This window comes from Bidens hawaiensis, unplaced genomic scaffold (genome assembly GCF_021521415.1).
Source record: "Bidens hawaiensis isolate Kalapana, Puna unplaced genomic scaffold, B.hawaiensis_p1.1 tig00001721_1, whole genome shotgun sequence".
NCBI classification, from domain to species: domain Eukaryota; kingdom Viridiplantae; phylum Streptophyta; class Magnoliopsida; order Asterales; family Asteraceae; genus Bidens; species Bidens hawaiensis.
In genome coordinates this window covers 2,523,631-2,595,719 of record NW_027491098.1, presented here as the reverse complement: position 1 = coordinate 2,595,719, position 72,089 = coordinate 2,523,631, and the positions used below count along the sequence as shown (strand labels likewise).

Sequence of the window (72,089 nt, the reverse complement as noted above, 5' to 3'; positions counted from 1 at the left end):
GTAGTTTTCCATCCATATTGACTAGTTTCTGGAAGAGAATTTCGTTCACAGAATCGAATATCATCTTTCTTCTGATTGTCTCGTTGGACTTAGACCTTGTGCTCTTTTCGTCGTCTTCAATGTTTGAGTTTTCAAGGTGGAACAACTCTGGTTTTATTAAGGTGCTGGTTGGATGAAGCTGGACTACCCTGATGGCAGAGTCTAGATCATTTAGAACACCCGAGGCTAATAATATCTCTTTGATGTATCTGTGGTCTCCATTTGTCTCGATGGAGTTCAATGATTCGGTTTGTTGAATGAGTTGAGCGTCGTTTTTTAACTTTACATGATTAAACTTGGAATGGTGATCTTCACCTGTATTGTTTACCAAGCTGTAGATCCCCACTGGATCCCATTCGGTTTGATCATCGTGTACATTATCATTTGGTTTGTTCTTTATTGGAGATGGCGTGTCTTCTATGAAAAATGCATCAAGAACCGAGTCAGGGCTCGGTTGTTCCACAGAAAGTTTGGTAAGCTCAACCATTGGCTTGTCTTCTATCAATCTTTCAGCAAAACTATTCTGAAAAGGTTAAAAATGACACATGTTAAGTAAGTTAAATATGTAACAAATGTGTTGGAATAATTCGGATAAGTTCACACGTGAAAGATGAAGATGTATAATAGATCTTGTCAAAGTTTAAAGTTTGAGATAAATAAATTAGTTTATCTAGTTAAGTTATGTTAGGTTTGAGGTTGATTTATTGATGAGTCAAGTTTGAGTTTTTATTAAAATAGTATTGAAGAAGTTTTGGGCATCAAATCCCGGTTGCTCACATCCTTGGTTATCGATCGTTCCCCTTCAAAATGTGTGTGTGCGTGTATGTGCATGTATACGCATAAATGTGTATAATTTGTAAGAGAAACTGTAAACCAACCTGTATCACCCTGTGATATTTCTTTGGCTGATCATTGTTTTGCATTTGATTAACGGTCTTGATTTTTGGGTGTTTGGTCTTCAAATTGGATTGCTTTTTGGTTCTAACCGAATTAGATAACGGCCCGTTAAAACATTGCTTTTCAACACCATTCTTCGACTTATGCAGTTTTGGGCTCAGTGTCCTATCAGTGGCCTTCATGTTCTTTGGTGTCTGATCGTTCACCTGCTTCCGAGTCATACAATTAACACCACGATGACCTGTTATCATCTTAGGTTCTGCACCCATCTTAGCCGGTTTCGAGGTCTGGTTCACTAATTCACGTCTTTTTGGTGAGCTAGTTCCCTTGACCGTGGGTGAACATGGTGGGTCGGGTTTATGTGTTTCCAGAGATTGCTCTTTGTTCTTTAACCCTGTTTTGGTCATTTGAATTGCTTCAAGTATCTGCTTAAGTGCTCTAAGATCCTTCGCCGATGTGTTAAACTTGAGTTCATTCAACATTTTCTCCATCTCGCCATAAACAGAAGGTTTTCTGACCCAATCACCGCCTTCGTGCTGCTGCAAAGCGGGTCTAATCTTCGACTGCACCCTTGGAGAACTTGAAACCAATTGGTCAACTTCACAAACAGAGTCTGTTAAACTATCCAGACCCATTAACCGAGCCACAACACCCGATGATGGTTTTTTGTTACTTCCAGGCTCGCTTCTTGTCCCGTTCATGGACTTCGAGTGTGAGTTTTGCTTACTATCTAATGATAGCCTTGGAGGCTCTTTGACTTTGAAAGTTGACTTTAATGAGTATTGTGATTCTCTTTCATCACAAGAGAATCTTGAGACTTCTTCGACCAAAGATGAACTCTTGTGAACCTTTGCAAGGTTTTGGTCTTTTCTGTCATATCGAATGGTTTTTTGGTGCACGAAAGGCCTTGGGGAGTCAATGTGCTTCATGACAGGGCGCGCGCGTTCTTGTTTTGTCACTCGGGTCTCTCTGGTCATTGACTCTTTGACCACATCTCTGATATCAAGTGGTGGTAAGGACGTATTATCTGGTTGCTTTTTGTGCAAGTTTGGAGATATGAGTTCAGAGGGCGGTTGCCATTCGGTTGGATGTCTTTTACTACAATCAAAAGATGAGAAGGTGGTAGATGAGCAAGAGGATGAAGAAAATGAGTTTCTTGATAAGTCAACTGAGGCACCATTCTTTTCTATCATCATCTTCTTTTGGTTTCTCTCCTGTATTTTTTTCAAATTTTGGTTAAATACTTATATTTATGCAAAAGTTTAGATATGGTAAAATTACAAGTTACATTGTTTTTCTTCACCTTAGTTATCTCTGATGCATTCTTGAAATCCTTTTCACCTCCACCTAAACAACAATTGACTTGTCATTACATATACATTGGGAAAAACTAAAATTATTAAAACAGCATGCTTGATCTCCTATTTTAAACAAAATAGTTACTGACTTTAAAAAAAAATATCATTTCGGCCTTTCAATATCAAGAAAAACCAATTACTAGGTCACATGTGGCATAATTTTGCACTAATAAAGACATACCACCCCTCCCACCGTATCATAACTCGTGGTGTACTTTTGCGCCCACAAATTCAGGGGCGGATCTAGGGTGTATCCAGGTTACCCCTCAACTTTCACAACGAAGTGTAAAATTAGTTTATGTTTGTTTTTTTTTCAGTTTTATGTACTAGGATACCCCTGAGCAAATATTAGGTTACCCTAAGAAGTATTGAGATGAAATCAGAGTAAAATAGCCGGATTTTTTCTTTTCTTTTTTCTTTTTTTGTTATCACCAGGGGCTCAGCAAATGCCATTAATGTGAGGAAGACGATTAACATGACTTAATACTAACATTGCATTGGGCCATTTTAGAGCCATAGCCCATTTCACTATTAAAAAAAGGAAGGTCATTAAAAAATAATTGCCTTTTTCGATAGATAACAAATCTATACTATTTAATAAATAAAGCTTTCTAAATGTCACATGTCATCACTATGTTGATCCTTACAAAATTTTCCCTCCGCTCTCTCGTATTAATTACATTTCTCTTTTTAATATTTAATTTTCAATTTTTAATAATACCATCCTAATTTAAAAGAATTAATACCATCATAAATATGTTAATTTATTTAATATAAAATATATTGCATTAGTTATTAACATTGGATTTTTATAAGTAACCAATATGAAACGGGTGAGTTTCTTTAACCGATTAAAGTATCAAATTTGTTCGTGTCAAAACAGTTTAATACTAGAATGAATTTTGGTCCACGAGTTGGTTTAAAAAAGTAGACATTTACAACTAAGTTTTGATATAGAAAATAACAAAGAAATAATTTATGATTTATGAATTTTCTAACAACTTTTTATTTCTAAATTGCGTAATGTGTAATTTTTTTACCGTATAATATATCTTTATATATGTGATACATTTTTTTTATATTTCACATTATGTTATTATTTAAAAAAAATTACTTATTCTAACTCGTGTAGCACACGGGTAACTAACCTAGTATTTTATATATTTATTTGTTAAACAAAGATTTTTTTCATTTATTTATTTGTATATCATTTTATTCAACTTCTTATAGAAAAGTTCATGTTTTTATTTACTTTGAAAATTTGTTTAGTTTATTGTTTATTAATTTTAGAATAAGCATTTAGTTTTTTAAAATATTTGAATAATATTTTTATATTGTTAGGAGGCTAAAAAAATATAAAATTTATCAAGGTTTTTAAACACCTATTTGATATTAAGATAATGTGAAAAGAAGTTTACATTTTGATGTTTGTAATACATTGATTATTAAAAGAAAGTAGTTGTCATACAATTGTGAATACAACAAAAGTTAGCTCGGCCCCGATTAAAATGTTCTGGTTCTGTCAAGGCGTCATGGGTCATAGGTCAAAAAAGGTTGGGTTACCCCTGAATTTTTATTCTAGATCCGCCACTGTCCACAATACATCTTTTGCACTATATGACGCAAAAGTACATACTTTTTTAAGACACAAATATATTTTGCACTTGCGTACTTTTGCGTCCACAATACATCTTTTGCACTCGCTGTGTACTTTTGCACCCAAAATGCATCTTTTGCATGACGCAAAAGTACATTTTTGAGATAAGTTCTCATCGCTTATAACTATTTTCAACAGTCAAAATTTAATTTGAAAAGAAAAAAGGCGGTGGCTATTTGGTCTTAAATTGTTAGTCAACTAGGCAATTCTCCTTAATATTGGAAATAACATGATAGAGTCCGTGTGATACACGGGTGGTTAAAAAATACAAAAAAAAAGTTAAATTGAATAATATACATAACATACCTTATGGATTAATAAGATATAAATAATGATAAACAAAATTTTACAATTCATAAATCTCTAAACCCTCTTTAATGCAACATTGGATAGTGACGCAAGTGATTAGAAGAAGTATAAGATCATTATATTTAAACATATTCAAAGGTTAACTTATAATATACTAATAGGATATTTAATGAAATTGTATATATATTCATTCATCTAGAATATTTCTATAGCTTATTTATTAAGATTTCCAAATATAACATAATTGATTGATTTGATAAATGCGCTCACGTGGCATTCTATGTGGAGGCCCTAGAATGATGTCATGTGAAAAATCATATTGTTTTAATAGTATAGTTAGATAGTTAGATGACAGAAGTTTAAATGAGAACCATTAAATAATCATTAACTAAGTTAACCGCTTATTAACCCTTAAATGAGCACTAACGTTACACCAAAACCAGCAAGGACAAGACAAAGATATTATATTTTTGGTAAAAAAAAAAGAAAGTATGACTGGTGGATTAAACTTAAAAGTTAGTTGGAAAACTGAGATACAACAGTTACATAAAAACCGTTACACTAAAATTTAACTCCCTGTTTCCATGAAAAAATGAAACCTATCAAAAATTTACAGAATGCAAGTTGACAGTATACAGATGAACACACAGTAGCAATATAACTGAATCAACTAATACCTGCAGTTAACCGTTTTTGGACCGAGCCTTGGCGGTGTAGGCCGAGAAGGTAACGGCGGTCAAAAAGCTGTAAAAGTCCATTCATGCATCCTAGCTGCTTCTGCAGCCCTTGTTTATCCTCTCTGATTGTGTGTACAACCTTAATAGCCATAAATTTACACCACCACTGCTTTCTTTTTATAAAGATGTTTTTCTTGATTGTTGATCTATATAAAGTGGCAGAAAGAATGTGCAGAATTTAGTAGTTTTGACTGCACTTTATGACCATATGATCATGGGTGCACAGAGTCAGAATTATGGTGATCATGGCAGAAAGAAAGATTTTTGAAATTTGATTTTTTTTTTTGTTTTTTGTTTTTTGGCTCCACAAAAAGGGTGCTAGAAGTTTAGTTTGGAAGGGGATATTGAAGCAATAAATGGAAGTATTGATGGATTGTTTTATATGGGAAATGAAATGAGTAGTAGCATTAATATATATCTAAATTTATATTATTTTGGAGAGTTTGGGTGTGGATGTGGTCAGATCTGGGCAGCCATGTGGACAAAGTAATGTTGATGGGGTAAGTAGTCTAGTCTGGCCCCTTTCATGTGGAGTTTGTCAGTTGAGGAGGCTGAACTATATATACTATTACTCAATGTTGTTGAGACCGGACCGGACCGGCCGGTCGAACCGGTTCGACCGGGATTCGGCCCACTGACCGGTCCGGTTCACACAGTTCGCTCAGCTGCCAGAGAACCGGCCGGTCCGAACCGGTTTGGCCGGTTGGACCGGAAAACCGGACCGGTTGAACCGGTTTTGTATGAAAAAAAATATTTTTTTTTTGAAAAATCGTTTTTTAAGCTTGACCTGTCATTTTTTGACCAAATTTGTTCGGCCGGTCCGACCGGTTCGACCGGTTGAACCGGTGAACCGGGAGGCTGTCCGGTTCGATGTCCGGTCCGGTTATGAAAACATTGCTATTACTACATACATTCTGTATTGTCAATTTGCACTTTATTAACCCCTTTTGTAGTGGCACAATACTAATAGGAGTTAATATATAGGCTGATAAAATCGGTGAATCGTCTAAACTGAAGTAAGTAAACTAGCCTAACATGTTTGAGATCCAAATAGTTTGGTTCGTGGTTTGGGTTTCATGGTAAACTGGTCTAGTTCAGAACATGGAAACGGTTGTGTAAACCAAATTGGTCGTTTGAATTTTATTATTTATTATTTATTTTTTCATTTTTGGAATATATGTATTATGCAATAAACCATCTTTATTGTTTTTAATATTTTAATGTAAACTAATGATTTGGAAATACAAAAAATAGGTTTACTCCATCATACTATCAAAACTAAACCGTCAAAACGGTATAATTTTTCTATTTAGGTTGTCATTCTCCAAAATCATAGTTGTTCATTAGTTATTTCATATTTGTTCATAATTTTCATTAAAACCGGCCGAACAGGATACTAACAATATAACCCTTTTAAGGTGTCGTGTTGTTTAACTTAAATTGCCTCTTTAACAAGCAAACATATAAAAGAAAAGTCCCTTGGCTAAGCAAGCTACTACATGCATGTTGATGGTAGCTTGCGGAGTAGAATACATTCATGATCATGTGCCTCCATGTACATAGGCAGTACAATGATTGTCAACATATATTTATTATCAAAGTACAAGTGATGTAATGCATGCATGCATTATATACATGTAATTTTGTACTTAATGCATAACATCCATCTTATCAAGTAAGCTTGTTTTTGTGGAGCTAGTGTGGGTCAGTTGAGTCTGATGGCTGGTCTTGGGAGCATGACCACATGCTTAAAGGATTCACATGATCAGGATTGCTTGCCTTTGTTTCAATGAACATTCACCAACCATTGGCCATCAATCATACCATCCTTACTAGGTTCCAAGAATTTAAGATAAAACCAACACTTTAGCTATGTCAAAACCAATAAACAAAATCATCAAATAAAAACTTTGGGTGGTGTAAAGGTAGGGTACCAAAAAGACCCAAATACCCTTAAATACTACCCGCGGGTCATAGAGAACCCTCTTATAAACCACCCGCGGGACACTTGGGCCACCCGCATGTTACGAATAAGGAGGAACGTTCTCATAACACATGCGGAAGCATCCTGGCGTCCTCAAAAGTCATCCGCAAGACAGGACGTCATTCCGCTTGAACAACTGGAGGACAGTGCCAGCAGGACAGCTGTCATTACTCAAATACTCTCTAGAAGAAAGCTTACGATTCTAACTTGGGAAATACATAACATATTAACCAATGAATAAAGGACACCTGGCCAGGTTGTTATAACCGTGCACATGGCCAGGGTGCAATCCGTCATATCATTTGGTGACGCGTGTCCAGGTTTTTATACCCATGCACATGGGACGTATAGCCCAACCTATCACAAGAAGACACGTGTCCAGGCGGTTATAAAAGATCTTCTAGAAGAGGACAGCTGCTCCAATGATCTTCCATCATCCTTCGACTATAAATACCTTGTCAAACAGTATGAGGTATTCATTCACTCATATATATTCTGACTACACTTAGTCTTTATACATCAGTACTTTCTTCATTACGAACGTTACTGATTCTCACGCCGAAGGGTGGTTACAGGAAGACCCCCCCTCTTGTTCTTCCTGTAACGAGACTCACGGTGTCTGTTTTGCAGGTTCTGTTCACTGGACTTTAGGAAGCCTTACTCATATCGTGGTAGTAATTATCGTATTGTACCATGTGGACTCACCGGATCCAGGACCCATACCCGGGGAGCGGATCAGTGTTTCTTCATTGGCGTCATCCGTGATTTGTGTTAGAACAGCAATATTTTTTGTTGGTTTTTTGGTTCGTTTGATATGAGTAAACTTCCTGAAGGGCCGACGGGAACCCATGCAACTGAGTCACCTGTAACTAACACAGAAGCACCTCCGGGTCTTAGTGTTTTTGCACGCATCACGACTCCAAGTGGCTATACTCTTGAGCGAATCACAGCTCCAGGGTCACGGAACATTGACGTAACACCTGGGGGTTTTACCCTAGAGAACGTCACAGCACCAACCGGTACAACCCCCAGATATGGGACGGGCCTCGGCACCGGAAGGTTCTAATTTGGATAATCTCAGACGGATTACGGCAGAAACTCGCCGAAAGCGGTCAGTGTTGGATCTAGAAAATGATTCAGGTGACACTGACGTGGCGAGATCTCATAGATGCAATTCCAGATCCAGAGGAGCCTTGACTCCTGAGGAGTGACTCCACACGCAACAACAAAGTTTGGTGGCTGAATACGAGTGTAGAAAGCGTAACGAGCAACTTCACGCCCGCACGTTGGATTATGAGGAATCCACTAGGGGATCTCCTTCTCCTCCACCAACAGTGCGAGGAAGTCAAACCCGTTACAGTCAACAGACGGAACTAGAGTTTGGCGAACTTCCGAGGCTACGTCCTGGTCCTCGCATAAATATGCGGATGCCATCTTATTTAGATGAGTTTGACGGTTACGATTCATCCTACCATCCGGGAGATTACAGTATATATACCGGAGACAGTAGGATGAGTTCTCAGGCAAAAAGCAGTCGTCTGCATGACATAGTCCGCCACACCGAATACCATAGCAATGCGGAACGAGCCTTCGCTAAAAAATCAAAGTTCATAGCAAGTATTGCCACAGCACCCTTTCCCGTTAATGCTAAGATACCTACATCGGTGGGTAAGTATAATGGTATGACTGATCCAAGTGATCATCTCCAGAACTTTATTGCGGTAGGTGGTGTTAGTGGTTGGACGCTGCCTTATTGGTGTCACATGTTCGCATTGACACTAACAGGAGCAGCAAGAGAGTGGTTTGAGAAATTACCTAGCGGAGAAATTTCTAGTTGGGACGATCTGGTGAAAAAATTTTCCCAACACTTCAGCCAGCAGAAAAAACATACGCAAGACCAGTCAGAAATTTTGGACGTCGTCCGCAGTGATAACGAGTCCATAGAAGATTTTATTACCAGGTTCAATGACGAAAGCTTGAACATTGGCGGAATCAGTAAAGACATGCTTCGCGGTGCCTTCCGCAAAAATGTCAAATGTGATGATTTAGTCCGCACACATACAGGCAGAGATGGAATGCCAAAGTAGTGGGACGACCTGATGACTGCGGCAAAGGTGTATGCTAGTACTGAGAAAACATTGAGGAATGGTAACCCGAAGCAAAAATTTAAAGTTGAATTTCAGAATCCGAGACCTAATAGACAGGCGAAAGGCCCTATATGGTCAAGGCTTCAGCCAAGTACGGAAGCGTCAAAACCATTTGATCAAGATCCCTCATAGGCAACAAGAACAAAGCGGGACCCACAAACCGAAGTCCCAACAATTGGACTCCTCTTTCAAAGACTCCCGCTGAAATTCTTACCACAGAGAATATAAAGTTTAGAAAGCCACAACCATTAACAAGAAGATCATTCTTGGATGCTACTAAGCACTGTTCGTATCATGATGACATTGGTCATAATACGAATGAATGTAGAACATTGAAAAATGAAATTGAGACGGCTGTGAAATCTGGAAAGCTCAAACACTTGGTAAAAAATGGAAGACCGGACAATGGAAAAACACCTGTTCGGGACATCCAAGGCCCGAGTAAGAAACAAATTAAAGATTTGAATGTTCATATGATACAAGGAGAGTTCCATACAGGGAATAAGAGAAAAGAATCTGATGATGAAGAGTGGAAGAATGAACCAGTGATCTTCGCTCGAATTAAAGGAGGCCCGAACAATAAGAACCCCCCGATCATCACTGCTCTCTTCGGACACTATCGTTCTCATTACGTCTTCTTCGACACCGGCAGCACATCAGATATCATGTATGAACAATGCTTTGATCAGCTTGACGAAGAAGATAAAGAAAGATTGAAACCCATCCACGCTCCAGTGTCGGGATTCGGAGGAGAAATAATGCATCCGCGGGGTGTAATTTCATTTCCAGTCACCCTGAGCGATGGAATTCATTCGAGGACCGAGGAGGTTGAATTTCTGGTTTTGCCGGCAACATCAAAACATGACATTATCCTTGGGCGAGAAGCGATTGGTGATTTCAATGCTCATCCGTCCACGGCACACGGTGCAGTGGGAGTCCCAACTTGTACTGGCATCGCAATAATTCATGTTAATAGGCACTGCTTTGCAACCGAGAGCTCAAAGCCCAACAAGATCCCAAAACAAACTTTGAGAACTGAACCGGAAAAGTGGGTCTTGAACAAAGATTTCCCTGATCAAACTGTAACAATTGGACCTGCTATCTCCGAGATAGTGCGGACTTTCTTGAAACGGTTATTATCAAAGAATGTCGATGTTTTCGCATGGCAACCTGCGGACATGACGGGTGTCCCGCGGAACATTGCGGAACACAACTAAGGGTAAACCCGTTGTTTACGCTAATTGTTCAAAAACAACGTAAGATGGGTCCGGAACAAACAAAAACAATGAATGAACAAGTCCAGGACCTCTTGCAGGCAGGGATCATTCGTCCAATTCGTTACCAAACTTGGGTCGCCAACCCAGTTATCGTCCCCAAAAGCAATGGGGCATGGCGAATGTGTATCGATTTCAAGGACCTAAATAAAGCATGTCCCAAGGATTGTTATCCTTTACCCGAAATAGATCTCAAAGTTGATGTTGTGGCACCATTCAAATTTAAGTGCTTCCTGGATGCCTACAAAGGCTACCATCAGATCCGCATGGCAGCGGGTGATGAGGATAAAACAGCATTTCGTACCGATCAAGGAACCTTTTGTTACAAAATGATGCCTTTCGGACTAAAAAATGCGGGAGTCACATATCAACGATTGATGGATATGGCGTTTAAAAGTCAAATCGGTCGAAATCTAGAGGTGTATATGGATGATCTCGTAATCAAAAGCGTTGAAGAAGATCAAATGTTGAGAGATATCGAAGAGACATTCGACACTTTGAAAAGTATCAACATGAAATTGAATCCAGCCAAGTGTTTATTTGGAATGGAAGAGGGAAAATTTCTGGGAGTGATTGTCACGGATGCAGGCTTCAAAGCTAACCCAGACAAAGTTCAAGCTATAGCCCGCATGCCTTCCCCGTCCTCCCTCGAGGAAGTTCAGACACTCAATGGGCGTTTGGTTGCTTTGAATCTATTCTTGGCAAACCATGCAGCCAAATCTCACCCATTTATCTCAACACTAAGAAATTGCCTTAAGAAAGCACATTTCAATTGGACTGCGGAAGCAGAACAAGATTTTTTGAAGGTTAAAAAATGTTTGATGGAGCTGCCCACGTTAACAGCACCCTGTGCGGGGGAACCTTTAACGTTATACCTATCAGCGTCAGACATTGCCATTGGGGCCGTCCTCCTGACAGATCGAAAGAATATTCAAACACCGATCTACTACGTCAGCAGAACATTATCGGATCCGGAAACAAGATACTTCGTAACAGAAGTTCTGCATCACAAAGAAAAAGAATGTTTAATCGAGCAACAACCCCAAGCACCTCCGGAATTAGGAAAAATTTGGTCCTTATTCACGGATGGAGATTCAAGCAATGAGGGATGTGGCGCAGGCCTAAGGCTAGTCAGTCCCGAAGGCCATGAGTTTACATATGCCATAAAGCTGGACTTCAAAAGTACCAACAACGAGGCAGAATATGAAGCTTTCTTGGCAGGCTTGCGGATAGCCAAAAAGCTTGGGGTTAAACATTTAGAAGCCCGGGTGGATTCCATGTTGATTGCGGGACAGATCAATGGTACATGCGAAGCAAAAAACGATATCATGGCTTCATATGTGTCACAGGCAAAGGATTTGATGCTTCAGTTCTCTTCTTGCAAAGTAATTCATATAAAGAGAAGTGAAAACAAATCAACGGATGCTCTCAGTAAATTGGCTTCAACGAACTTCGAACATTTCGCCAAGGACATCCGCATTGAAGTATTAGATCGCCCGTCTGTTCCGCAACATCATGTTTTAGTGATCCAAACAGGAGTAGAATCCTGGATGACACCCATTATGGCATACTTGTCATCTGGAGCACTTCCGGAAGGAAAAGCAATAGCCCGGAAGATAAAGCACAAAGCCTTGAACTATCAGATTCTTGATGGTATTTTGTACCGACGTTCTTTCCTCGGGCCACTACTTTGATGTGTGGATGCCAAGGACGCGAATTACTTAATCAGAGAGGTTCATGAAGGTATTTGTGGTCTTCACGCGGGTCCGCGGATGGTTGTAGCAAAGAAAATGAATGCCGGGTTTTACTGGCCGGGGATGCATATGGATGTTGTACATGAAATCAGAAAGTGTGATTCATGTCAACGCTATGCTCCTAACACGCTTCAACCAAAAAACGAGTTAGTCCAGTCACTTCAGCTTGGTCGTTCCAGAAATGGGCAGTTGACATAATGGGACCTTTCCCTGAAGCCCCCGGACGTATCAAGTTCCTGATAGTAGCCATCGACTACTTTACAAAATGGGTGGAGGCCAAACCAGTTGCTTCTATAACAGCAGTGAGTGTTAAAAAATTCTTGTGGGAATTCATCATATGCCGTTTCGGCCTCCCTCTAGAGCTTGTTAGTGACAACGGGACACAATTCGCGGACAGTGGGTTACAAGAATGGTTAAAAGAGTTACACATTTCTCAAATCTTCACCTCTGTAGCCCACTCGCAAGCTAATGGTCAAGTCGAAAGAACAAATCGGACGATCAAAGAAGGAATCAAAATGAGGCTGGGAACAAAACGAACGGGATGGGTAGACGAATTGCCCCATGTACTATGGGCCTTCCGCACTCAAAGGAATTCCAGCAATTCCGAAACCCCCTTCAGTTTAACATATGGCACAGAAGCCATGATTCCCGCCGAGATTGGTATCCCATCCGCTAGAGTCCTTATGATTGAAGATAATGATCATGAGCTCCGGATGAACCTCGACCTCCTCGAGGAAAGGAGGGAAATGGCATCGATTCGCGAGCATAATTACAAACGACAGTTGCAAAAGTATTATGACTCGCGGGTTCAAAGATGTGAATTCGATGCGGGAGATTATGTCTTCCGCAATAACGAAGCCTCAGGGCAAGAGCCTTCGGGCAAGTTGGCCCCTACATGGGAAGGACCTTATAGAATCCAAAAAGTTTTGTCTAAAGGTACCTATAAACTAGAAAGGTTGGACGTGACAGAGGTCCCTAGGACTTGGAATGTTGCCCAACTGAAAAAATGTTACATTTAGTTGGTTTTTCTTTTGGCCTGCGCGCCTAACTAGATGTTAAAAACCTTTGTAATTTTATTTCTTGTAAGTTGGCTTATGCCCTAGTTATGAAAATTTTCATTTCAGTCATTTGAGACTTGTGTTATTACGTAATCCTTTATTGGCATACAAAGAAGATCCTACTAAACACTTATATTATGACAAAATAAACAAAGTGTAACGGATGCAAAATTAAAACTTCTTTATATACACAAATGGGATTACAATAAAAGATCAAGTTACAAGAAAAAAGAAAATTCTATCTATGGCGCGGCATCTTCGTGTTCTGCATCGTTACCTCCAGCATCTTCAACATGGTCCTCTTCTTCTTCTTCGTTACTTCTATCAAGTTCAAGAAGAGTCTTTAGTCGCTGAATGCTATCCTCCTCGTCAGCAAGTTCGGATATCTGTTCCGCCAAAGAAAATTTCAAAGAATCAAAGTCCTTTGATTTCTGTTTAAGGATGGCAACAGTATCCTGACCAGCCAAAACGTACTCCTCAAGAAGCTTGGAAGTGGAACCAAACTGATAACCTTCTTTAAAGCCCAGTTGGCGACCAGCTTGCTTCGAAGCTTTGAGGAGGATAGCAACACAATTCCCAAGTTCATCACTAGCCTGAACATCGGCAATGACCTGATAAAACAGTTACACATAAGTAACTCTAAAAATACTGGGAACATTTATGATGAGAACAAGGCACATACCTTGGGAATAGCTTCCGCCAATAACCATTTTTGGTCCGCCTTGGCCTGGATGATTTCCATCTTGTGTTTAGCACATTCCAAGGCTTGATCACGGTTTTTAGCGTTAAGATCAATCAAGCGCTTGTCCTTGGCCGTTGATTCAGCCTGCAGGGTTTCCAGTAATTTGGCCTGTTCATCTAACTTCTTTTGAATAGCGATCCTGGCTTCCTCAGCAGCGGACCGAGCAGCTTTTTCCGCCTCCAGATCTTGGCTGGCCTCCCTAGCTTCGTTTATAGCTTTAAGAGCTTCTTGTTTAGCATCAGAAGCAGAGACCGCCAACTCATCCCATTGTTCATTCATCGCCAACCAATCTCTGGTTATCTCATGAGTAGTGGACATAGTATTCGCCAAATAATAAGAATGAGAGTTTAGTAATTCTTGGCGAATACAAAGGCGACGTCTCTCCTTTTCACCATGAGGAAGACACTCCCCCGGAAATTCAAAACATGTGTCCACATCACGGAATGTTGAATCCCGACGCAAGGACCAGTTAGGCTGGTGTGGGGTGGGATCTTCCTCCCCAGGAGAGGGAGAAGTCGGGGAAGCATATGGAAATGTGCTCATGCCCCCTTGATCCCTGAAGCGGTAAATGTTATGAGGGGGTGACACCTTAGTACGATCAGTTGTGTCATCCCCTCCTTCTTCAATGGAGAGTCATCCGTCACAACGACCGGATTCTCAACGGTGTTAGGAGGTGGTTGTGACGGACGAACAGGAGAATCTTTCAAACCGGAAATACCTTCAGAAAAGTTATCCAGGCTCACTGAAAAACATTAACAATGAGTTAGAAACATTCCAATTCAAAACAGATAAAAAATAAGGAACTTTGCATACCCAGCGAAGGGTCCTCCGCATCAAGTTGTTCCAATCGTGCTTCCAAGGCGGAAGCTTTGGCCTTTTTTGACTTCTTCTTCTTGGGAACATCCTTTACAGGATGAATTTTCCGCTTGCCCGCCGCCTTGGAGGCGCCCGCATCAACGGCCGGGCGTTTACCCTCAGCAGTAGTATCATCAGGTCCCGGACCCTCAACTTCTGCAGTGGTGTCAGCATCATCTGGGCCCGATGATTGAATAGTCGCGGCTTGTTGACGGGTGAAACCTGCAGTCGAGCCCATAATTTTGTTAACATCAATCGAACATATTTCTCCAGACAGTGACGACTCCTCGCTAGGCGAGAAGAGCACAATCACTTCGCTGGAACTAATATTAGTCACAGGTTTGGGTTTCAAAGCACCCTCACCTTTCTGGATGCATTCTTTAACATATGCCTCACCTTTGGCATACATCGCCTCGGAAACTTTGGGTTCCGGGCGGAAAGTTGTGGGAAACACGAAATTAGAACGGGTGCGCTCAAGAAAGGACGCATCCCTTTTATCGATTGGGCGGCGCACCATCATTCCCCCCTTGCGATCCAACAAAGTGCTAAAGGCGGAACCTTCACCTACGAAAAGCAAGAAAACAAATTAGAAAATTCTTAATGACAAAACAGAGATAACAACAAACTTACTCTTGTCGGTCTCCTCGTAGTACGGTTCCAGAGTTGGAAATGGCCACAATCGGCTCATCTTCGCACTCACCATTGCCCCTTCGTGGATTGGGCGCATGGGAGTCGGTGTGGAGATCAGCGTTTGATACCATGCCTGATCTTCATGGGCGGAGGCCACAACCACTGGCATAGCCTCTTTCGCCTTCTGTTTATGCATCGCGAAAGGAATAACATCCTCTCGGATCCAGAAAAATTTAGGTTTCCATCCATGAAGGCTACGGAGCCATTCCGTGCCTATAACCCTCTTCTCCACAGTCGCGAAGCTGTACCATCCGTCACGGAAAGTCATCTTGTAAAAAACCGGCGAACACGCCAACAGTCGGTTCAAGGTCGTGGGTCTGGCAACAGAATTCGAAGTGTCGAATCATCAACATCCCGAAGGGATGGATCTGGGAAAGATGAATCCTATAAGTTGTCAATACCGATTGGACAAATTTGGTAGTCGGAATCCGGAAGTTCCCTATTGTAAAGTGGTCTATGTATACAGCTATTTTCTTTGAAGGCGGACTAGTAGCAATAGAACCACTAGCAGGAAGTTCTGGTTCCCACTCCGTCCTCAATCCATAAACATTGACAACATCATTATAGTCTTCTTCTTTAAGACAAACGGAAACCTCGTCGATGGTAGGGGTACTCTTCTTTTCTTTAGCCATCGGAATAACAGTAAGATGAAGAAATCACAGAAAAAGGGAGGAAACCTAGGAGAAGGTTGAAAATCTCGAGCGTTTGAAAGAAATATAAAAGTGATAAAGATTGAGTGGAAACCACAAAGGTCATATTTATACTCATCGCAATTAATGCGATCCATAAAGCGCCATAGGAGAGAGAAACCACGGACCGACAGATGACTGACACGTCAGGTGGGAAATTCAAGATAGTGAAAACAGACTGTCGGCGGCGTCATATACGTCTTGTCAGTTACGCTCAAAAGGTTTCTCTCTCCGCCACGTCACTATAGTTATCCAAAACTTTCAAATATTTCAACAAATTCAAGGATTCAGGAAATTCCTCTCAGAATATATTAAAAGCAGTAAAAAGAACACAAGAAGTCAAAAGAAATATTCTTCATTAATGATCCAAAAAACATTACAAGAAGGAAAGAAAACTTTTTACAAGTTATAGAAACAGTAAATCTATCCTAAGGGTTTGCAGCGAACGGGTCCTACGGAGCCTTCACAGACGTATCGTCCGAAGAATCATCCTCAGAGTATTCCCCAAGATAGGCCTTCAAAAGTTGTAGGCCATCATCTGCGGATGCAAACTCCGGAAGCATTTGCTGAAGCGGAAACACTAGGTCATCATGTTCCTTTACCCGCGTAACTCGGGCTTGCTTGACATCAACTCCATGAAGAGGATGATCTCTGAATGTGTGGCTGCTCTGAGCATACCTCATCCCTTCATGAAAGCCCACAACACGCCCAAGTGAGGAAGAAGCAGACATCGCATTGGCAAAGCTGTCATTTAGCTCCTTACCTCCTTTGATATGGCGAACAACCTGTTAAGACAAAAACATAAGTTCCCAGTATCAAAAGGTACGAGTGAAACAACAAGTGACAAAGTTTGACTTACAGCATCAACCCCCCGAGTAAGGAACCATTGACTGTTCTGTTCCGCACGCTCGGTCCGCGCTCGGAACTCCTTTGATTCCGGATAGCTTCCTCATGAGCTTGGAGGAGGGAATCATAAGCAGTCTGGATTTCAACAACACTTTGATCCTTAAGTTCAGCCCGCTCATTCTGCAACTTCAGTTCCTCCTCCAGATCGTGGATTCGGGCACCCTGAAGAGCCACTTGATTTTCCAATACTGAATTGGCTTCCTGAATACGGACCAACTCATCCTTATCCTTTTGGGCCATCGCCCGATCAGCTTCTCGACTGGCATTTTTCCTTTCACGGGCTTCTTTCCATCGGTGAGCAGCCTCAGCATTACGGCCCTATTCACTCCTAAGAGCATTTTCCGCGTCAGCCTGTTTCCATTTAGCGGTCTGGGCAGCAATACGTTGCTCCTCAGCTTCTTTCTTGGCAACCTCGGCCGCTCGACGAGCTTCCCCCACCTTCCCGCCTAGAGTACACCATTCGCTCAGAACCTCTTGGCTACCGGCCAGAGCATTAGCCAAATGGTAAACAACATTTGTATGAAGGTCGTGGCGGGAAAGATCACGCTGATATGCCATCTCAGCAGGGGATGCGCAATGTTCAACAAATTCCATACAAGTTCTCGGTTGGGAAAACCGAGAACCATTGGTAATTCCCCATGGAGGGTCAAACAACTCGTGTTTGTCACCCAAGCCCGTATCCCCGTAATAATGGGAGCCCGAGGGTTTAAGGCGAGCCGTGGTGGAAGAAGACTGTTGAGGAGGACGTTGGCGTGGAAGCTCGTCAGTCTGAATATGATCCTCCTCAGCAGTAGGACTGTCTTGCTGATCACCACTACCACCCCCACCTTGAAACAAATAATCAAAACGGGTATCACGGCCGGACTGATCGTCCGGGCCCCCCGTTGAAATATCAATCGGAGGAGTAGGCATGTCCTCATCCACAGTAACCCCAGCCTGGGGGAAAGTTGGTTGATCCTCCACGTTAGCAGCATCAGGCGGAGTAGATGGTTTATCCTCCGCCCCTCCCCTTGAAAAAGGGGATGATGGTTTTTCAGTATGAGGAGTGGGTGTTGATAACTTCTCAGATATATCTTCACTAAAAATCAACGGATCTACACAACAAGATTTATACTTAGCAAAATACTAATAAAAAAATAATACGGTATTTAAAGGCTGGCATGTACCTTCAACAGTGTCAAGACGGTCAGCAAGGCTATACTGTGGCTTCTTGGGACGGTGTATTTTCCGTTTTTTCTTTGACGGTCCCGCCTCAGTGTCCGCAGCCTTCTCATTCGTATGACCCGTCTGGGAGGCTAAGAAAACTCTCCTTTGCTCCAATTCTGCCAATAAATGTGAGACAGAGGAAGGTTCAGAAGTATCGAAATCTTTTTCCTCTTCGGAAGCAGAAGACATAGAAACTTTACCATCGTCATCACTTGACGATAAGATGGCAACTATCCCGTCCGAAGTAACGGCAGTAAGAGGAGGAGGGTTTAGAATATAAGCACCTGTTTCAAAGGTGGCGTTAGAAGTCATAGGTTCAGCCCGAACTTTCTTCGGAAACAAAAAATGGGACTTAGTTTTCTCAAGAATAGGTTGGTCCCCCGCCTCGCGGATACTTTTGCGGACACAACCCCTGTTTTCAAAAAGGGCATTGAACATAGAGCTTCGGCCTGAAAAAAGATAGAAAACAAATTATCAAAATATTCAAGCAAGCAAAGAGACAATAAACGGAAACTTACGCTCATTCAAGTCTACAAAAATGGGCTCCATAAATTCTGTTGGCCACAAGCGGCTCATGCCCGCCCAAACTAGAGCTTCTTCCGGTAAGGCTCGCATGGGTGTCGGTTCCATTGTGAGTACACGGTACCATTCTTGGCCCTCATGAGCAACGGTAACAACGTCAGGAAGGGCGGAATTTACTGGGCGGAAAACCATTGACAGAGGCACCACATCCTCAGACACCCAAAAGAATTTGTTACGCCAGTCAGTGGACAACTTTTCAACCTCATACTCCATGGCTTCGATCGGAAAATCCCTGACACGTATACCAACCGCTCCGGTTGGCAAGACGATAAAAAACCGGAAATCGATCAACATGAGGCACCATGTCTCGTGCTATACATATAAATTCATAATGACGAATTCGCATCATAGCACACGGATGCAGTTGGGATAAATGGATCCCATAGGCAGTTAAAAACCTCTCAAAAAATTTCGTTATGGGTAAACGGAAATTCCCATGAACGAAATAGTCAGCATACACAACCATTTTCCCAGGCAGTGGAAAACTGGCTATGGAACCAGGGGCTGGAAATTCCGGCCCCCACTCCGGTGGAATGCCATAAGTCTCCAGCAATTTCTCGTATTCAGAATAATCCCATGAAGCTTCTATCTCGTCAACCTCAGTTTGAATATTCGACATTATAGAAATATTTAAGGAAAGAATATAAGAAAGATCGGTACTTTATCAGAGAGAAAGCAAAAAGATGGTTAGAGAATAAAAGACGATTAAACTTCAAATAGAGGATATATCCCACTATTTATACCCATCGCAATTAATGCGATGGGATATGAACAGTAGAGAGGGAAAAACACCAACCAACTAATGACTGCCACGTCACGCGGGAAATTCGAAAAAGAGAAAAATATGTACAGTCGGGTACAGTGACAGCCGTCAAAAACGTTCCTTCATCTGTTCACGCGCCTGCGAGTGCTCAACTTGTCATTTTTCGTGACTATCCATACAACAGAAAATATTTTCTACCTAACCTCCGAACAACAAAAATCCCCAAAACATACATTAAGTCCAGAAATTTCACCCGCACAAAGACTTCACGCGGAAGAAACACTGGACTGGGGGGACTTGTAGAGGTAGGGTACCAAAAAGACCCAAATACCCTTAAATACTACCCGCGGGTCATAGAGAACCTCTTATAAACCACCCGCGGGACACTTGGGCCACCCACATGTTACGAATAAGGAGGAACGTTCTCATAACACACGCGAAAGCATCCTGACGTCCTCAAAAGTCATCCGCAAGACAGGACGTATGTCCGCTTAAACAACTGGAGAACAGTGCCAGCAGGACAGCTGTCATTACTCAAATACTCTCTAGAAGAAAGCTTACGATTCTAACTTGGGAAATACATAACATATTAACCAATGAATAAAGGACACCTGGCCAGGTTGTTATAACCGTGCACATGGCTAGGGTGCAATCCGTCCTATCATTTGGTGACGCGTGTCCAGGTTTTTATACCCATGCACATGGGACGTATAGCCCAACCTATCACAAGAAGACACGTGTCCAGGCGGTTATAAAAGATCTTCTAGAAGAGGACAGCTGCTCCAATGATCTTCCATCATCCTTCGGCTATAAATACCTTGTCAAACGGTATGAGGTATTCATTCACTCACATATATTCTGACTACACTTAGTCTTTATACATCAGTACTTTCTTCATTACGAACATTACTGATTCTCACGCCGGAGGGTGGTTACAGGAAGACCCCCCTCTTGTTCTTCCTGTAACGAGACTCACGGTGTCTGTTTTGCAGGTTCCATTCACTGGACTTTAAGAAGCCTTACTCATATCGTGGTAGTAATTATCGTATTATACCCTGTGGACTCACCGGATCCAGGACCCATATCCGAAGAGCGGATCAGTGTTTCTTCAGATGGGTTGGAATGGGATATGGTATGATTCTTACAGGGTGTCAAGAAAATATGGTATGTATTTGATTTGAATATTTAATGGGAAGTAACTTTTTACACATTCTTCTAGGGTTCTAAAAGGGGGTTGAAGATTGTGTGAGCACTAAACAAGGGTGGCTTACTTACAAGTTGTTAATTTAGTGATTGTTATTTGCAAGTCAAGATTCCCTCTTATCCCGTTTTCCTCACATGAAGAAAAGGAATAAACGAGCATAAAAGTTTTTGTGCATCTAAGCTTCGGACCGATTCTTTAGGGAAAAGAAACACTTTTCAACCTATTATATTACATTGAGCGGGTTAATCGTGGAACTCAAAAAAACGAGAAAATGAAGAACTATGGGTATTTTCGTCAACTAGGTTTGCCAACACAAAAAAGAGGGAACCAGGGACATACTCCTAGGTTTTTTTTTTTTTTTGCATGTAAGTTTATGTTATAACGATTTGTACTTGTACATGCACAACAACATTTTAAATGAAAAAAAAAAACTTTGTAAAACTGATTTAATAAACAACATATAGAATTATGTAAAACTAATTTACTTGTTTCAAGGTAATTCAATTATGTAAAACTAATTTGTTTTGCATGTAAAATTACATAAAAAACTATTTTAACTATCTATTTGGTTTTACGAACCAAATCGCGTACAAATAGATTTCTCATATAATCTATCTGTCTATATTTCACCAAAATTTATTTTAAGTATAATCGAAAGTAAGATGTACTATTAAAATTATTTGATGGTTTAAAAGCACGACATTAAATTTAAGACGTTGTGTGAAAAGCCTATTTAACCAAGAAACATCCCCACTTCCTGTTTCTTAATTTGCCTACAATAATTTCTTCTATTTAATAATTTCTTTTCATTGTTTTATTTTTAATTCCATAAAAATACGAAAACACATATCATTTTCCAAGTATAAAGAGTTGTTTTATTAATGATGCATGACATCAAAATTTTTATTATTTATTTTTATGAATAAACAAAAAGTTATTAGTTTGAATGAAAAAATCAAAGTCAAAGGTCAGTGTCAAGTAAAATCACATTACCAAAATGGCCAGATAATGAAATCCAAAGTCATCTAATTGCACATGCTTTGTTTAGGATCCACCTAATTCACTCTTCATTTCTATCACCTTTTTTTATATATAATCAAAACTTTAATACGATTCTTGTGGCTAGGTGTTTGGATATTACTAGTTAGGATTTCTTTGCAAATCAACTAGTATCCTACTAAGATTAAATTGTTTTTTTTTCATTTGATTAACATCTTATATTCCTTCCAATTAACTCAACTCACATATTTAACTAGCCAATCAATCAAACACGTTATAACTTTTTAGTCAAATTTTCATTTGGTACCCGCTACAGAGTGCGGGTTTGATGGCTTGAGTTTGGACATTACATAATAAAAAAAACAATGAAACAAACATGTGTCATACCTATTTTCTTACACTACGACTATTTTGGGTTTTCTATTTCGTTTGTTATAGCGAATACATTGAAACCAAAAAAGTTTGCGTCCACATAACGTGCGCGTTTGATCTTAATAGTTTATAATCTATATTATAACAATTAACAAGTTATTAAAACTTGCCCAAATGAAAACTCCATTAAAGTTTACGTCTCATTGCCTATTAATGGAGTTTTTATTTATGCAAGAATATAAATTATTAATAATATACTCTAGCAAGATCAAACCCTGATATTGCTATGAAGATTAAGTTATTTTGTTTCGATGTATCGCTATAGCAAACAAAAGATAAAAAACTAAAATTATAGTCGTAGTATAAGCAAAATGTATCAAACTATACTTGTTTCATTGTTTTTTTTTATTATGCAACGTCAAACTAACTTTACCAAACTCGCACACTGCGGTGGATACCAAACAAAAAATCAACTCAAAATATATAATCCGTCCGGCTAAAGGGTCAGTTATATGTGAGTTAATTAAAAGAAGAATATAATAAATAAATTAATTAACAATTGTATTTACTATTTTGCAAGTGCAAGTATTGTTATTATGTTATTATTTATTAAGATACAATTTCATTTCATGGTAGAAACATAGATATTACATCAATATAGTAGGTAGGCGGGCAAAAAGCTGCACCGTCACCCCTTTATTATTAAATAAAATAAAAAAACTTATTGTATTAATTAAAGATTATAGTATATAGTATAGTTTTAGATAATCAATGATGATATTGGAATGGTTTGAAATTAATATTGGTAATATCAATCTCATATTTAATTGTAAACTTGTATAACATTTTTATTTCAACACCATACGTTATTTATCATACGTTATTTATCAGGTTGTTACTTGTTAGCTTATTAAGAATTGTACATTATATAACTCTATTACCCTACAAAGTTAGAAATATAAAAACTAAAAATTAGTGACTTGGTGCATGATTCTATTGTCTAAGGAAAATAAATGTTTTGGGTTTGATTAAGGTAAATAAGTATGTATGTTTCGGGTAATTGGATCGAGTATGATCACCTAATATCATATTCATCACGTACCTATAAAATATTTTTATTATTAATTACATACCCGGTTTCATACTAGAATACACACCTCGAATTTTTCATATATTGATTCTACGTGTTCGCTTTGACGCTTTCCATCCTAATGTAAAGGGTTATTTTGCCATATAATACAATTATAATGATTTATTCTAGAATGAAGATATCCAGCTCATTTTTTTATATAATTTTCATTTAAAAAGAATCAGTTTATAGTGTAATTACAATATTAAGATAATGGACTTGGAGATCTTTATAGCCCTTGTTAATTCTTATCGCAAATTAGGTACACATAAAGTTCATATTTATAGTTTAATTAATATGGCATGTGCCTGTGCTAGGTGTCACTTTTTATTAATATTCAACTCAAAAGAACATACAACGTTCATTTTATATAGACCCAATTACAAATTTTGTCCTTTAAAAAAAGCCAAATTACGGTTCGTGTCCTTTACTTGCAGGCGGTGTCCTTTAAACTTTTTTTTCCTACAAGTTTTGTCCTTTACGCTAACTGGGTTAGAAAAAGTCAGTTAAATGCCCTCACGTGAGACGCATGTGAGGGCATTTTTGTCCTTTCTTATATCTCTGCAACTAAGCCTCTGTATCACTCTTCCCCCTCCCTGTCGATCGAATCAATTCCCGGCGATCAGAAACCTTAAACCCTCGTGTGTCCGACGCGACTAATCAATTAGGGCTTCAATCAATTGCACATCATTCTCAGAACTTAAACACGTAAGATGGATGATCCTCCTCATCCTCCATTCTACATTCGTGAAGCTGATGAACAATCAAATGCTGATGCGTTTTATGGTAAGTTAAAACTTTAGGGTTTATAATTGGGTTTATTTAACTAACAGCTGTTTAATCTTGTTTGTATAGTAAATAATCCACATTTGTTCACGATCAAGATGCACCATGGTGGCAGTTTCACTAAATTTCCAGGACGGGTTTATAAGAGAGCCGTTGTCCATTATGTTGACATGCTAGATATTGACAAGTTTTCAGTTCACGAGCTTGATCGAATCTTGCTTGAATTATCCTATCCTACAGATAAGGTTAGATTCTACCATTATGTAGTACCGGGTTCAGATTTGGATTGGGGGCTTAGAGCTTTGGGAAGTGATGATGATGTTAGGGGATTTGCTAAGTATATTGGAGCTTTTAATCAGTTAATGAATGTGTATGTTGAGCATGAGTTCACCTCTGTACACACATACTTCTGCTCAACCTCAAAGTTTACCATTGAAGAGATAACAAATGAGGAGTTTCTTGCAAGCGAGGTCGTACTAGATAAAGCAAACTCAGTTAAGAAAATGTTGTTGTTGGAATGGCAAGATAGCACAAATGAGGTAGTTGTGGAACAAGACAAACAGGATGCAAATGTGAATGTTCAAGAAGAGAATAATGTTGGTGTTGTTGAACAACAAGACCAGATTGATATATGTCATGAGGATCCAGAATTTGACCCTATGTTTGGAGAGGATGCTTTTGGTGTGCAACCTACAAATGAGGTGGAGATTGATTACAATGGTGATGTAGATGGAGGTGGGGATGGGGGTGGATATGGTGTGCAGCCTACAAATGAGGTGGATATGGATTACAATGGAGGTGGGGATGGAGGTGGGGATGGAGGTGGGGATGAAGATAGTGAAGATTCTTCAATTTCAGATGAAGAAAGTGGAGATGAGTCTTCAAGTTCAGATGAAAGTGGAACTGATGATAGTAGGGATTCTAACTATGAAATGAGAGATGAGAGTTCTGATGATGATGAACATCTAGAGGGTTGTCCAGTTAAGAAACCAAAGAATGTGAAGAAATCTAAGAACAAAAAGAAATCTAAAAATGTTAAGAAAACTAGGGATGGTGATGAAGATTCAGAAAGTGATTCAGATAGTGACTTCAACTATGAAGATGGTGAAATACATGATGTAGATGTAGATATGAGGGATTTCAGACTGCATACTGATTTTGAAGTTGAACAGCAGGATGCAAATTGTAGTTTAGAGGTTTTGGACATAGAAACGGATGATGTGATGTTGGATAATGATAGGATGTATAATGAGAAACAAAGAAATGAGGGGGACATGGATTATCTTTTCCATGTGGGACAAGTTTTTGGTACAAAAGCAGAGGTGAAGGATATGATCAAGGCACATGCAGTTGAAACAAGAAGACAAATTAGGATAAGAAAAGATGATTTGGTAAGGGTCAGGGCTGTGTGTGAAGGAGATATGGAAGTGCAGGGGGGTGGATCTAGCAGTGCTAATAAAGATGAGGGACCAGTCCAGAAAAGTATTGGGGGTAGGGGAAAAAGGAAATACCCACTTGCTATTAGATGCCCTTGGTTACTGTTGTTGTCATACCAAAAGAGAACAGCTTCATGGAAAATTACAAGGTTGATAAATGAACATAAATGCCTTCAATCTAGGGAAATTTATGCTTGCACAGCCGGGTTCCTCTCAAACCATTTGGTTACTGATCTTCAAGATGACCCAAAGCTGAAAGTTAAATCCATCAAAGAAAGGTTTCAAAGGAGGTTTGAAGTTGGTGTGTCTGAGATGAAAGCTTATAGGGCAAAGATGTTGGCCAGGGAACATATAATTGGAAATTTCAAAGGCCAATATGGGTTATTGAGGGATTATATTGAAGAGTTGAAGAGGACTAATCCAGATACAACAGTGAAGCTTGAATTAGAAGAATGCTCAGATCCAACATCTGAGACAAGACAATTCAAGAGGATATACATCTGTTTGGGGTCTTTGAAAAAGGGGTTCAAAGCAATAGGTAGGGATCTGTTGGGACTGGATGGGGCTTTCCTTAAAAGTGCTTGGCCTGGTCAACTTTTAACAGCAGTTGCTCTAGATCCAAACAATGGATACTACCCTGTTGCATATGCTGTAGTTGAAGCTGAAACATTGAACTCTTGGGAATGGTTCTTGGAATGCCTTGGTGATGACTTGGATATAAACAACAGATCCAAGTTTACCTTTATGAGTGACAGGCAAAAGGGTCTTATACAGGCTGTAGATAAGTTGTTTCCTTCTGCAGAGCATAGGTTTTGTGTGAGGCACATTGAAGATAACCTAAGAACACTCTTCAAAGGAAAGCTTTTAAGGGATGCTCTTTGGAAGCTGGCTAGATGTACATCACCTACACAATATGAGAGAGAGATGAACAACCTAAAAAACTTGAACAAAAGGTGTCATCTTTGGGTATCTAAGATCCCACCAGAAACATGGTCAAGGTCACACTTCTCTGGTAAGTTTTTAATTTTGTATCCTTTATTCTCTCATAACTTTCAAGTTTTGTCCTTTATCTGTTGTGTTTTGTTATAATAGGTAGAGCAATGTCTGATGTGTTGACCAACAACATGTGTGAATGTTTCAATTCAAAGCTGGTAGATGGAAGGGACAAGCCTATTATCACATTGCTGGAATACATCAGAGAATATGTGATGAGGAAGATTGTTACTGTGTTGAAGGTAATTGATAGGTCATCAGGGTTACTAACACCATATGCTACACAAATTATGGAGTCAGTGAAGAAGGAAGCAAGCAGGTGAGTTGTATGTGAATATTTACTTGTCTTGTAAATGATGTGAATGGTTTACATATTTGGATGATAGGTACTCTGTGCATTGGAACGGTGAGGATCATTATCAGGTAACAGGTCCATATGGTGATCAGTGTGTAGTGAACATGAGCACAAGTACATGTGCATGTAGGAGATGGGAGATAACTGGGATACCTTGTAGACATGTGGTGGCATGTATTTGGTTGAAGGGTGCACATGACAGATCTGTTGGCAGGCCAGAAACATTTGTCAAACCAATTTACACAATGGATAGGTGGAAGGCAGTGTATAGCTACAAGGTGTATCCCATCAATGGTAAGAGTATGTGGCCCACATCACAAGTCCCAATCCAGATCACAGCTCCTAAATTAAAAAAGCAAACTGGAAGGCCAAAGAAATCAAGGAAAAAGTCAGCAGTGGAAAGGGAAGATGGTGGTTCAAGGAAAAAGTCAAAGGTTGATGCAAAGGGCAAGGGAAAGGCTGTGGAGGGTGAAGGCCAGAAAGTGAAGGCAGTGAGAAAGACAAAGCCAAAAGGATCAAACACTTGTGGGACATGTGGTCAAAAGGGTCACAACAAGAGATCATGCATGAAAAATTTTGCAGATTAATGTGCCTACTGTTTGACTGTTTTTGTAGTTTTTATGACTTTATGGTATGGATATTTTTATGACTGTTTTTGCAGATTAAGTTGTTAGACTTTTTTTGAAGTTTTTCATGGTATGGATGTATTAAGTTGTTGTCTGGACTTATTTTAAGTTTTTCAAACACTTGTATGGATGTATTAAGTTGTTATGGATGTATTAAGTTTTTCATGTAATGGTTTGGCAGTTTTTACTTATTTGCAGATTGTGCATGATGTGCAGATAGATGGATGTGTAGATAGATAGTGCACAATGTGCAGATAGATGGATGTGTAGATAGATAGTGCACAATGTGCAGATTGTGCATGATGTGCAGATAGATGGATGTGCAGATTGCAGATTGTGCATGATGTGCAGATAGATGGATGTGCAGATTGCAGATTGTGCATGATGTGCAGATAGATGGATGTGCAGATTGTGTATGATGTGCAGATTGTGCATGATGTGCAGATAGATGGATGTGTAGATAGATAGTGCACAATGTGCAGATTGTGCATGATGTGCAGATAGATGGATGTGCAGATTGCAGATTGTGCATGATGTGCAGATAGATGGATGTGCAGATTGTGTATGATGTGCAGATTGTGCATGATGTGCAGATAGATGGATGTGTAGATAGATAGTGCACAATGTGCAGATTGTGCATGATGTGCAGATAGATGGATGTGCAGATTGTGTATGATGTGCAGATTGTGCATAATGTGCAGATTCTGCATAATGTGTAGATTGTGCATAATGTGTAGATAGTGCACAATGTGCAGATTGTGCATCATGTGTAGATAGTGCACAATGTGCAGATTGTGTATTCAATCCATCCAAAAGTCCAAAATAAACTAACCAAAGATTCAAAATAAACTGATGATACATTGCTTAAAAGGGATCCAAAATTACATCCAAAATAAAGTCAAAATACATAATACTTAAACTGCATAAAGTCCTAAATTAACTAATAAAGTCAAAATACAAATAGTCAACAACTTCAAATTCAGTCAACTAGTTAGATTTTCATTGCAATTACAATTGCAATGAAAATGATCCAACTAATGACCAATCTGTTCTTCATCTTCCTTGCTTGTTCTTTATAACTCTCTAAACTTTGTTCAACCTTGTTTTTCGACTTCAATAAGCCCGGGATAATCTCCAATGCCCGTTCACACATTGGTGGGTCACGCCATCCAAGAAAGGGGCAATCCGATGTCTGGAAAAGAGGAGAAACATGAAGTATAAACAATTGACTGGAACTTAAATCGAATTACACACTTACCATGTCCGGACAAGAGAAAAACCGACGACCTGGATTTCTATCAGTCCATGAAGTTCGAACAACTGCTACCTTGCCACAAACACAGTAAGCCATCATCAATTGAGCCCTGGTATTTGAATTTCGCATCGAGCCCTAATTGATTGAAGCCCTAATTGAGTCGCGTCGGACACGAGCCCTAATTGAAGCCCTGATTGAAGCCCTAATTGAGTCGCGTCGCCGGAGAATTGAATCGATTGAAGGACACACTGATGGAAAAGAGGGGGAAGAGTGATACAGAGGCTTAGTTGCAGAGATATAAGAAAGGACAAAAGTACCCTCACATGCGACTCACGTGATGGGATTTAACTGACTTTTTCTAACCCAGTTAGCGTAAAGGACAAAACTTGTAGGAAAAAAAAGTTTAAAGTACACCGCCTGCAAGGAAACTTAGAAAAGGACACGAACCGAAATTTGGCTTATTTTAAAGGACAAAATTTGTAATTCTGTCTTTTATATATAAGTTATCATAATTGTTAACAGAGTAAATAAGGTCTTTTTTTTCAAAACAAAACTTATAGTTGTTGTACTTTTGAGGATATAAACAATATAAAAATAACCTTTGAGAAATAAAACAAGATATAAAAGTGAAAAATGTGGGTATGTGTATATCGAATGTATACGTATATTAAAACAATGGGATTAATAAGTATCAAGGATGTTGCACGAGGCTCTACCAATAATGGTGTTGTGGCAAATCATGACAAAATCTCAAAGGTGGTCTCCACTAGATACTTAATAGTTTATACCAATATTGTTAGTAAAGTAACACCCTAGCTTTTGATGCTAGAAGATGTGGGAACTCTTGACGGATTCAAAGTTAACACTATACATGATTTTAGTGTACTACTACAATTGAGACTTTTTATAAGCATTATTTGTAGTCTTAACTCTTAAGTGAGAAACAACCAGGCTATCACTAAACCCATAGAGCCGTGGTATGTAATATATACTTATAACCCCGATAACCAAAACCACAAACTTCTGTGTATTTATTAAAATTGAACCATGATTGATTTTTTTTTTTTTTTATTTCTCAAAAGTTGTCACCTTTTAAACCAGATAGATTTGTTTCTCCAAAACGTTATTTAAACCGTTATGGTTACTTCTTTTGTCATGTTTTGAAAGCACTCGCCATAAATATAAACATTTTATAGAAAGCACATTATATACATTTAGATGAGAAATTTATTAATAAGTTCAATAACTTTTGGTAAAGCAATCTTTATTAATATTTTATACTGCCTAAATAAATAATACAATAAAACGTGTTGACTAATGATTTTCTTTTAACATACACGCGAATAACCCCAACCAATTCCCTTGAACATATATAGGCAATGCCAATTTTACATCAACTCATTGTCGTCTCCAACAAATAATTTGATGACTAAATTACAAATTAATCTATACAACAAAATTTTAAAATATATATTAGTGTTTGAACTACTAAGTTATGAATACCATCTCCACTCTTGATTTTGATACGTGTAAGTTGACAATACAATCGTAAGTATATATATATACATACCAAACTGTTTACATTACTTAATTATTTTAACAATTAATTATGAAATTAAGAACACAAATTTAAGACTAATAAGTCCGAAAATACTACAAGATCATGGAACACAGAAACACATTGAACCATTCTTTCGAGCACAACCACACACAAAAAAACAAACCACCAAAAAGGCACACAATGTAAATCAAAAATATTAACCTTGGATGTGTTAGTAGTAGTAAACATCTATTTCCTCTCTAGAAAAAGCCTTGGTTCGAATCTTGTTTCCTATCATAAGCTATTGAAGGCCACCAACCCACCAGAAGCTGCGTAGGTGCTGGCGGATCTTGTGAGTTTTCCAGTAACCAGTTCTCATTGTTTTTCTTAAAGCACAAGGAGACCTCAAGCACATAAAGGCAAGAGGTGTACAAAAAGCGCACTTAAGACACAAAGTGCAGAGGAAATCAGCATGAAGCGCAAGCCTTTCATACAAACAAGGTTTTGTGCATCAGGATTCAGGATGCACGTATATCTTCTTAGATTTTACATACAAGTTATTATATGTTAAATGATATGGTGCTTATTTGTCTAAATTATGGGTAACTGAAGCTAGAAACCTGCTATAATTGCTAAGAAAGTTTAAATAGACAATCGCGCCGCACATATGAAAAGCAATGCGCTTTGCATCTTAGTTTTTAAACCCGGTCACCTAAGGGTGCCTCATGCTTTTTAAAACCAAGCTCATGGTTACATTAAAACCTATGAAATATCACAAGTCAAAATCCCTACAGACATACAGTTAGCAACTAAAGACAATGATTGGTTCACTACAACAAAATTGGTGCTCAAGTTCCATAGCACAAACCATGGTCCATGAACAAGTTCATTTCATAAGGTACAGTCAAAATTTCAGATTCAAAAAAACATAAACTAGAAAACTCACCCTTAATCTTAGATATGATGTGTGTTTCAAGAAGCTAAAGAGTTTTTACAGCAAAGTTTCATTTTTCATCCTCTCCGATGCTGGTTCAAAACGAAAATTGACCGTAATTTGCAGTTTTTCTTCAAGAAAGTAGCCGAAATCTCGCCTTGATGGCAGTTTACCAGAGCTGACCCTTGCCTGAGAGCCTTTTGGGCTTTTGCTTACCGTGACGGCATTTTTTTATTTTCCACTGGTTCTTCTTCAGTAAACGCTCCATCAAGGTTTCATCGTTTAATCGCTCGAGAACGCTAGAATAAAACTCCCATTGTGGGCTTTGTTCATCTATAGCACCTTGACCAAACGGATGTTGCGCTACATACGTCCTCACATCATCTGCAGCTACCAAACCTTCAAGATAGGTTCGGAGTTCACCTTTAGGACCTGGAAGAACAACCACCAACACTTTTTAAAACATTGTAAATATATTTAGTGAATTAGTTATAGTTAAAAAACTATAGCTCACCCAAGAAGTTATCATCACTATTCTTGTAACTGCAAGAAGCAGGAAAGATTGAGGTATACTTCTGCAAGATTAACAATATAAAAATAAATAAATAAATAAATAAATAAATAAATAATGAGTACTTTATTTATGGTAACAAAATCATTATCTGTATATGATATTTTGATAAGGTGATGATCTTACAGGATTGAGCATTCCCTTGTATGGAGAATCATCCACCAACAACGTATTTGATTCATTAAAAGTTCCTTTCACCCATTTATTGTCAGGACCATCTTCGTCCCAAATTTTTCGTAGATCCTTCATGACTATAGACTTATATTTGACGTCAGGAGTGTCAATATAAGAATCTGTGCATTGGCATCTATCCTGAAATTCAATAACTAAATGGGTTCGAATTTGTCACCTCTGATAAAAGTATTATTGACAAAATAATATTTATTACTCACCCACATAAAAAGCAGTTTGCACCTCAAACCTCTCACCAGAAAGTAAACCAGCGGGTCTAATTTTTTCCTACATGTAACAAAATTATTACTTGTGGGTAAACGAAAAGAGTAGGTAAGTAAATAAATAAACTGAAAAATACCAGGTTCTTGAAGACCAAATAGCAACATGGAATCTCTCAAAGCAAAAAATGTAAGAAATCATCCAAATATGGTCTCTTGAAAACTGCAAGCAAATTAAAACTTGTTATACAAGAATTCACGGTTATCTGTAACAACAAGTTAACTTTTTAATTCCTACTTGCTCGTTCGTTGAAGTATTTATCTGCTATAGCATCCTTTGGTCGGTCTGAAATAACATCTGCAAGCAACCCATTCACGTCAAGAACAAGAAGCTTTTTCACCGGGCTTTTCGGCTTCGTTTCCTCTTTTCTTACACCGGTCACGTTAAGATTGGTTCTTGCTGTTAAGCTCATCGTAACAATACCATCTTTCATGTGCTTTTCTCCTTGTGACACCCCATTACTAACTGCTTCTACAACTTTACTTGTATTCTCACAAATGTCACCCGAGGCTGGATTATTGTTTATTGTTTGCCCCTTTTGCTCTTTTGAAGCTGGAATAACAGCAGCTTCCATGTTTGGTAAGTACACCGGATCCAAATTTTCACCTAAAGTTGGCAGCGTGTTCTCTGATTTCGCCTTCCTTTTCCTTTTTTTCTTACCATTGGCAACTTCTGTATGGTCTTGTTCATTTGACACCATGTTTGCATCAGGGCGTGCAGTTTTAACCGAGGCCGTTTCATCATTTTTTACTTCAAAAACTATAGCAGTACTTGATTCTTCTTGTGTGTTCTTACGGGTACTTGAAATATCACCCAAATCTGGATTATTTTTCTTTTTCTCTCTCTCTCTTTTTTAATGCTGCATTATCTCTTGCAGTTGTACCTGAACTCGTTTCCACTTTCCTTTGCACTTCAACCTCCACATTAAGACTTGTAGTCATACTTGAATCCATCTCACCAGTACCGGCTGGACATGACATTGATGTCTTGTTATCAACAGTTGCAGATGTACCTATGCCAGTATTTGAATAGAATTGAGCTTCTGGTTTGCTATTAGGGTTTTCAGTATCTTCACTTTTCTCAGAAGATCCTGGATTTGCATTCAACTTTTTCTTAAGGGCTCGTCTATTCTTTTTCTCTAATTTGGTGAGCTTAGGAGCATCATTACCATTATTTGTGGTTTCACTTTCATCCAACTTACCATTGGCAACTTCTGAATGATCTCCTTTTGACACCACAGCTTCAAGAACTTTAGCTGTACTTAAGACTTCTTGTTTGCTCTCATGGGCGGTACTTAAAATGCCACTCGAGTATGACTTCTTGCTTAATTTTCTCTTTTGTTTTTTGGATACCGGATTATCTGTTGAAGTTGAACCTGAACCCCTGTCCTCATCTTTGGAAGCTTCCAAGTTTTGTCGGTTATGCGGATTCAAAACTTCAGCTAAAGTTGCCGGCTTCTTCTTTGGATTCAGCTCCTTACCATTGGCAACTTCTGTATGAGCTTTAGCCGAGACTGTTTCACCAGTCTTTGGTTCAAGAACTTTAGTTGTACCTAATCCTTCATGTGTGCTCTCACGGGTACTTACAACATCACCCAAGTCTGCATTCTTGTTTGATTTCCGCCGCTTTTGTTTTTTAGATGCTTGGCTGTCCGTTGAAGCGCTACCTGAACCCGGCTCACCTTTGGCAGCTTCCAAGCTTTCTGAGCAATGAGGATTCAAAATTTCAGCTAAAGTTAGCCGTTTACTCTTTAAATTCGCCTTCTTTTCCCTTTTATCCTCCTTACCATTGGCAACTTCCGTAGTATAATCATGTTCTTTTGACAGCATGTTTGCATCAGCAGTTGTAGTTTTACTCAATCCTTCTTGTGTCCTCTCGCGGGTACTTAAAATGCCACCTGCATCTTGATTACTTTTCTTCGTTTTGTTACTCTTTCTCTTTTTTAACGCTGTATTATCTGTTACATTTGTAGCAGAACTCGTTTCACCAATGGTAGTTTCCACTTTCTTTTGTACTTGAACCTCCTCCCCATTAAGATTCGACATGTTCTTATCAACGGTTGCAGATGTACCTAAGCCGGTATCTTGTGTTTTTTGTAATGATTTCTTCCTATGCTTTTTATGTGAATTAGTGATGCTAGGAGCATCATTACCATTATCGCATTCCATCGTGACGCCTATGAAAGCAAAAGGATACCAAATTAATCTATCGACAGGATACAAAAATGCTAATTAAATGTGTACCTATTCGTGAGAAATCATCATATATGTAACTACAGAGTAAATTTTACAACCACCTATCAATGTAACAAGCTAATATTAAACCGAAGATGGTATTAAGATCTATATAGAATGAAGGAATATTGGACATACATACATACATACATACCTAACGTCAATTTCTTGTCGGCGGAGTTGATTTGTATTCACGGTTGCGCTAAAACATGCCCTTATTAATAATATCAATTTCATACCTCAACGTTTCTCATTTCTTCATTTTTCAAATTAACTTTTCGATTTAATCAAATCGGATTTATTTTTCAGTTTTATATATACACGCACAGTTTTATATCTCATGTTTAGTCTTATACATACACAAACATATTTTGGCCGGAATCTCGTTAAAAACCGTTGGTTTTTGCATGAATCTCGCTAGAAACCACTAATTTTGGTCAAAATCTCGTCGGAAACCACTGATTTTGGTCGGAATCTTTCCAGAACCGTAGATTTTTTCCGGTTTTGACCATTGACCGATTAGCCCAAAATAAATCAGTGAAGTGAGGACTAGCGATTAATCAGGGATTAATCGATGTCTACTCGGGATATTTGCAACACTGCTCACAGTTATCAATATTGGCAATAATTATTCTGAACTTGAACATGTGTAGTGAAGGGTCTTTCACATTACGTATGTGAGGAGCATTAACTAGTTTTTTTCATTAAAACGTGCAATTATTAACTAATAACACAGTTATTATTCAATGTTTTTATTAATATAAAAACTATGATTTGGTAGACGTGATTGGTTGGAAAACCATGTGGCTCTGCCTCCCTTGCCATCACGCCCATCATTGCATTGGTGTCGGCGCCCTTGGCACCCTCGTTGAGAAGTGTAATGGTGTTTAACGTCTTGAAATGCTAAAGTGAAGTAGGGCTCACACCCATTACACTTAGTCTTTTATGATCGTGGAGTTGAAAATATAATTTACACACAAAATTGTGTCTAAATTACTCTTTTATCGGTTGATGTATTACAACCACTTAAACGATATCAAGTTGCTAATTGTAAGCTAAGCATTTGTCAATTAATACTCGCTTGAGCTTTTTTATGAAAGTATATTCTAGAGTTATCATTTATGAAAGTATATTCTAAAAAGTAATCTTTACATTAAATTAAGATTGTAAAAAAGAGAAACTTATATCATAAGTTATTTGGTCTTGCTAGGTGAAATTGATCATAACACTAGAAGTGTAAACTTAGTTCTTAACCATACCTGGTTTGAATGATGATTCTAATGAAAAAGTAGTTGTGAAAATTGATGAATTACATTCAAATAGGTTCAACTTTTAAACTAGAAATTTAGTTGACCATATCGGCAATCAAATTTATAAAAGTATACGTCCAAACATAAGTGAAACTAGACTTTAAGGATTGCGGAGTCGGAATTTTTTGTTATCGGTCAATATACATATACTACAACCACTAATAACAATTGTAAGTTATCAGCTGTAAGCTAGACATCTACCGATTGATAAGTGTTGCATGTTTTCTTTACAAAAGTATATTTAAAAATGAATTTCAACGTTAAATTTATTATTGTATCAAAGCCCGAAACAAAGAAAGTAACAAGCCAATGATAATGATATCTAGTCTAAGTGCTTGATCTCTAGTCTAAATGCTTAGGGTGAGGCACCGAAAGACTTATTAAATAATTTAATAAGGAGGATCTTTAGGTTTAGGCCAGTGATAAAAGTGAAAACTTAGTTGAGAATTTTATATTTTAAGCTTGCATCAACATAATGGATGTTTCATGTTTGAAGTCTTGAATAAAGCTACAGTGTTGAGTGTTTTAGTAGACTTTCAAGCCCAAACACAATTTTAGTAGTGACTCTGGAATTCAACTAAAAGAATGGCGTTCAATGGTATATAACTAGAAAGTTGAAAGTTTGGCCTTATGACAAATTACAAAAAGTGTGAACTTGATTCATTATTCAATTACCCGACAAACTATAAAATTATAGAGTTTATTTACGTCTAAATTTTGAGTAAATGATGCCAGAAACCTATTAGTCTATTACAACTAATAAAATAAAATTTTGCCTCATGTACAAAGACTGGCACGCTTTTGCGCTTGACGCCCCAGTTTTAAACACTATCACCGCGCACCCCCATGCTTTTTAAAACCAAACATCATGGTTACTAAAAGAATCACATATATTAGAGTTATAAAATTTCACAAGTCAAAATCTTCAGACATTTATTTGGCAACATAACTAAATATAATGAATGGGTTCACTACAACAAAATTGGGTGTTCATGTTCCATAGCACAAACCATGGTCCATGAACAACTTCATTTCATAAGGTACAATCAAAATTTCAGATTCAATAAACATGTATTAGAAAACGTACCCTCGATCTTATATGTGTTTCTAGAAGCTAATAGTGTTAGCAGCATCTTCTTCTTTTCCACTTGTTCTCCTTCTCTAAACGCTCCATAATGGGTTTATCGTTTAAACGCTCGATAAGGCTCGAGTAAAAGACCCAATCTGGGCTTTGTTCATCAATGACACCTTGACCAAACGGGTGTTGTTCTACATACGTTTTCACATCATCAGCAGCCGCCAAACCTTCAAGATAGGTTTGCAGTTCGCCATTAGGACCTGCAAAAGAGATCACCAACACTTTTTCACAATTTGTAAATAAATTTAATGCATAAAATACAATTAAAAAAGCTCACCTAACAAGTTATCATCGCTATGCATGTAGCTGTAAGAAGCAGGAAAGATTCCTGTATACTTCTGCAAAATTAACAATATAAAAAAATCAAAAATGAGTACTTTATTTATGGTAACAAAATCATTATCTGTATTTGATATTTTAATAAGGTGATGATCTTACAGGATTGAGCAATCCCTTGTATGGAGAATCATCCACCAACAATGTATTGGATTCGGTAAACGTTCCTTTCACCCATTTATTGTTAGGACCATCTTCGTCCCAAATTTTTCTCAGATCTTTAACAACTATATTCTTATATTGAACATCAAGAGTCCCAACACCAGAATCTGTGCAGTTGCAACCATCCTGTATTCCATATTACAGATTAGGGTTGCTCAATTTACAATAGGCGCAATTGAGTCAGTAAAAAATCAAAGGTAGCAACACGGGCAAGATGGATTGCGACCCGCAAAAACTTATAATCCACTTTTTTACAACTTGCAAATCGTATACAAAAACAATCCCAATAAATAACTAATGTGTGAATTATGATCACAATGGCAATACTGTTATAATACCAATCTAAAGCTCTAGATAAAACAATTTAGAAAGTTGCACTTTTAGCTAAAACTTCTAATCTTACCCGTTTGAGATAAACGTAAAAACACAACCTATATTTGCCTTAGATGGTCAATATTCTCACCTCTGATAAAAAAATATTACAAAACTCTAAGAGACATAACAAACTCAAAGAAGCATAACAAACTTTAAGAGAGCTCACCCACAAAAAAAGCAGTTGTTTCTTCAAATCTCCCAACAGAAAGTTAACCACTGGGACCAAATTTCTCCTACAATTACAAAGTGCGTGAGTGCAGAACAAAGGGAAACAAGAGTAAATAAGAAAAGAAAAATTGAACAATACATGAATCTGGAAGACCAAATGCCAACATGGAATCTCTCAAAACAAAAGGACAAAAATTCATCCACATATGGTCTCTTGAAAACTGCAAGCAAACAAAGCTTGTTAAACAGGAATTCACAATTATCTGTAACAAATTAGCGTTTAAATTATTGTCCCAAGTCGTACTTGCTCGTCTTGTAATATATTTATCTGCTATAATATCATCTGGTAGGTCGAAAACAATATCTGCAAGTAACCCATTCACATCAAGAATAATAAGCTTTTTCTCCTGCACTTTCGGCTCCGTTTCCTCTTTTCCTACATCATTCACATTAGCATCTTTCATATGCTCTTCTCCTTGTGACACGTCAGCACTAACTGCCAAGACAGTTTCATCATCCTTTACTTCAAGAACTTTATTTGTACCTAATCTTTCTTGCGTGCTCTCATGAGTACTTATATTGTCACCCGAATCTGGATTAATGTTCTCCATTTTCTGTCTCTTTATCTTTTTTAATGTTGTATTATCTGTTGCATTTGTACCTGAGCTTGTTTCCATTTTCTTTTGTACTTCAACATTACCATTAAGATTTGTAGTACCAGCTGGACTTGACATAGATGGCTTGTTATCAACAATTGCAGATGTACCCACGCTGTCAGGGTACGGCTTTTTCTTGAGAGCTTTTCTCCTATTCTTTTTTTGTGATTTAGTGAGCATAGGAGGATTATTACCATTATTTGTCGTTTCACTCTCCCCTGTCCTACCATTGGCAACTTCTGTTTGAACTTGTTCTTTCGCCACCATGTTTGCATCAGGAGTTGCAGTTTTAGCTGAAATCATTTCATCCTTCTTTAGTTCAAGAACTTTAGTTGTACTTGATCCTTCCTGTGTCCCAGTCTTACCAATGGAAACTTCTGAATTGTTTTCTTTTGACGCCATGTTTGCATCAGGAGTTGCACTTTCAACCAAGACAGTTTCATCACTCTTTAATTCAAGAATTTTTGTTGTACGTAAAACTTCTTGTGTGCTTTCATTGGTATTAAATCCTTCCCCAGTCTTACCAGTGGCAACTTCTGAATGATCTGCGTCTGACACCATGTTTGCATTAGGAGGTGCAGTTTTAGCCGAGACAGTTTCATCACTCTTTAGTTCAAGAACTTTAGTTGTACATAATCCTTCTTGTGTGCTCTCATGGTTACTTAAATTGCCACCCGAATCTGGATCATTGTTCTTCAGTTTCTCTCTCTTTCTCTTTTTTAATGTTGTATTATATGTTGCATTTGTACCTGAACTCGTTTCCAGTTTCTTTTGTACTTCACCCTTACCAATAAGATTTGTAGTACCAGCTGGACTTGACATTGATGTCTTGTTATCAACAGTTGCAGATGGACCCACGCTATTTGGGTTTTCAGCACCTTCTCTTCTTTCTAAAAATCCTAGATTAGCATACAACTTTTTCTTGAGGGCTTTTCTCCTATTCTTTTTTTGTGATTTAGTGAGCAGAGGAGGATCATTACCATTATTTGTCGCTTCACTCTCCCCCGTCCTACCACTGAAAACTTCTGTATGAACTTGTTCTTTTGGCACCATGTTTGCATCAGGAGTTGCAGTTTTAGCTGAAATCATTTCATCCTTCTTTGGTTCAAGAACTTTAGTTGTACTTAATCCTTCCTGCGTGCTTTCACGGGTACTTAACGTATCACCCAAGTCTGGATTCTTGTTTAACTTCTGCCTCTTTTGTTTTTTTGATGCTGGTTTATCTGTTGAAGTGGTACCCGAACCCGTCTCACCTTTAGATGCTTCCAAGTTTTGTGGGTACCGCAGATTCAAAATTTCAGCTAAAGTTGACCGTTTGTTATCCAAGTCCTAGCTTTGTGGGTACCACGGATTCAAAATTTCAGCTAAAGTTGGCCGTTTGTTATCCAAGTTCGACTTCTTTTTACTTTTTGCCATACCATTCCCAGTCTTAATATTGGCAACTTCTTCTATTGACACCAAGTTTGCATCAGGAGTTGTACTTTTACTTGCGACTGTTTCGTTACATGTTACTTCAAGAACTTTAGTAATACCAAATTCTTTGTGTGCTCTCTCACGGGCACTTAGAGTGTCACCCATATCTGGATTATTGTTATTCATTTTCTTTCTATTTCTCTTTTTTGATACGGTATTATCTGCTGCATTTACACCTGAACTCGTGTTACCAGTGGTAGCTTCCATTTTCTTTTGTACTTCAACTTTCCCATTAAGATTTGTTGTCAAACTTGAGCCCGTCTCACCAGTGGCAACTTTTGTGTGCTCTTTTCCTATGAAATTTGAACTCTTTCCATCGCCAGTACCAGCTGAACTTAAGCCAATATCTTCTCTTTTTTCTAACGATCCTAGATCTGCAGTCACTATTTTCACAAGGGCTTCTCTCCTCTTCCTTCTCTGTGATTTAGTGAGCTTAGGAGCATCATTACCACTGACATTTGCTTTTAACTTATTGATGGGGGCATTTCTCGTATTCATTTGTGAACGCTCCTGGACAAGAGATGCCATGATCGCTTCCATTCTCTCTAAAGGTGTTGTCATGCCTGAGATAAAATCCAACAGCAGAAAGTTACCAAATAAAACTCATTTGTAAATCTTCAGAGAAAGGATACCAAAATGTCTAAATGCTACTAAATTTTGTAACTTTGTGACAAACCGCTAAGAACATCTAATTTATCAGTCAAAAGAATTACCAATGAAACAAGTCTCGTATTTTAAACTAAACAAGCGATAACTGCGTTAGGTTTTTACATCAAAACCAAGGGAATACATTTTACATAAATCTATCAATGTAAGTAGTAAGTATACATTTTTTCACATGCACAAATTTGTAACTTTTTTGGCAAACTGCTAAGAACATCAGATGTATCATTTATCAGTCAGAACTCAGATAAAGTACCAATGAAACAAGTCTCGTATTTTAAACTAAACAAGCGATAACTGCGCTAGGTTTTTACAACAAAACCAATAAAGTACATTATATATAAATCTATCAATGTAAGGAGTAAGCATACATTATTTTTCATACGCACAAACTTGTAACAATTTGTGACAAACCGCTAAAAACATCAGATTTATCAGTCGAAATAAGTACTGATAAAACGACTCTTGTGTTTTAAATTAAACAAGCGATAACCGCATTAAGTTTTGACATCAAAACCAATGGAGTACATGTTATATCAATCTATCAATGTAAGCAACTAAGCATACATTCTTTTTCACACACGCAAACTTGTAACTATTTGTGACAAACCGCTAAAAGATCAGATTAATCAGTCAGAAAGAAGAAGTACCAATAAAACAACTCTTGTATTTAAAACTAAATAAGCAATAAGTGACAAAGCTTGGACGAAAGCACGGAGAGCGCCAGACTCAATACGTATAAAGTTATCATAAACAGGGAGCTGGACTCAAAATTTTCGGACAAGAACAGATAAATTTACACTACTAAGCAAAAGGAGGGGGGGGGGGGAGACAGAAACTATATAAGCTTTGGCCATGGTGATAACTGCATTAGGTTTTGAGATTGAAACCAAGGGAGTACAATTGATATCAATCTATCAGTGTAAGCAGTAAGCATAGATTGTTTTTCACACGCGCATATTTGTAACTGACTAATTGCATTAGGTTTTGACAAGGAAAGCTATAGAGTACAATTTATATCATATTTAATTCGAAGTGTCATAAACGGAATCAGTAGCCTAAGGACGGTATAAAATACACGGATGAAAAGATTTGAGTTAGCAATTGAAGATACCTGGATTCCGGCCGACGGTGATCGGTACAGACGGAGTTATCGGTTGCACGACGGCGTCAGGGGCATACGAAAGAAAGAAAGAGGCCCTGATTATTTATTATTTCCGTTTGATACCTGAAGATCTCTGTTTTTTACATTTTTTCACATAAGTGCTCATATGGCCCCAAGACTACTAGATCGGATATCAAATATTGCTTAACTGGTTATCACGTAATCCGAGTTCCAATGGTTCGTGCAATATTCGAAATACTAATTGTAATTATGACGCCATATTCTGATATTCTTTTTAAGTTGCTACACCTGCAAAAGTTGAAATCAATTTCTCTCTGATCTTGAACCAAGTAAATGGGCATTTGGCAAGTACATATTTATAAGTATGGTTAAAATCGTCAAATAACATAGTTTCAAAAGACAATCGTTAGTTTTATGTAACTACCATACTTTTTACTCTTTAAATAACTTATGTAGGCTAGAGGTGTATAAATTGGGTATTAGAAAAATCCGGGTTTGGATATGGAACCGGGTTCAGGTATGCTCGGGTATTAGCAAGAATCGGGTCGGGTATTGGCTTAAAAAACCATACCCTGTGTACGGGGTTCGGGTCGGGTATTGAACCGGATCTTCAATACTCGGATATTTAAATACGTTATTTTCGGGTATTGAAAAAACCTGTTTTATGGGTTTTGAATACCCTATTTTCTGGGTATTAAAAAAACTCATTTTCTACAACTTTCTTCTGTCAACGGGCATGCTTCATTTTTTTATCCTAACTCTATTTTTTTGCATACAAACTTCAAAGTTCATTTAAACATATATAAACAACTACACAATGATACAAAAAAAACATATATTTTATGTTTTTCAGTTGTTGTTTAGTATATCAAAAGGTACTACTCTAAACAAGTATTTATATCATATATGTGTTCTAAAAAAGATCCGTTTGATAACTATAGATATGTGAGCAGCCACACAAAAACAGGTGCACAAACACTAATATCCTGGTATGCAAAAAACCCAGCTCGGGTATGCAAAAAACCCTGGTTTTGGGTATAACTAGACCCGTGTTTCGGGTATAGCTTAAGCCGGGTTTCGGGTTCAAGTTTTTTTTTTGCACCTCTTATATAGGCTACTCAGTTGTACAAATAATATTACTTTTAAAAATAAGTTATAAATTACTTGACTGATTTGACCAGTATATTGATAAGACATCTAATTCAATATCCGATGTAGTTACACAAACGTTGTTTTTAATGAAAATATTAAACTTGTCAATTATGATAAAAAATATTTAACAACGTTAATTCCCCCAATACTCGAGTGAACCTTTCTAAGACAGGATGTCAAACGTCCATAGTGATTTTGACGTCTTAGCCTTGACTTACCCAAGAACTTCATTAAAGAGAAACCCCACCAATATGACAGAACTCTCTTAAATCAGTTTTCAAACCTAAAACCATTAAACCTCCGGCCTTAACTATCATTCATATGCCAAACAAGAAAAACTGCAATAAATATATTTATAATGACTGATTGAATTCAATGTACCCATGATCCAAACTTCATTCGGTGGAACTGTGTAAGACAACATCATTAAAGGTGAACGCCCTTGATCCTAGTGATTCCCTTTCGAAGTGCCACGTGTGAGAAAGAAATGAGTGTTGCAATAAAACACCTTGATCTACCCCCTCCATATGTTGTTAGAATTTTGTTTCATAATCTACCAAAATGCAATAGATTTACATTATACTATGTAACTTCTTTATTCGATTAAAGGAGTGGTGTAATATCTTATACTATCTCTAGCTCGTTGCTTGAGTTCGTCTTTGATGTATGTATATATGACTTTTTCGTGTGTAGAGAAAAATAAAATATTTTGTATTGCAAAGCATTGCAGGTGAATTTTATGTCCATTTGTTAATATGAGTTTATTTATGGTGATCTTTAGACGACATGTTTAACAACACAAAACTCTCTATATCCGAGACTCTTAAAAAATGAAAACAAGTCTGTTCCTTTGGGTTAAAAATAGGACACATGCATTTTCCTTTATTAAATGGTCTAACTCTAAAAACTAAATGGTGTAATGTTAATTTTGTAAGCTTTCCGTTATAACGTTTTTTCTCGGCTTCCAAGTTTTTGCTTTAATATTTTTTTTTAAGTTTTAATAGAATATATTTGTACGTTATATAAAAAGGTAACTTCATATATACTATATTATAAGAAATATAACCTACATCTAACTATACTATTAAAGCAATAGGTTTTATGTCAAAATCCATCCTTCCTATTGGTTGATTCTCATACTTTCCATGTATATCAATGGCTTCTCAAATTTTCATCTTAATAAAATAAATCAATAATATATTAAAATAAGATTCATCAATGCTATTAAAGTATTATCTTTCATATTTCATTTAATATTTAATTTATCATTTTGAATATTCTAATTAATGTAATGTTTTAAAATCGTAGTTATAGTTTCTAAAACCAAATATTCAAAATTTCATTTTGAATACTTTATTATTTTTGGTTGATTTCATTCACCACCTTTGTTTATTTTTTATATAATATATAATATATAATTTAGATAATTATTTGATATTTCATTAATTGAATAGATTGCGGATTTAATATAGAGATTACGAATAATATATATATATATATATATATATATATATATATAATAGAGAGATTACCGATTTAAAATATTAAACTTTTGTTAAAATATTATATTTATTTAAAATTATTAAATTCATAAAGTTGTAAAGGTTTGTACCATTAATGTTAAATTTAGGAAATTATGACCCGTTTTATTAAGGAAATGGTTTAATTACGGAATTTGTAAATTTGAATTAATTATTGTATATTCTTTGAATGTAATTAATTTGTAAATATGAATTAATTATTGTATAAATTATGGTGTAAATTTTTTTGAATGTAAATTTGAATTAATTAACAATCATTAAGTTTTATCATATTTACGGATGTTGACCCATTGACAAATTAATTAATTACGGTCATTAAGTTTTAACAATTATAATGCAAATCCATTGACTTATTATTGTTTAACAATAACAATTGAGTTACAAATCCATAATGGTAACAATTATAATACAAATTAGAGTTTTAACGTTCTTACTTAAATCATCATGTTTTATTTTTTGTATTTTGATTAAATTGAAACTATATTAATGGTAACGAATAAAAAAGTTAGTAAGTTATTTATGTTGATTTGCTGATTAATTATATTATGTTAATTATTTTTATAAATTTCAACCATATGATTAAGGTTTTAAATATATCATAATTTATTATAATTTTAGATATATGGTAATTGATAATCAATTATTGAATTGATGATTAATTGTATTAATGTTAATAAATAAATGAGTAAGTTATTTTTCTACATTAATAATTTAATGCTGTAGGTTGAAATTTGGTGTAGATTTAAATATATCAATTTTAATTATTTTGTATTTATAGTATAATTTAGGTACATTACATTCAAGTATTTCAAATTTTGAAAATCCCCTAATTAACATCTCCTAATTTTCGTCCATAATTCATTCAAATTTAAAATCCCTAATTTTATGTTTTTAATTAATTACATTTATATCTTCCTTATTTATTCAAAACTCCAAAAATTCAATCCTTTACTTCTTATGTATAAATACTATGACTTTGACACAAGAATTCTTACACTATCACACCATATTTAGCAAAAAAACGAATTTGTTTGTTTGTAAGGTTTATATTTTTTGTCATGCTTATATAATTCATTATGTTTTATAGTTTTTTGGTTAAAAGTGTTATTGTTCCAAAATTAATAATTTGTTTATTCTTAATTTATCACCACTAGGAAGATGGAGCCGACAAACATCACAATGTTGAACCAATTGAATGTGCTAAACAGTGACCATGTCCTCAAGGTGCGTATTTAAAACTATGGCGTCTCAAGGATAATTCAAAGCCCAGAGAAGATTGGTCGAAAAAATGATTTTGCAAGACGAAATGGTATTGTTACACATTCATTAATTTAACTATATTATTCATACAATTTTGTACTAATGTAAATAATAATGTATCAGGGTAACAGAATTCAAGCTTATGTAAGGAAGGCTTGCATCCCCAAGCATGATGTGTGGCTTGGTGAGAATAGGTCGTTGATTGTTATATTGATGTTCTATTTACGCACTCGAATAAAAGTTTGGCTAGACGGGAACTTGGGTATAAGCCGATGACGAATTGGCGACCGGGTTGAAGAAGTTTGTTAAGTGGTATCTTTGGTATTATGGTCATGATCAAGGGAAAACTAAATCTGTACATTCATAGTTTTGATTTGTGTTTTAGTTTTAGGAATTTTTTTTTAAATTTTATGAAAGAAGTAAAAGATCCCATGAGCAAGATTTTTTGCTTGAAATGAGTATGACTCAAAACAATATTCTCATTTTGTTTTTCTAATATACATTTGTAAGTTGTGAACACAAGTTCCCCTTGATTAATATTATACATTTAATTTTATTGTGTTTTTATATATTTTTTATACGGATGATCAACAAAATTTAGGTTGTCTTAATATATGTCAAAAGTCATTTAGGTTGTCTTAATCCAATCCAAAATTTAGATTGGATTTGTTTTTTTAATTTTAGGAATTTTTTAATGAGAAAAGAAGATTTTATGGATTAAGTATTACTTGATAAGATGTATGTTTTTTATTTTTTAATATTCATGTATATTTCTTTTTTAATATTGATGTATATTTCTTTTCACAATCTATGTAAGCTAAATAATTATACTATATTCCGGAAATGGATTTTAATTGATTATTCTATAATATATTCAAGCAAGATTATAATGTACATTAAATTACATATAGTAGCATAATCATTACTCTATTATTTTTGTCAATGTCCAATTAAGTCAAAAATATTCAGTCCAAGTTAAAACATCATTATACTTTTCAATATTATATTAGTTTACATTTTATATTTTTATACATATTTAATATGGTATTATAGAAACCGATTATTACTCATATATACTTAGTTTACAAAAATTTATTATTATATCTTAGTCTGAACATGTACAATTTAATATATATATATATATATATATATATATATATATATATTTATCTTAGTCTAAAAATCTCATTATTACAATTATATAGTTTGACTTTCCTTATTTGTTACAAAAATCGAATTTGAATAACTTAAATAGCATAAGTTCAAACTAAATCCATTTTAATGGAATATTTGTAACGAAAAACATTACAATGTTTTTTTTATATTCATATTATTTACTTTACATATATTGTTCACAAGATTATTATTATTATTCAATATTAATATAGATTTTTTTTGCATTATTATTCGTTTAAGTTTTTATTCAAGTTTAATATAGATTGTTTTCTCAAACTTTAATATGTTGACCAAGTCTCTATAATTTCTATAATATAGATTACAGTTTTCCAAATACATAATGATATTTTCAAAAATTTTCTATAATACACATCACCCACATTTAATACTATTAAATGTTAATCAATAATATTTATCAAAATATGCATCCAAATTAACGACATTTTAAAATTTAAAATAAAGGTGTATTAATTTTGTAAAACTATATAACGATATAAATTTTAATATATAATAAACAACTTAATTATTTATTATATATTAACTTAATATATAATCCATAATTAAATATTTTCTTAAATTTAATTTTTTGTAAGAGATTTTTAAGTAAATGACTTTTGACATTTCCATAATTCATAAATTAGATTCTTTTATTAATGTTACGTAATATTGTTTCAAAAATAACTCACACGGTTTTTAAATTATATGAAATTACAGCAGTTTGGAAATGCTATGTTTTGAAATGAATACTTACTCATCTTGGTCGACAACAATTTTTAAAGAGCAACGTATTTTAATATTGATAAGTTTGCTAATGATATATTGTTTCTGGAGTGTTTGGAACAAAGATTTAACAACGAAGTGGTATTATTAATATTATAAATGTTATCATATTATTTGTTGTATAGATTAAAATACTTGCTTATTTTTTCTTACTTAAATGGTTGAAATGCCCGAATTAAACCAGATTAGCATTGGTGATATCCAATCCTAAGACACCGTCAATACAATATTGGAAACTTTTAATTTGTATGTTTAATATCTGTGATATGGGACTGTTACTTTTGTATTTTTAACTTCTCTTTTGTTATGAAGGAGAGGATATCCATTGGTAAGAATAGTGCTACTCATATGAAAATTGTTGAGCAAATTTTGTTAACAAATCTAAAGAGGAACATCAAGGATCTTTATGACAGTGTTGACGGTGCAGTTTTAAAAGTAATTATAAAGTCTAAAACAAAAGATGTTATAGTTGATGTTGGGATCGGAATAAAATCTTATGAATCATTTTATATGTTATTATTATAACATATATGTTTATTTAAACTTTTGTAATTGTTTATAACATATGAATCCATTTTGTTTATAACATATTAATTATACAAGGAAGTGTTTAGGGAGTTGTAGATACTAAATTTATGATACTTTTGTTAAATAAATAGTTAAATTGTATAGAATTTTCTTCATGTTTATTTTAAATTACACTTTAAGTAGTTCTTCATACACCTTGTAAAAGCACAAGGTACTTAAACTATCAAAAAAACACGAGGCTCACAGTTAGATGTCAATCCTGTTGAAGAGATAAAATAATTTGTGAATTGACTATTGGATATAGGTGAAGGGAATGTTGGGGGGGGGGGGTCAAATGACGACATATGAATGTACAAATTCCGATGATCTTCTAATTAACAATTCATTATATCCAAAATCTGATTTAATAGACTTTGACTCTTTGTCTATCATTTGAATTTAGACAAGTTCTATTAACTTACTTTCGAGGATGAGAAATATTGTCGTTCGAAATTAAATGTGTTTATTAGACGATTTCTATATTTCCACCCGTGGCGCCCACGGGACAATAACCTAGTACTAAAATAAAACGTATAATATTTTGTCACTTCTCACTCCAACATTAATCCTCACAATTTAAAACCAACTAAATCACTAAAATCATTCATAACCATTTATTTGTTAATGATAACTACTAAATACTAATTGAAGAACTGAAATAACTAAATAAATACTTAAATTATATTTTACACTATTGTACATCATTTATCTCTTAACAATGTATGATAAGTTTATTGTTTTTACTAGTTTTTATCCCCCCGTATTACGGTGGTTGTTTTATATTGTTTATTCTAATATTTATTTATTTTTTGAATTTATATTTTTTTTATTGTATGAAAGTTAATAATATACTTATGGTTTGATTATAAATTGTTTCACAAATATATGAGATGTTATAACCTGGTTTAAAAGCTATATGGTTTTGATGAGACCCAAGACCCGTTTATTTTTTTTACTATAAAATTAGTTTTTTAATTATAAATAATATTTATGAAAGTTAATAATATACTTATAGTTTGATGAGACTCAAGACCCGTTTTTTTTTTTACTATCAAATTGGTTTTTTAATGTAAATAATATATATATACATATATATATATATATATATCTTTTAAAAGAAATAAGATATTATTTTTTATTATATCCTATTTTATAGGATTTTTACATCAATAATTTGGTGAGAATAATTTTTAATTTAATGAGATGTTATAACCCGTTTAAGAAATATCTGGGTTTGGTAAGACCCATACCCATGAATTCGGGTCAAATGCATGAGAAGCCTCAATTTAAAAATCAAGCAAATCTGATGACTCCAAAAAAGGGAAAGCGACCATATCGCGATACATAGGATTTTTATGTCTTCGTTTATTTATATATATTATTATTATAGATGTTTCCCTTAATTGTTAAATATTATTATTTCCATCAATTAACCGTATAGTATGCCTGTCTCAAGACTCAAGCTATATGCCTATATCTAAATAAAATGTGCATATACTCAAACCTTGATTAAATGATTTTACAAGTTAGGGTAACTAAACAATGTCAAGTATTAGTTGATTAGCTCATGTGTTTGGTGTAACTAATATTCAACGTAGCTACTGACTAATTAAGAAAGTCTAGAACACCATTTGCTCCCTAGTCTTGTTAACCACGTCACTTTCACAATCGAATAGTTTCTTTTAATATGTTTTCTTCTAAAAACATGTCACGCCCATGAACTTAGCTATAAACTTATAAGGCTCGGTGAGTTCACAAGATTTACCTCTTTAATAAAAGCACTTGTATCACAAAACGATTATCCAAATGATACATAAAAACGTTAAAAAAAGTTGTGTTCACATCATTTTCATTTTTATCATCATGGCTAAAAGCACACATACACATAGTAGTTTGATTCTTCGATGAGTTTTTTTTTAACGATCAACTTACGTCCATTCTAAACGTACTAAATCAACATCAGTGTCCATAATGAAACAAGAGCACTCGACCATTATAAAACTTACATCTTTATTACACGCCTTAATTCCACTAGGTTGTAAGAACTTTGATTTGAGCGATGGTTTAACCTTACGTATCTTACCACTAAGATGAATTAATTAATGGATCCATGAAATAATGTAAGCATTCAACACGAAGTCATACCAAGGACTCCATGAACAAGTTTACAATGGAAAATAACTAAGTGCAATTATTCATTTGCCATGCTTAAGACACCCCTAGTGCAACTAGTATATTTTATAGTGCTTACGTTTAACTTGTTTACGAATTTATTGCAACTGTTTGCAAATCGTTAAGTCGTTACGTTATACCAACAAATACGTTATACCAACAAACTATGATACCCTGACACAAGGTGAAAGCAAGAAACTATGATATCACATGACACATGGTGAAAGAATTAAACAATTTGTTCTTGCGAAAGTTTATATAAAACTCTAACATAAGATATTTAGTATCAATCATATACCAAAATTGTGTCCTAAAAGTTTCTTTCATAAAATCTTAAATCAAAACAGATGCAACTAATTTTTTATCTACCTATTTTAATAAAGTAAAATAACTGGGGACGCATGTCACTTAGAAATTCATTTTAGCCAAAATTTTCCGCTCAAACTTTTTTTCTAGTTTTAGTGAAAACTTATCTATATCAGTGTAATCAAAACATATGAATTAATCTTTAATCAAATAACTAATTACCTAAATTATAGAGATTAAAAATGTGCGGATATTTATGTATGTATAATATAAATATTTATATGTTTATAAAATCATATTTACATTTTTTTTCTTATTAAATCAATTTATAAACACATTTCAGTGTAGAAGATTTAACACTACTAGAAAAGTGAGCTTTTGCGACGGCATTTTCGGTCGCAAAGCGGTAGCAGTTGCCCTGTTGCGACCACTTTGCGACCAAAATTGTCGTCGGAAAAACACACGTCGCAAATGCCTATTGCGACCAACTTGCGACCGATTCTACACGTTTGCGAACAGATTTTGCTATCTTATAAACGGTCGCAAATCAAACATATTTGCTACCATGAAAGCGGTCGCAAAATCTGCTACTAGAAACGCGGTCGCAAAAATAGCCACCGTCGCTAATATTGCTACCTTAAAAGCAGTCGCAAATCTTACTACCGTAAAAGCTGTCGCAAATTTGTGGCCAAAATATTTTTTTAATGTATATTTTTTTCCGTTTCAGCTGCTAATAATGTTCATATTTTTATAATTAAGCATTTATTAAAGTTTCAAAATTATATAAAAACATGCAACTTAAAATAACAAATTAAAATGTCAAATAATATATCATCATACATCCAAACAATCAAATTTAAGTGTTTATATTCTATCTTTTAGCTATAGTTACTAACATAACTTCAATCTTTGTCATCATATTGTGCATAGCATCTTTTTCTGCCTTATCTTTGTCCTTTCCGGGCGCAACTCCTCAAAAATTTCACTTTTAAAACCTGTAAAACCCAAAGAAACGACCCTAAAACACAGCCACCCCATGTATGACATCTTTTTATGTCCAGGAATTATATTTATGATGGGGTTAGTGTAGACAAACAAGCTGTCCAAAAGCTGTTTTAAGTGTTTTATATGCCATTTTTTAAACCGTACAAAAGGTGCTAACGGGCCCAAAACGAACCGAAGCTACTATTTAGGTTCCGAGCACCCTAATATCAATATGATACTCTAAATAAGTCAACACGATACATTAGAACATGTCCAACATGTTTTGTGATGAAAACTGAGTTTTAGATAAATATCGGTGACCAAGGGTATTTTAGAAGTTAACTAAAACCAGGAATATGCTTAAAAATTTGAGCATATTATACAAAAAGAATTGTACAAAATAATAAAGAATTTGAACAAACATGAACGCATGTCTTATGTTCGTAAATGTCCATTTTTCTTCTCTTGTTTATGTTCATTTATGTTTGTCAGTTTACATTTGTTTAAGTTCTTTTGTTTACATATTCAATTTAAGTTTTAGGCCTATTACAGTTCAGTTTTAAAAAAATTTTTGGCAACATATTTATGCGGTATGTCCATGTGAACCTTTCTTTATATTATTAACAAATGAACAAAAACAAATCATAAGACACTCACTTTCTTAATAAAAGAACGAACAAGAAAACCTCGTTCGTTTAATTGTTAGTGTATGATCGTTTTCTCGGTTAAAGTTACCTTATTCTTGGTGACTACTTTTAATACGGTGCTGATCCTTGCTAAAGTTTCTATCCTTGTCTCCATTTCACTAACATGTGTCAAGTGAGAGATGTTCATATCTACTTGAAAATTTCAAAAAGTACAAATATATCAGTTTATTCCTAATTATATGAGTAACAAATTTTAAACCAAAAATATATAATTAGAACCTTTAAGAACACGATTTAAAGAGAAAGGATGAACAAACTTACCTTCCAACCATGTCAAAGTCAAAGCATCCATCTAGAGACTAATCCAGTCAAATTGTGCATTACATTTGTTGTAGATGTTAATTGGCTAGAACCAAGTGTGTTATACTGTAAATTTAGTCAATCAAAATCAATTTAGTTCTTAATCATATGAAAAAAGGATGCATTGAGAAATAAATAATAGACCGGTGAAAGGAACAAATTAAGCACCCAAAATATATTATCAACAAGTTTACCTGATCTCTAAATTGGGGTGGCCATCCAATAGCTAGAAAAAATTTTGAGATTGAGGATGTTGATTTTGTAAACCATTTTCACCTCCTGCCCATGATGGTCCAGCTTGATTTTCTACATAGTTATTTCTTTTCTTAACTTGAAGCTCAGAGAGCTTATCAAACAATGACTGAGTCTGCATCTACTTCAGTAAACAAGAATCAATCTTGATACAATTACATTATGAATAGTAACTCTGTAGGGTTTATTAGAATACAATTTCAACAATAAACAACAACACATGACTGATAGTTAATTAGTTACCTCATCAACAACATTATCCAAAATGTCACACCCCAACCTAAGGCGGAAATGTCGGGCGTGAGCTGATTGCCACAGCTCGCAAGGTACTATCATGCAATTGTAAAGCGACAATAATTGTCAACGAACATTTAAGTACAACAAAAATAGAGAAAATTACAATACAAAACCAACTATTCTTGTTTATGTTTAACATCCTAAGGTTATTTCTACGTGAGCTTCAGTTCGATAAGCAATCCAGTCTAAAACCTGCAAATGCGTACAAAATATATATATTTGTCAACAACACATGTTGAGTGAGTAGATTCACCAGTTTTGACACAAACAAAATGATAATATATAATGATATAAATAATAGAGTAAAAATAAGCAAAACTGTTATCTGTAAGTATAAACAATGAAAGTGTTAAGCAAGTAATGAGTGTCGGTGAAACCATTGCCAATGCGATCGGGCTCCGGCCACTACGACGGTCGTATGATCATACTATAATGAGATTATGTTGGACCTCTCCGAATGCGATTCAAGTAAGCAAGTAAGCATATAGCAAGTAACAAACAGTCATTCAATTGATACACAACACAAAGATCACAGTTTGCGTTTGAGAAATAATAAGGTAAATAATATGATAAGTGGTACGCAAGTGTCACCAAAACGTTTGAAAACAAGTAAAATAGGGGAGTGATTACTCACCTGATCGGATGAACGAAAGACAAAGGATGATGTGAGAAAGACAAATCATTCGGGATACATCGACAAGGATTCATAGTTAAATAAAATTAATATACTAGATTAATTAATAATGAGTCAACACGTATAAAAGTTTCGATATGATTTGAGTTATGGTTGGGGTTAGAATGATTATTGATTGTAATTTCTATCGTTATTTTTATTAAAAAATCAATATTATTGATATCAGTAGTTTATAGAATTATCATTAATAATTCTTTATAAAATTACCATAATACGAATACACTACTACTACTAACAATAATAATAATAATAATAATAATAATAATAATAATGTCAATTATAATACAAATATATGAATGCCTAAGTAAATGACTGTAATATGTAATAACAATGTTTAAATAAAGATTTATTTATGAACCTTTGACGAGTTTAGTTTAACCAATATATCTCATATATTTATTAAAATCATTTTCATTATACATTATATATATATATATATGAAGTTTGCAAATATAATCAAATGAAAAAAACGTCCAAGCCAGATGTGTCGGTTACATAAAAGAAATAGTTATTTGTTATTAGTATTAATTAGTATTAATATTTACTATTTAAAATGCTTAAAACATGATTTTAAAAAAATAAAAACCAAAATAGGGCCTTATGAGATTCGAACCCGCGCGAGAGCCGGCTGTCAAGTCCCAACCAAAGTTGCGCCAGCTACAAGGGCAGGTGCCTCTCTTGTTTACGAATTGAAAACCATAATTTAAAATCTGATTAAGCTGTTCATCTCAATTCAAACCAAACCCTAACTTTATCAATCGATCAATCTGTTTAGTATTTGATAGTATTATGTTAGGGCTTTTGATTAAAGAGTAAAAACGATCAAGAAACATATAACAATTACCAGAAATAGTGATGGATTGATGGTGAACGATGACTACATAGCCGCGGCTCAAACAACGACTGTAGAGATCATTGCAGGCCACGATAGCACAGATGAATAGAGGGGTTAGGCTCGCGACAGCTTAAGGAGGGTGTAGGGAGGATTAATTGAAGAAACATCGATGGTTAATATGTTTATGGTTTACGAGTTAAACCCGATTTCGTAAATAAGTAAATTCGAATCACATTGGTCATAGTTTCCTAATTATTTACGTCGGTGGGGTTCATTTCACGCGTATAAACGATCTAAACAAATCAATTCCTAATATACAACGAAGATTATTGATCAAGACATCGATTTGGGTCGCGGGTTGGTTTAAAAACGGGTCTGGGCTGCTGTGATTTGAATGGGAATATAATATTCTTTTGGTTAATTACATATTAGTCCCTGAATTTTATGCATTGATACAAAAATGAGATTGAAGCTTAGTTTAGGGTAGTTTATGTCATATCTTGAAAGGTATAAATATATATATCTTACATAAGTACATAAAATAATACTATAATGATTAGTTTACTCGATAAATGCGGTAATTTTATTGATAAAAATTTACCGAACATATATACGGGTCGGGTAACGATTTATTAAAATAATAATATAAAAATCCGATTTGTTACAATCTCCCCTACTTTAGGAAATTCCGTTCCGAAATTAAAGAATACCATAACAACACCATTAAATTTTGAGGAAAAGAAAATTTTAAAAGAAAATTTAAAAATTTATCATAACACAGAACTTGAATAGGTAAAATAACGCTCCAAGTGAAAATCCGATAAGGACACTTATATATAGGATGTACCAGCGGCGTATCCACCATGTCCTTATCATCTCTACATTTGTACCGTTATCTCAAATACTTTCGATTCTATATTATGACACACAATTGCACGCATTATGATTTCCATGCGAGGACTTCGATAATTATGTAGGCCTCCATAATTACTTTGGTCGTCGGATGGTCCACATAACTCGTCCCATCGTGTGGTTTACAAAATATTCGAAATGTATGATTTTGTGAGAAAAGTTATTAATTTATTATAAATATGAGGAAAGTGTTAACATATTATAAGACAATTGGGAGTTGATTTATTATATATGTAAAATCAGAAGATTTTATAAAATATTTCTAATAACGCAATTTAGGTGAACTTTCAAGTTTGATTAATGAAATTAGTGAAAATTTTAAAGTAACTTAAAAGTTAAGAGAAACGAAACATTGAAGTTGGGATATATGATGCGTCGACAAAATTGATTGTGAAGAAAGAGAGTGGGGATACGAGCCAACTAACAAATTTACGTGAACTTACCAAAAATTCTATGATTGCAAGGATAACATCAACAAAAGTTTATGAAGGAATTAATTGATAATTGTAGGCGAATAATAACCTGTGAAATTTTTAAATATTGCAACATTTGAGGTAGAATTCATAAGACCGTGAGTACAAATTTGAACAAGATAAACGATGACTTTGAGGGATTTAGCTTAGTTAAATGAGAAACTCATGAAATTTAAAGAGAACTTTATACAACATTGAAATATCGCAATTGTGTATTTGATGTGAGGTAAATTATAATATTAAAATACTGGTAGTAGTAATTGAGAATGCAAAAATATTAATGCAAATATTAATGTATACAAACAAACTGTAAATATATGAAATTGGGAAGCGGATATTCACGAATCACCGAGATATTCCTATTCCAATTAAATCTTTAAAATAGGATATAGTATAAAGTGGGTCATTAGAATATCCCCAATTTACAAGGGATTTTCCTATCTCCATAACATCGTTAAAATTAAAATAAAGAAGCTGCAATATTCATAGTTTATCATGAAAGATTAAATAAACAATGAATATTAAAGTAATAATGGAAAACATAGGCGAGTTGAGAAATAATATATTTAAATAGAAGAAAACGCGGAGCTGGAAATGCATGAACCACCATAACTATTCCAACAACAACTGAAGAAATCATCGAAACATTTTAAATTCCCAAGATGTATTAAAAATTGAAGTAAGGAGCTGAAATATCTACGAACCAACGTGCGATTCCAACTAAATAACGAAATCTAACCAGAGTGAAAATAGATTGTTGAGATACCGACGAACCACCGCAAGTTTTCGACAACAATAACGCAAATGCCATTAGGTAATAGTGAAAATTAATAATAAAATTCCAATTAAATCACCAGGGGAATTCAATGAAATTCATTTTTTTATAGTTAAAATTAACTTAAAGAATGGAAAGTAAAATTTTATAGGGGAAATAAATTTGTTTAAATAATGACAAGTTCAATTAATAATAGAACTATAACAATTCAATTTCAACAATAAAAAAATGTATAAGATGAAAGGTAAATTGTAATGCATGAGATCTATAAATACACGACGTACAAAAATGTTAAAAATCAAAGTTGAGAGTAGAAATTGACACGTTGTCAATAATTTAATAAGCAAACAAGGTAAATGAGAAAAAAAACAAATTGAATAATATGGTCAACTAATAACTGACTGTCGAAATTGTGACTTTTATAAATAAATAAATAAATAATAATAATAATAATAATAAATAAATAAATAAAAATTATTTCGATTTATGAGGATCTAAATATTTTGATCAGTTGACGAAATGTTAATGAACCAAATCCTATAATTTTTTATTAAGTGAAACCAAAAGTATAGATAAGTACGGCAACCAACGATATTGATCTTTGGGAAAGATAAGAAAAAATTTTATTGTACTCGGAAAAGAAAATACTTAAAATGATGGATTTTCCAAGTTGGGTTTGTTCCAAAATAACTAATTTAGACAAATAATCGTTTAAGGTATAACTGAATACAAAATACGTTTAGACAGAAAATGATGAAGACGATAAAAATCTTCTTTGTGGAAACATAACTACGATTGGTTTAATTCAAAACACCTTTGTTAATTGAGCTTATGAGAACTTAAAATAATTAAGATCGAATGATTTGGGGCACCTCGAATAGTTTTGTGAAAACGATGTTTGACTAAGGTAAGCTTGATGAAATTAAGTCTTGCGAGTCTAGAATCGAATAAGCGAGGACAACGTTGTTACATGAAGTGTAAGTCCCCCCGCGCGGGGCGTCACCGATCGATACGAGATCCGCACGAGGTCTAGGAGTGCGGAATCCTCCTAGACTCGTTTATGGTGTAGAAGACGAAGAACACGATTACACACAAACAAACACACGAACAAACACACGAATGGGATAAACACATCTGCAGATCCTTTCATATAGTAATCATAACTCGTTACATACCGAACATAAACAAAAACACGGCCGACCCGAGGTGAGCTCTACCTCGGGCCGTCCCACACGACTCTCCCTCTCGGTTTCTCTCTAGACAAATAAACTGATCACTCAAAACTCTAACTTTCTGGATACTCAAACCTAAACAAGACACGTATATATATATCGAAACAACTTCGCAGGCTTGGGCTTGGGCCAGTAGGCGAAGTTGTTCTAACTTCGCCTACGGCAGAAGTTGTTACAACTTCGCCTACGGCAGAAGTTACAACTTCGCCTACGGCGAAGTTGTTATAACTTCGCCTATGGCGAAGTTGTTCTAACTTCGTACTTCGTTTCCGCTAATCAGAATTGCATAGCGACGGTCACAAAATGCAACAACAGACTCCCCTTTGACCGTTGCTCTCAATTCTAACAAACACAAAAGATCATCTGTTACAAAACATGCACCAACATGAAGAAAGCCTGAGAGACATAGGGTTGGTAGGTTTAAGCTAAATGAGCATGGGTAGTATGGTACGGTGCCGGTATAATTTGAACTCGGCATGAATTAGTAAAGAACAACGCGGTGCGTAGGTGATTAGGGTCTCCATAATTGTAGAAGGCATGCGCAACAGGTGTATAAAGCTAAGTCGATGGCATAGACCATTGTGGGATGTCTCGTGATATGTGGCAAATATGAACAAGATAACCAAGCGATTACATTGGGTACAAAATGAGGTGAGGATTGAATTGGAAAGTGATAGTGGCAAGCGAAGCATAACGAGTGAATTTTGACGTGAAGTTTCTTGTTTGAGACGCTATGATTTGTGCTGAGATTGATTGTTAATTTGGTTAATGGCATATAGTTGATGTTAGGACTTGCGTTTGTTATTGTTGTTATTATGAGAATAAGTAGAGGTAAATGAATTGAAATTACCAACAATTAGTTTAATGGACAAGATTTAGTTTATTGCATTTATGTTTTGGAAATTGAGTTTATATTTTAGAGATCGCAGGAGCTATCTCCTTGACTAAACATGTGGTCATGAGGCGGTTACATAAAATAAACGATTAATGTTGAGGAAAACATTCTATGATTAATAAAGATGTGATTTAATGAGAAGGTTGGATAGTTGTGTAGATTTCATATGAGTTATTGTGTAAAACGAAACTTAGAAATATGCTATGTTGATGTTTATTTATTACTTAAAGATAAGTTAGAATCGATAATCGATGAGTTGAATTGACGAGAGAAAAGTTTTATCAAAGTTTAATATGTTTTTAACAAATTAGAATTTGTGGTTGAATGCCTGAAATATGTTTAATAAGTTATACATGTGATACCATGAGTATAAGAAAGCCATGTGATTCTTAAATTGTACGATAATATTTAAATTAATTGAGGTATTGATATTATGATAATGTGATAAGATGAATAGGTAAAACCGATTTCAATGAGTGTAAATTGTTTTGTTTGACTTGTGATAACCGATTCTAGATAAACGAAGAATTTGTATCCGATCAGGAGAATAAAAATGTTTTGAGTGTATGAGTAGATCGAATCAATAGATCTTGATTCAAAAATGATTTAGTAAGTAAGGAATTGAATAATTTAATAATAGAATAATTGAATAGGTAAATCAAATCATAAATTGTTTCGTATGAAATCAAACAAATAAAACAATTAACGAATGTTCTTCGAGGTGTTGGGTTTCCCATGAGCTTTCCATGGCATTTTGTTTCCCCAACTTATTAGCATACCAAAACCAAAACAAATGTGTTAGTTGGCCTCCCATGAGCGTTACATGGCAATTTGAATGGCCCAACTTAATTAACGAATCAATTAATCTATTGAGTTTGTCGACCCATGAGCGTTACATGGCGATTTGACCGACCAAACTAAATAACGAATAAACGAACTCAAGCGTAAGTAGTTGAACATCTAGTGTATCACCACGGATGATAATTGTCCAACAAAATATCGCAAATATAACAAATGGTGCAAATGTACAGTTGGTGTGTCCATGGCGTCCCATGGGTTTTTCACCCGACTAGAAATTTTAAAAACTATAACACACAATAAATGGTGTAACCGTTTAGCTGATTACGCTAAACGCTTAAAATGTCGGTCACATGTCAATTTCCACAATGACGGGGAATCTTGTCACACTCCCTAGTTACAAGTGAAAAAGGGCAAAAACAAAGCTAGGAAATTTTCAAGAAAATTTTCGACAATAAAAGGCAATCTAATAAATTCAATAGAAATATTTAAGTTTGAGACATAGCCTCTAGGTTATAAATATATTTTGAGAATGAGACATAGTCTCGGAGCAATAAAATATTTTGAGAGTGAAGCATAGCTTCGGAGTTGTGTGTGCATGATAATAAAGTAAACAATTAACTAAGTAGTTAAATAAGTATTTAATCTAACAAGTAATTATGTAAGCTGTAAACAATCAAATAGAACACATCAGGTAAACAAATAAGAACATATGGGGTTCCTAAGCATGTTACTAAGGCACCACTAACGACCTATCTTAAACCTTCGGCTCTGATACCAATCTGTCACACCCCAACCTAAAGCGGAAATGTCAGGGCGTGAGCTGATTGCCACAGCTCGCAAGGTACTATCATGCAATTGTGAAGCGACAATATCTAATTAATTTATTAATTGTCAACGAATATTTAAGTACAACAAAAATAGAGAAAATTACAATACAAAACCAACTATTCTTGTTTATGTTCAACATCCTAAGGTTATCTCTACGTGAGCTTCAGTTCGATAAGCAATCCAGTCTAAAACCTGCAAATACGTACAAAATATATATATTTGTCAACAACACATGTTGAGTGAGTAGATTCACCAGTTTTGACACAAACAAAATGATAATATATAATGATATAAATAATAGAGTAAAAATAAGCAAAACTGTTATCTGTGAGTATAAACAATGAAAGTGTTAAGCAAGTAATGAGTGTCGGTGAAACCATTGCCAATGCGATCGGGCTCCAGCCACTACGACGGTCGTATGATCATACTATAATGAGATTATGTTGGACCTCTCCAAATGCGATTCAAGTAAGCAAGTAAGCATATAGCAAGTAACAAACAGTCATTCAATTGATACACAACACAAAGATCACAGTTTGCGTTTGAGAAATAATAAGGTAAATAATATGATAAGTGGTACGCAAGTGTCACCAAAACGTTTGAAAACAAGTAAAATAGGGGAGTGATTACTCACCTGATCGGATGAACGAAAGACAAAGGATGATGTGAGAAAGACAAATCATTCGGGATACATCGACAAGGATTCATAGTTAAATAAAATTAATATAATAGAATAATTAATAATGAGTCAACACGTATAAAAGTTTCGATATGATTTGAGTTATGGGTGGGATTAGAATGATTATTGATTGTAATTTCTATCGTTATTTTTATTAAAAAATCAATATTATTGATATCAGTAGTTTATAGAATTATCATTAATAATTCTTTATAAAATTACCATAATATGAATACACTACTACTACTAACAATAATAATAATAATAATAATAATAATAATAATGTCAATTATAATACAAATATATGAATGCCTAAGTAAATGACTGTAATATGTAATAACAATGTTTAAATAAAGATTTATTTATGAACCTTTGACGAGTTTAGTTTAACCAATATATCTCATATATTTATTAAAATCATTTTCATTATACATTATATATATATATATATATATATATGAAGTTTGCAAATATAATCAAATGACAAAAACGTCCAGCCAGATGTGTCGGTTACATAAAAGAAATAGTTATTTGTTATTAGTATTAATTAGTATTAATATTTACTATTTAAAATGCTTAAAACATGATTTTAAAAAAATAAAAACCAAAATAGGGCCTTATGAGATTCGAACCCGCGCGAGAGCCGGCTGTCAAGTCCCAACCAAAGTTGCGCCAGCCACTAGGGCAGGTGCCTCTCTTGTTTACGAATTGAAAACCATAATTTAAAATCTGATTAAGCTGTTCATCTCAATTCAAACCAAACCCTAACTTTATCAATCGATCAATCGGTTTAGTATTTGATAGTATTATGTTAGGTCTTTTGATTAAAGAGTAAAAACGATCAAGAAACATATAACAATTACCAGAAATAGTGATGGATTGATGGTGAACGATGACTACATAGCCGCGGCTCAAACAACGACTGTAGAGATCATTGCAGGCCACGATAGCACAGATGAATAGAGGGGTTAGGCTCGCGACGGCTTAAGGAGGGTGTAGGGAGGATTAATTGAAGAAACATCGATGGTTAATATGTTTATGGTTTACGAGTTAAACCCGATTTCGTAAATAAGTAAATTCGAATCACATTGGTCATAGTTTCCTAATTATTTACGTCGGTGGGGTTCATTTCACGCGTATAAACGATCTAAACAAATCAATTCCTAATATACAACGAAGATTATTGATCAAGACATCGATTTGGGTCGCGGGTTGGTTTAAAAACGGGTCTGGGCTGCTGTGATTTGAATGGGAATATAATATTCTTTTGGTTAATTACATATTAGTCCCTGAATTTTATGCATTGATACAAAAATGAGATTGAAGCTTAGTTTAGGGTAGTTTATGCCATATCTTGAAAGGTATAAATATATATATCTTACATAAGTATATAAAATAATATTATAATGATTAGTTTACTCGATAAATGCGGTAATTTTATTGATAAAAATTTACCGAACATATATACGGGTAGGGTAACGATTTATTAAAATAATAATATAAAAATCCGATTGGTTACACAAAAGTTCAGCAATTTCTGCCCGGATGGACGGGCGGGGTCAAGGGGGATCTCTCGGTTAATGGCGCATATCAAACGACTTCATTTGTCGTCGGATGAGCGGAAAGGGACCCTACGGGACGCCATTTCCACGGATTGTGATTTATTTATTTCGGTTGGGGAGGCTTTTAAGGCCTCGGACCAGTGGCTATGTGGGGTGTGTATGCGTCCAAATGCTCTTAAACGGACGTGTCATCATGCTGATGAAGTCACCAAGTACAACGAGGGTGTGGGAGCTGTGGAGGAGTTTATTGTGGGGATTGATAAACCACATGTTATGAGGGATGTTGCTCCCTTGGGAGGGATAGCGGTGGATGAGGTTCTCCTTGACCGCGTCTTCTCTCTTCCTATCACAAATGTTAAGAGCATCCCTCATAGTTGTCGTATGGTATTTGCTCAAGCGTTAACTGCGGCTCTGGGTAAGGTGGTTGCTATGCCAGACTCTGTTGAGGCATGGGTGAAACTTTTCTTGTTACCGCGGTGCACGCTACGTGTTTTCAGACCTTCTAAACGTCAGGAGCGCAGGTCCGGTAATAGAAAGTCTTTGCAATGTCAGAGTATTCAACAAGCACTAGCAAGTTGAGGTGCTAAGGATGGTTTTGATGCGCTTATTTTATCCCTTTTTGCCACACCTATAGGGGTGAACTCGAGTCATGGGGAGCCTCTCGCTAAGCACGATGATGTTGCGGTATGCGCCAATGTGAAACAATGTTTACGAAAAGTGGCGGACGGGCATTTTACTGCCGCCATTAAAGTATTATGCTCTTCAGGGGTTGCACCTTTCGGCAATGACACTTTGAAAGCGTTAGTGGCTAAGCATCCCAATTTGCCCCCGCCGGTTATGCCTGCTTCATTGCTTTCTGAGCCTCCTCTTGTTGTTGATGAGGATTGTGTGCTTGGATGCATTAAATCCTTCCCTAAAGGGACGTCATGCGGACGAGATGGATTGAGGGCACAACATATTTTGGATGCATTTTAAGAAAGTTCCATTCTGATGGGTCATTGGCTATGCTTACTATTGATTTTTGTAATGCCTTCAACTTGGTGGATAGGACTGCCCTTCTGAATGAGGTTCGGGCCCGATGTCCATATATTTCCTTATGGGTGAACTTTTTATATGGGCAACCGGCCAGGCTATATGTGGGGGATGACCACATTTGGTCCACCACTGGGGTTCAGCAGGGGGACCCTTTGGGACCTCTTCTTTTCGCCTTAGTTCTGCACCTACTTATTCATCTAGTCCAGAGTTCCTGTAAGCTTCTCTTTCATGCTTGGTACCTAGATGATGCTACAATTATTGGGGACTCTAAAGAGGTTGCCAAAGCTTTAGATATTATCAGGTCGGAGGGTCCCCGCCTGGGCCTTGAACTTAATATTAAGAAAACCAAAGTATTTTGGCCGTCGTGCAATGGGGTTAAGGTTCAGGCAAGGGTGTTTCCCTGTGAGATTGGAAGACCGGTGCTAGGTGTGAAACTCCTCGGGGGAGCCGTTAGCCTGGATGCCGGGTTCATCAGTGAACTTGTTATGAAAAGGGCTTCGCGAGCTGTGGAGTTGATGAGCTATCTCCCACATTTGCGGGACCCTCTATGCGAGCTCCTTTTGCTCCGCTCGTGTATGGGAGTTGGAATGTTGTTGTTTGGTCTCAGAAAATGCCAACCTGTGTATGTAGGGGAAGCAGTTTCTGTGTTTGACAATGGCCTTCGGGGGGCAATTGAGGACATCGTGGTTTGTGGTGGTCCCTTCTTTGGAGATTTTCAATGGAGGTTGGCATCACTTCCGACTCGTTTTGGAGGTTTGGGTTTATGTTCAGCTTCAGACGTTTCTACTTATGCGTTTGTGGCCTCGAGGGCGCAATCTTGGGAATTACAAGACCACATTCTTCGAGGTTGTGGTATTGATGGGTTTGACTCCGATTATGGGAGTGCGATAGATCGGTTGCACATTTCACTTCCCGATTTTGACATTAGCGGTTTCTCTAATAAAGACACCGCCCCCCTAAAGCCCAACATGCTTTGGCGAGTGCCCTTTATAGTGGAATCATCAAGAGTTTGGAAATGAAGTTTGATTTATCCCCTAATCAGAAAGCGGATTTGAGTGTCTTCGGGCTCCTCGGTCTCAAGATTTCTTAAGTGTTCTCCCTATTGAAGGATTGGGCCAACATATGTCGGCTTTGGAGTATCGGGCTATCCTGAAGTATCGGTTAATGATCCCTTTGTTTCCGGTAGATGAGCCGTGCCCGGTTTGCCGTAAGGTTTGTTTGGATTCTTTTGGCGAGCATGCGGTTCACTGCAAAGAGTTGCCTGGGTTTAAGTACAGGCATGATTTGGTGAGGGATGTTTTATGCGATGTTCTTAAACGAGCCGGAATTTCGGCTAAAAAGGAAGCCCCCGTAAACTTTCTTACGGATCCTCAAGAAGGAAGATCTACATTACGACCGGCCGATATACTTGTTTTTGGGTGGGTAGGGGGAAAACACGCTTGTGTCGACCTCACAGGAGTGTCCCCTCTTGTTGGGATTAGGGACACTAGATTTGTAGCAGGGCAGGCAGCATTGAAGGCGGCATCGGGCAAGGTTGCTAAACACGAGAGAGCTTGTTTGGAGAATCAACACGTGTTTATCCCCTTCGCCTTTGACACTTTTGGTTTCTTAGCTCCGGATGCCGTGGACCTTTTGAATAGGGTTCAGAAAGTTATGTATAGTAACGTATCAGCCCATAATAATCAAAACTTTGTTTTTAGTCGGATTGGGTTTGCTATCCAAAAGGGGGTTGCGGCGCAGCTTGTTGCCCGCTTACCTGCCACTTCATTGTAAATCGTTTGGATGTTTCTATGAAATATAAAAGTTGAAAATAGTTTTATATTCAAAAAAAATATAAGTACATTGTGAGTATTAATCCTGGACAACAACATTTATCTGTGATATAATAACTTGGATTTTGAAGAATTAGAAGATCAAGAATCTTAATACAATTACATCGTGCTTCTACATATGCTAACGAATCAAAATTAAGTCAAAATCAACACATAAAACAACCATAGGGATTCGCCTTAATACTCAATAATATTAACTTTTTATGAAAATATAACTTAAGCTATTTAGGAGGTTTCATGCAATAGATATGCATCTTGAATAATTTTCAACACGTTTTACATGTCAATATCCTTTTTTAACTTATGCTTTAAATCTTTTGACCCGTTAGATGATAAAACAGATTAGTTGATCGAGTTCTAATTTCTAACTATTAACGCCAATTAGTAAATGATTGACATTAAGATACCTTTAAGTTAACATAATCATTCCAGCTCAAAAGCAATTTCGCAGTTTCAATATGAACACAATCAACAACCCGATCCACAATCTGCAATTTGAAGATGATAGTGAGAATATAGAAAAGGATTATAAAATATATTCAATTAAAAGCATATGAAGTTATAAGGAAGCATTACTAGTACCTATACTCATTTACCTTTGCATGATTTTTGAAAAAAATCCTCGTGTACACAAACTCAGAGTTAACAAATTCACGCAGTTGAGAGTTAATGATACGCATAGCAGCCGACTTAGAATCAATTATAAACTTAAGTTTCCTATTCTAACATTTACGTATAGACTCTGCATATAACATGTAACAAGAGAACAAAAAATAGCTCACCTTTTTCATAAAAGAATACTCTCAGGTTTACTGAGTTTATAATCCTAATACAAGCGGCTAAATCAACATCAAACACGCAACATATAAGATACGAAAATCAAATCAGTTACATCACAACTATAACTCCATTAACTAACCATCCATTATCATGCGCTAAATCCACAAATAACCAATTAAATCATGCATCAAAGAAGTTCCATACACAAAACATATAAAGTATTCAAACCTAAATCTAGTGAGAAACATATCAATGAGATCAACTTGTGGAACGAATTGACCTAATATTTAAACCTAATCAGTCTTAAGAGATAAAATAATAAAACACACTGATCAAATATAAGTAAACCTAGAGACCAATTATGTTGAGATCAAATTTATTAAAAACTAACTGAATCAACAGCAACGGACCGTTAATTAACAAAACACCAATATTGTATTCTACATAAAAATTGTAACTAATACATATCTATATAAATAAAATAATAATAAACGTACATACAATAGTTAAGAAATAATAAACGAGCTGAGCTTGAAAACCACACAAGGTCAGCCACAAGAAATAACTGATTAGACGGTTATCTGCTTAACTAATTAATTATTACTCCTTTTGATCACCTCACTTTAAATGTAATAGATGTGACCAGCTTCCTTTAGTCACAAAGTCAATCTGAGATGCTATAGAAGTAGAGGTCTTAGAAACTACAGGTCTGACATAAACACATTATGATGAGCATATGATTTACGGTGAACACTTGCTTAATAAGTTGTACTATGTAAAAATTGCACCAAAGTTATATCACATCAGTTTTTTATCAGTCACAAACAAATCGTAACAGGCTGCACCTAATGCCTGCATTCTGTAACACTATTTCCCTAAATCGATTGGCCTAATACCTAAAGAATTCTTAATCCTGGTTCACAATTAGCTTAAATAATTCAATTACATAACAATCAAGTAAAATTAGGTCAAATATCAATACACAAAGCAATTATACATAAATTTTGATTCAACAGTGAAGTAGAAGGCATAATTCAACAAAACAAACCAGAGACTTGAGCTTTGACTGATCTGAACATCACATATGAGCGAAACACATCCATCTAACCTAGCGAATGATTATTATGCAAATTAAGCAGATCCATATTCATAATCTAATCATTAATACGAACAATCGTTCAAAATCCGTGGCAAAAAATTGTGAAATCGAATAGTTACGAGTGGCAATTAACATGTATGTGTTAATGACTGAGAAACTAAACGTACCAGACGAATTAATCGATGGAGCGAGAGGCATCGAGTAATGCTCCACGGCTGATGTAGGCGGTCGACAGCAAAAACTCAGTAACTTTAAATCATAAAATTAGGGTTTTGAATTAGGATTTTACGGGCTGATCGTCGGAGGGGGGGGGGGGGGGAAAGGGGGGTTTGGGGTGGGGGGTGGTTGTTGAGCAGATCTCATAAAATTAGGGTTTTGAATCATAACTTTAAATTTTATGGTTATAACTTATAAGAAATAAAAAATCTAAAACGTTTCAAGTCACGTGCCAGCGAAGCATGAGCGAAGCATATAATAATTTTGGGAAAAACTCCGACCGCTTAAAATAAACGGTTACAAAAATTCCGACCACTTAAAATAAAGGGTTGCAAAAGCTCCGATGGCTTAGCCCGTTGCTAAAACTCCGACCGCCAGCTACCGGTAGCAGAAAAACCGACCACTTAAAATAAACTGTTGCAAAAACTCTGACCGCTTAACCGACCAATAAAATAAATGGTTGCAAAAACTCTGACCACCTAGCCCCCGTTGCAAAAACTCCGACCGCCTAGCCACCGAAAATAAACAGTTGTAAAAATTTCGACCACTTAGCTACCGTGTCAAGTAACTATGCTTTTCGGTAGCAAATTTGCTAAATCGGTCTCTAAAATTTGCTACCGTATTTCTTTGGTAACAAATTTTGGTAGAAATTGCTCAATTTTCTAGTAGTGTAATATGATAAAGTTAATGAATGATATTTATAGGTCTAAGAAAAAAAACAAGAATAAATTATGAATAAATAACAATGTTATTCTCACATATTCATTCAACCTTCATAGATTCATGGAATTCTCATCCATCTTTTTTAAATCTGCAATACAAAAGCGTCTTTTAATCATGCTAAGTTTATATATGATGTTCTCTTATTATGTTATTTATAACGAAACATCTTATCACATTTTGTTAAAATTCGGTATTCCATTAAAAATATTATTACAACTTATAAAATACTAGGTGCATCTTTTTCGTGATTATAAAGAAATTGCTTGAGAATGCACCACATATTTGTATGAACATTCTATTAGAAAATATAACTTGAACTTATTAAACAATTAGTTTGATAATATATAAGTTTTTTTTAATTTAATGATTTAATTTCTATTGTTTAATTGTATTTTTTTAGTTTCTCATGCATTACACGGGTCGAAAGCTAGTTATTTTAATAAAAAAGAATCGACAATCTAAAACAAACACTAAATTGTTATATTAAATTGTTTTGGCAGTTACGAAATCGTTCTTCAATATTTGTCGACATAATTACCATCAATCCATATACGAGCTATTTGAATTATTGGTTTCTTATCACCTATAGGCTATAACTCTTATCACCTATAACCACCGTCACCATCGCCTCCATCATACCGTTATCACCATTGTTAATGCCCTTACCACTATCACCATTGTGGTCCTCATCATGCTCAACCAACCCTGTCGGTGCCATGTAAAATGTGTCACATAGTAATCTTTGAGTTTTGACACCTTACAATTTATCCAATAGACTTGTTTTAAATTTTGTAAGCAAACGTCTTGTTGCATGTTTAATTACGGAGTAATGTTTAATGTGGGTCCGCCACATTTGAGAAGCTTGAAACCGGCCAATAAAGTTTTCATGGAATTGTATTTTGAAAAGCAGCAAAGGTCGGCCTTTTTTATGGTGTCTTCAGAAATTGCGCGTGAGACGGCTGTTAAAGTGATGGATTATTTTTTAATTTTTGGCCACATGCTTTGCATTCCTTTTTTCTGTTTGCTTTTCATCCATACATATATATACTACTAGATGGGTGCCCGCGCGATGCAGCGGGAAACACTGACCTTGATAATCACGTAGATTTATAGGTGCTTGTTGTTTTGTTTGTAACCGTGAAACCATTTATTGTTATAAGTAGATTCATAGTTCTTATTTTAAACTCAATTTAATATCGAAGTACAAACGAAAACGGAACCTAACCGTTGTTTATGGTTTGGTTTTGTTGGTTTTCAATTTTCAACGGTCTGGTTTCAGTTTTCGGTGACAAAAAACCGTTGGCTTGACTCATAGTTTAACCATCAAAATCGGACAACAAATGCCCATACATAAAATTTTATTTTTAACTGAAAATAAACTATGACAATATCATACTTAAATTAAAGAGAATTAAATTCTCGTTTTTATTGTGCATTTTTTTTAAAAAAATATTAACGTGCGAAAAAGTTATGACCGTTTAAAAATTGTGGGGGTATTTGGGTTAAAAATGAAATTATAAAGAATAAATGGTTAAAAGATGAAGGACCAAATTTATAACTATTTTTTATATTTATAAGAGTTTATTAAAGTTGAGGGGGAATGTTGTAAGTATTTTGAAGGGAATTGAAAAACACGTGAGATTTAATGCTATAATTACCACTTTACCCTCATTTTAGGTTGTAACTTGTGTTTAAACAGTTGTAAATCCCTTAAAAGTTAGTGTCTTAATTTGCCCATCTTTGATGCATTATATATAGTATAGATATATAATGTATCAAAGATGGACAAATTAAGACACCTTTTATTAAGGGATTTACAAGTGATATTTATTTAATATAGTTATAATATTGGTCCCTCAATTATATTTAAAATTTAAGAATACTTACAACAATAACTCTTAATCTATTACTTATATATTATTTTAATTTTCACTTTTAACCCAAATTCACCCATAATTTTTAAACGTTAATAACTTTTTCATACTTAAATATTTTTTTTTAAAAAATTACACTAAAAAAACGAGCATATTTTTATATTTAATTTGGGTATGATATTGTTATAGTTTTTTTCAGTTAAAAAAATACATTTTATGCAGGTGTGTTTGCGGTCTGGTTTTGATGGTTTTAAATTAAACCGTGAACCAAACCTTTTGTAACAACTTTTTGTCGTCAAAAACCAAGACAAAATTTTTGAAAATTGAAAACAACTAGCCAAAAATGAAAGAAAAAAAAATCAACAGCCAAATCAAACCGATGAACGGTTTTACGGTTTCAAACCGAACAATGACCACCCATAACTTATTACGTGATTACCAAGGTTTGCGTTCATGCTGCATGGCGCGGGCACCCATCTAGTATATATATACACTAGCAAATACATATATATATATATATACTAGCAAGTTGCCCGCGCGATTCAGCGGTGTACGCACAAACGTAACCGATGGTAGTACGTTTGTAACTTCACAATTGTATGTGCGTAACCCGACGGTGGTATGCATTTAACGTGGCATTGGGCGTGTAACCGATGACAGTAAGCGCGCCACTTAATGCCTATATGCGAGCAACCCGGTATCTATAGACAATGTCATCCACGTAACTGATGCTTAAACGCGCATAACAGGTGGCGACAAACAAGAAGCAAAGATGAAATGTACAATAATTTCAAATAAACTACTTTTAACCCAATTCTTTTTGACAGGCATGTTCCGACCCGAAAATGTGTTAACCCGAAGCCCGTTTTGACAAGAACCCTTTCGATCTAAACTTATCCCGACATGAACTAATTTAACCCTTTTTGTATTAACTTGTTCCAACCCTAACTCGTTCCAACACCATTAGTCGAACATGCCCAACCAATTGCCGCCTTACCGGTAATAACTGGTAATCGTGTAACATGTTAGTTTTTTAAATTAATAAACTATAGCAATACCATACTCAAATTAAATATAATAAAATGCTCGGTTTTATGGTGTAATTGTTTAGAAAAAATATTAACGTTTGAACAAGTTACGGCCGTTAAAATATCGTGGGGTAGTTAGTTAATAACTATAGAGAAAATATGTAACTACTTAATATATTAACAAAACTTTATTAAAATTAAAGATTGTATATTACTTTTGAATATACAAAGGCTATTTTACCCGTACATCTTTTAAATTATATGCATTGCTTTTTGTATATATTATATATAGTAAGTATAAGTATAAGTAACTAATCAACCATATTAATTTATTTTCATTAAATAAAAAATACTTTTTAATCGTTGTTAAGGAAAATTGAG

At 35.5% G+C, this 72,089-nt stretch overlaps 4 protein-coding genes and 1 long non-coding RNA gene across 11 annotated transcripts in view; all 5 read right to left on the bottom strand.

The window, feature by feature from the left end:
- LOC143596177 (protein LONGIFOLIA 1-like) overlaps positions 1 to 5,405 on the bottom strand; it is a 5,698-nt gene extending 293 nt beyond the window's left edge. The window contains exons 1-4 of one of the 3 annotated variants that reach the window (XM_077075023.1): positions 4,938 to 5,405; positions 2,225 to 2,283; positions 918 to 2,150; positions 1 to 562 (exon numbers count right to left, since the gene is read on the bottom strand). The exon at positions 1 to 562 is cut by the window's left edge and continues 293 nt beyond it. In XM_077075023.1, coding sequence (XP_076931138.1) covers positions 1 to 562; positions 918 to 2,150; positions 2,225 to 2,283; positions 4,938 to 5,088 — 2,005 coding nt within the window. In that variant the 5' untranslated portion in view covers positions 5,089 to 5,405. The remainder of the gene's footprint in view (positions 563 to 917; positions 2,151 to 2,224; positions 2,284 to 4,937) is intronic. The other 2 variants (XM_077075027.1, XM_077075034.1) reach the window with 2 other exon arrangements.
- A 25,694-nt stretch (positions 5,406 to 31,099) lies between these two features.
- LOC143596144 (uncharacterized) lies at positions 31,100 to 40,099 on the bottom strand. Of its 3 annotated transcripts, XM_077075000.1 has the most exons (7): positions 38,328 to 40,099; positions 38,163 to 38,244; positions 38,022 to 38,088; positions 37,421 to 37,606; positions 37,260 to 37,320; positions 31,450 to 31,708; positions 31,100 to 31,407 (listed from the first exon to the last, which is right to left on the bottom strand). In XM_077075000.1, coding segments are annotated over exons 1-7 (2,097 nt in total). In that variant the 5' UTR covers positions 39,769 to 40,099; the 3' UTR covers positions 31,100 to 31,406. The 3 variants fall into 3 exon arrangements, with proteins under 3 accessions (XP_076931115.1, XP_076931107.1, XP_076931119.1); XM_077074992.1 differs by having other exon boundaries at positions 31,100 to 31,708; XM_077075004.1 differs by lacking the exons at positions 31,100 to 31,407; positions 31,450 to 31,708 and adding an exon at positions 36,522 to 37,182.
- LOC143596163 (uncharacterized) lies at positions 31,707 to 33,798 on the bottom strand. 2 transcript variants are annotated; one of them, XR_013146658.1, is made up of 5 exons: positions 32,538 to 33,798; positions 32,380 to 32,462; positions 32,240 to 32,306; positions 31,974 to 32,159; positions 31,707 to 31,851 (listed from the first exon to the last, which is right to left on the bottom strand). XR_013146658.1 is itself a non-coding variant. In XM_077075016.1 (2 exons), the coding sequence occupies exons 1-2, from the start codon at positions 32,998 to 33,000 to the stop codon at positions 32,416 to 32,418; spliced, it is 510 nt and encodes a 169-aa protein (XP_076931131.1). In that variant the 5' UTR covers positions 33,001 to 33,798; the 3' UTR covers positions 32,379 to 32,415. The 2 variants fall into 2 exon arrangements, 1 of the variants encoding a protein (XP_076931131.1); XM_077075016.1 differs by lacking the exons at positions 31,707 to 31,851; positions 31,974 to 32,159; positions 32,240 to 32,306 and having other exon boundaries at positions 32,379 to 32,462.
- LOC143596690 (uncharacterized) lies at positions 40,009 to 41,971 on the bottom strand. The gene is made up of 2 exons (XM_077075398.1): positions 41,930 to 41,971; positions 40,009 to 40,715 (listed from the first exon to the last, which is right to left on the bottom strand). The coding sequence occupies exon 2, from the start codon at positions 40,711 to 40,713 to the stop codon at positions 40,009 to 40,011; it is 705 nt and encodes a 234-aa protein (XP_076931513.1). The 5' UTR covers positions 40,714 to 40,715; positions 41,930 to 41,971.
- A 10,501-nt stretch (positions 41,972 to 52,472) lies between these two features.
- Positions 52,473 to 68,172, bottom strand: LOC143595418 (uncharacterized). Of its 2 annotated transcripts, none has more exons than XR_013146523.1 (4): positions 68,031 to 68,172; positions 53,081 to 53,206; positions 52,848 to 52,952; positions 52,473 to 52,718 (listed from the first exon to the last, which is right to left on the bottom strand). It is a non-coding gene; the product is annotated as an uncharacterized LOC143595418 (long non-coding RNA). The 2 variants fall into 2 exon arrangements; XR_013146522.1 differs by having other exon boundaries at positions 52,473 to 52,715.
- Positions 68,173 to 72,089: the final 3,917 nt, after the last annotated feature.

Bases quoted from the DNA above. Each gene is read 5' to 3' on its own strand.
- LOC143596163 (XM_077075016.1), bottom strand. From the start codon at position 33,000: ATGGTGTCAAATGAACAAGACCATACAGAAGTTGCCAATGGTAAGAAA. The intron at 32,463-32,537 runs GTAGGAATTAAA...ATTTGCTTGCAG, and splicing joins ATACTTCAACGAACGAGCAA to TTTTCAAGAGACCATATTTG.
- LOC143596144 (XM_077074992.1), bottom strand. From the start codon at position 39,768: ATGATTTCAGCTAAAACTGCAACTCCTGATGCAAACATGGTGCCAAAA. The intron at 38,245-38,327 runs GTACGACTTGGG...GTTTGCTTGCAG, and splicing joins ATATATTACAAGACGAGCAA to TTTTCAAGAGACCATATGTG. The intron at 31,709-37,259 runs GTGAGCTTTTTT...TTGTTCTTCCAG, and splicing joins TAGCGATGATAACTTGTTAG to GTCCTAAAGGTGAACTCCGA.
- LOC143596690 (XM_077075398.1), bottom strand. From the start codon at position 40,713: ATGACAACACCTTTAGAGAGAATGGAAGCGATCATGGCATCTCTTGTC.